The sequence below is a fragment of the Ixodes scapularis genome, unplaced genomic scaffold, assembly GCF_016920785.2.
Source record: "Ixodes scapularis isolate PalLabHiFi unplaced genomic scaffold, ASM1692078v2 PGA_scaffold43__4_contigs__length_2004386, whole genome shotgun sequence".
In the NCBI taxonomy this organism is placed as follows: Eukaryota; Metazoa; Arthropoda; class Arachnida; order Ixodida; family Ixodidae; genus Ixodes; species Ixodes scapularis.
The window spans coordinates 298,500-370,588 of record NW_024609872.1 but is presented as its reverse complement, the minus strand read 5'-3'; the positions used below and the strand labels follow the sequence as shown (position 1 = coordinate 370,588).

At 46.1% G+C, this 72,089-nt stretch overlaps 1 protein-coding gene across 1 annotated transcript; it reads right to left on the bottom strand.

Annotated features, from left to right (window-relative positions):
- Positions 1–15,430: 15,430 nt before the first annotated feature.
- Positions 15,431–67,776, bottom strand: LOC8042020 (retinol dehydrogenase 12-like). Its single transcript, XM_040213123.3, has 6 exons — positions 67,545–67,776; positions 47,710–47,946; positions 46,416–46,508; positions 45,071–45,256; positions 28,989–29,098; positions 15,431–15,616 (listed from the first exon to the last, which is right to left on the bottom strand). Exons 1-6 carry the CDS (start codon positions 67,774–67,776, stop codon positions 15,431–15,433), a joined length of 1,044 nt encoding a protein of 347 aa, XP_040069057.1.
- Positions 67,777–72,089: the final 4,313 nt, after the last annotated feature.

The window sequence follows — 72,089 nt, the reverse complement described above, 5'->3', positions numbered from 1 at the left end:
GCTACGGCAATGTTACCTATGCAGCACACATTTTGCCCAGGCTGACCAGCTAGCATGCATGGGTTGGTACATACTTTTCTTGTGTTCTGCTGAGGGATATCTTGAGTTCAACATTTTCCACCCCATCCCCCCCAGCAAATGATTAGTTGTAATAGGACAGACTGACAAACAGCAGCTGCATTTTTCACTTTAAGTGACATCGTTACGGAACTATGAATGTGCCGAGTTACACTTTGAGGCGGCAGCTGTACTGCAAGTACTTTGTATTCTTCTTTTGTTAGGACTGTACAAGCATCAAAACAGTGCTTAGAGAGGTAAACTAGCGATAATGAAAAATGCTTCCGAGATATAATATCTGGCACAGGTAAAATGTTTTATATTCCTATGAAATTCGCTCACTATGAATAAGTCTCCATCGTCTTTAACTTTACCTTTGCAGGTCACCTACGCACACATAAAAAGTGACTTTCAGAACAGCACACTGAAATCCAACACTTGAATGAGTTGTGTACTTACCACTTCCATTTCAACTTCAACGCCTACATACTCCTCCAACAGTGGCTCAACAGCCTCGACTGGGACAAATCCTATAAAATATGTAAGAATGAGTACATACGATGCAGTGTTGTGGCCGCAGAGACTAACATATGCTGTAGGACATTTCATAATTAGCCGGCCAGAAGAAGTCTACCATCTTTGCTATATTAAGGTGGCGATGCAGGCGAGTTGGTTCATGGCTACAACGAGGAACAGTGCAAAAAACACACAAAAACAAGTGGAAGGAGTAGACGGGACGCCTACTCCTTCCACTTGTTTTTGTGTGTTTTGTGCATTGTTCCTCGTTATCTTTGCTAATTTCAATATTCAAGAGAATAATAAAACTTTGCTTTTTTAGACCTTTCTGTTTATACTTTGTGTTCATCTGCTTTACTGTGCATGCACTCACTTTAAATTATATTGTTCTGTTACCATGATGCGATTACTACATAAGAATTAAAGACATGCAGTGAAGTATCTCGTAAGAAACTTAAAGTTGTATTCTGCTTTTGTATAGCCCATGTTGCGAACTATGCGAGCAAACAAAGTAAACCGATGAGCAACAAGAGCTTCAGCGTAGTAAATGGTCATCCAAGCAGGCTAGCTTCTTTTGTGTCATCTAAGAGCCATTTCGGCTTCAAACGTCATATCAATTAAACCTGTTGCATGCTCGTACTTTCATTGCTGGGTATTTTTTATCCGGAATTTTCTCTCTGCAGTGGAGGGCACGTTCCAAATATGGGAGGGCTGCAGGAAAGGGGGTACAGTCTTACAGGTACTTTGCACAGAAAACAAAAAGATTAGAAGAGCGGTGGGGGAGAGGGGGGGGGGGGGAGGCGATGGATTTCGGGTGTGTGTATATGTAAACCACTTAATTTTCACGGGAACCCCATTTTCACGAATTTCGCGAAAAATAGGTCCCAAGAACAATTCCGGTAAAATGTAAACACATTGGAGATCCCACCGCGTCGCGAAAATTAGAACCTGCGAATTATTCCAAAATTATCAGCTTTGACCTCAATCGCCGCGAAAAGTAAATCATTTACAGTATAGTACAAATCACTTGCCACTTCTGCCGTTTCCCCCGTTATCTCCAGGATCTTGTGTCCCACTTGGTCCACTCTGCGCTTCAGTTTGCTGGAATGAAAAACAAAATTGTCAACTATTTTGATGTGCAATATACTCATGTGCTAAGGATATGCGTATTTTAATTAGTTACCTTTGGTAAGAGCACCGATGGCACGGCACTCTTCTTGAGGCGACCGACCCCTGTGAAGCTCCGCTCGAAGTCCTCGGACTGAAAGTGCGCCGAGCACACCACGCTATTCTTTGACGGGGTCCAACCACTTCCCCTGTTCAGTGCCTCAACCCATCGGTTGCGACGCGCGACGTCGCTCGGGAAGCTGGGAGCATACAAAAGTGATATATATTAACTTTGAAGTTTCATCAACAAAGGGTGTACGCACTCACCGATGAAACGAAACAGTGGGCGACTTCTTGAACCACTCGGACCGATTGCTGCACTTTCCTACACTACACAATCCCATCGCGGTTAGGAAACTCTAGCAGACGATTCGTCCACAAAATCAAGCGCGACCGCCGCGATCACGAACACTTTGCAAGGCGACTTCGATGGAGAATACGCCTTCGATGTCGTTCTCCGTCGTCAGAACTGTTGCTCAAGCGGTGCTCTCCGTTATCACGCGGATTTTACGCATCGGTGGTTCGCAGACTCCGCGTCTCGACGATCTCGGAAATCTCGGACATCGCCGCGCGCTTCGACGGCTCTGTTGCTCGTAAATCCCACCGGACGAGATAGAATTTTATAGTACACCGCCAACCGGCCGACTTCCGGGCCGACTTTTTTTTATGACTAGGCTTCAAAAAAATCACGTGATGCCATCCCCCTGCATTCAGCGCTCTCAGGGCGGCGCCATCTTGTTCGACCGGAGCGCCCTCTCCCCACATCCGGGAAGTTCAACAGGTTCGGCTGGGTAAAACGAGAGAGAGGGCACGCGCCCGACTCTGCTAGCAGAAGACAAACTGGTAGGTGGCCGTTCTCCATCTTTGGGCTGTACCAGACTGTACCAAACATCGAACTTTCGCTCGTGGCTGCCGCTGTGAAGTGATTCGCGTTCTTAGAATATTTATGGCTACTCCAAAATCAGCCTATAGCGCTCTGATGTTTCATTTCAGTGAATGGTCAACTAGCGTATCTTCCCTTACTTCAATATCAGTGGAGTCAGCCGGCTGCACTGCCCTCTACCACTGACTCTATTGCGCCAGCAGAGCAGGTTTTTATTTATTATTCCAGACTTCCACTCATTGTCGCTGAAGGTCTTTACCAGGACGAACGTCGTATAGCAAAAAGACTACAACAACCGGATTTTATTTTCGCCGGAAAGACCGGCTACTCTGACACAGTTTTTTTTTTTTTAAATATTTGCCAGCAGGTGACAGCGCAATTGGACCCGGTTAGTCTTTTTATCGAGCATAGCTCTGTGACAAAAAATATTCCCTGGAGAAGGGGAACAAAAGGGGCAAAGGACAAACAGAAATATCCAAACACAGCGAGGTGACTGGTGAGCAACCGAAAAAATCCACCTGGCCCGGCTATCGAACCCGAGACCTCTCCATTTCCAGTGGAGCGCTCTACCAACTCAGCTAACCAGGGGTTAGACACGTCAATAGAGCAAACGGGTTTTTTCAGCTACCACCAGTCTAACACCAACAAGGGGGGAGCTTACAATTTAAGGTTATGATTATAATGCAATTTAAGGTTATGATTATAAAGCTCGCTTCCACCTTTGCATTTAAATACATTATAATCATAACCTTAAATTGCAAGCTTCACCTTTGTTGGTGTCAGACTGATAACAGCTGAAAAAAAAAACAAAAAAAAAAGCATTTGCTTTATTGACATGTCTAACCCCTGGTTAGCTCAATTGGTAGAGCGCTCCACTGGAAATGGAGAGGTCCCGGGTTCGATACCCGAACCAGGCGGATTTTTTCGGTCGTGCGCCAGTCACCTCGCTGTGTTTGGAGATTTGTGTTCATCGTTTGTCCCTCTTTTTTTTAAATTTCATTTAATTTTATTTAATAGACTCTAAGGGCCCGCAGGCATTAAAGACAGGAGTGGAATTGTACATCGATATAAAGTGAACAAGGAAAAAAAAAAAACAAAAAAAAAAAACACAAGGTACAGAATCGCTATGGAACATTATTCAGAACATCAGTTATGGCGGTTTTAAAATCAGCAGCGTCAGTAAGTGAGACTACGGATGCGGGAAGGCGATTCCAGTCGACGGAGGACAGGGGTAGGAATGAGGCATAAATGGTGGAGGTGACGCAGTTGGGGATTCCTACTTTGATGATGATGTTCGAAGTGCTGGGTTAGAGTGATAAATCTTGTGAAATGAGCAGAGGCGAGCTATTTGTCTGCGAAAGGAGAGGTTGGGCAAATATTGAGACGCTTTCATGGCGGTGACGCTGGCTGCACGGTGATAGTTAGAGAGTATAAAACGTGCTGAGCGATTTTGAATGGATTCAGTGGATGATGCTAGGGATACGCCAAGGTTCCAGATAGAGGCTGCACATTCAAGTTTGGTGCGCACTAAAGTTTTATATAGGAGAAGTTTAAGTGAAACAAGGGCAAGGGAAAAGTTTCTTCTCAGATAGCCTAACAAGCGATTAGCGTTGTTAGTGATATATTCGACATGGATGTTCCATGAGAGATCGTTAGTTATATGAACACCGAGATATTTATAGGTTGACACAAAGCAAGGTGCAGTTATTAATACAGTAGGAGGGACAAGTGTTATTTTGACGGGACACGTACTGTCATGGATCTACATTTAAAGGTGTTAAGTTCCATGAGCCAATTATCTCACCAGCGGGTGACGTTGTTAATATCGGTCTGAAGAGCAGATACGTCAGAGTCGTCAATGATTTCCTTATAAATTACACAGTCATCAGCGAATAGGCCAATACAAGAGGATACATGCGTGGGAAGATCGTTAATATATATACAAGAAATAAAAGTGCACCTTATAAGGACCCTTCTGAAACACCGGACTTGACACGTGAGGTTGAAGAATTAGTTCCGTGTGCGTGAACAAATTGGTAACGGTCCGATAGAAACGATTCTATCCAAGCGATTATATTAAGATCTATGTTAAGTTTACGAATTTTATAATGACGCAGCGCGTGAGAAACCTTGTTGAAAGCTTTTGAGAAATCAAGAAATATGCAGTCAGTCCTGGAACCCCGGTCAAGTGTTACGTGAAAATCATGAGTAAAGGTTAGGCGTTGAGTTTCACATGAATAAAAGCTTCGAAATTCATGTTGCGCTGAGTTAAAAAAAGGAGTGAGTATGGAAGATTGAAAATGTTAGTATAAATGATGTGCTCAAGGGTTTTACAACAAATGCTCGTTAAAGAAATGGGACGAAAGTTTAAAGGGTTATGCTTATCGCCCCCTTTGTGGAGAGGGGTCACCTTCCCCACCTCCAATCTTTTGGTCATATATATACATATATATATATATTAGGCCTGTGTTATCGCCCTCCTTCTACCCAATACCGCTTTTAAAACGAATCTTCACGATGCGATCAACGCCGTCATTGTTCGTTTCCCGGATGCACCGATACTACTGTTGGGTGATTTCAACTATATGTATATATATATATTTTTAACTAGAAACCAACTCATAGTAGCTCGAGTTCTGAAACAATATTGATGTGAAATGATGGTACATTTTCTGCTACCGCGACCAACACCCCGCCACGCTTTCTTCCTTCCCTGTCGGGACGATAGAAGTTGAAACGTTTGTGACAGTGCAAAATTTCACAGTTGCGTACCTTACTGGACAACCATGTCTCGCTTAACATGACAATATCCGCGTTAGAAGAGTCCACAACTGAAGACAGATCATTCCGTTTATTCATAATGCTTCTAATGTTGGTAAAAAGTATTATTATTAGGAAAAGTATTGGAAGTAGTAGCCTCACACCTCCTAGAACGTTATGACCAAGCTGAAGCTTGATTAGGATTTACGACGTCACGTTCAGAGGAGGCAAGATCTGGCTGACGAGCGGAAGCATGGTTAATAATTCCGGCGTCACGTCTAGGTAAATTCTGCTCTGGCCCGCACGAGTTCGATTTCCTGACACAGTCTGTTTGAGGCACATAGATATAGCACTTATTTCCAATGAGCAGTTCATCGAAGCGCAGCTTGAAAGGTAGATCCTTGTGGTTTTGCAAATTCTAAGAGGCAACCTGCAATGCTGTTTAGTTTGGCACCATCTAGCGGCTGAAGCAAGAAATATTGGGTACCCCTGGGAGTGGCGGCTGCATTGTTCAAACGTGAGCTATTACTCTGGTGGCGCCGCTGAGCCTAGTGTCTGAAGCAAGAAATACTAGGTATCCCAGGAAGCCGTGATCGTGTAACGTGCCAGTAGAGCGGAAGCTACGGCCCCGGCGGGCCAATCGGAACATGACTGCGTATCACCGGGGCGCGCCTCAACTCCGAAGAAGTATCAGGCTTTTCGCTGCGTCGTGCTCCGATGTGTGTGCGTTGCGCCGCGCATTTTGAAGCCTTCGGCACGCAATGTGGGGCTTATCGTTCGATGTTTGCCAAGTTACTACGAGGCAGGGTATAACCGTGCACTCTCACCCTGCTGGAGCCGCCCGGCCGTTGCCGGCTGCCTATAGCTCTTGCCGCGCAAGGCGCACTGACGGTATGAAATCCTCATTCACGGGAAACGATGTTCCTTTGAATTTGTAGGCCTTAGAAAGTATGGTCTCTTTATCTTTGTATGAAAACATACTATAATTATTGGGCGACATGTTTGCTCAGTATACACACCGAAACGATGCGCCCTTTCGATACATGATGGTGCAAGTACAACACCTAACTCCTCGAGACGCTCGTCTACAACAATCTTTTCCGACTGCGCCCATGTTTCCTTATCCTTATCGGGGAAGCAAAAAAAAAAAAAAAAAAAACTTGATCTGCGCGCTCTACTTTCTGCGTCATCGCAGCGTGCCCTGAGCTCCGATATCTCGATAGCAGCCGCGGCTACCTGTGGAGAAGGGCCCACGTCGCTGTTAACACTGACTGACTTCACCGTAGAAATATCACTTTCTAAATGGTTGACGCGTGCAGTGAGATTACCAAGCGATTTCTTGATGGTATTCTGTTTAGCCTTTAAGTCTTTTACTTCCTGAGGATGTCGGTTTGCCCGGTTCTAAGCGTCACAACGATTTCGTAAACTTTGTTGAGTAACTCCTCTTGCGCTTTGGTCATGGGTCCAGGGTTGGTTTCAATATCTCTACCAAGTAGTAGAAGCAGCCCATATTACGCTTTCGACATATGCAGCAACAACGCTGAACAGTTATAACAATTCAAGATACAACGTAAAGCAGGCTTTCGGGCCTGGCAGCACAAACAAACACAAATAGTTGCTTTTGAATTCAAAGTACTTAAATTTACTAACCTGCAACGAAACGACAAAAAACTTAGGCATCCTGATCTGGCAGTTGCTGACAGGCCCACTAGCGAAGTTGAAGGATGCTGCCGCTTTTCTACCCTGTGGCGCTGAGGTCGAAGTGGCTCTTGATGGTAACTGGTTGGGTCCGAACGAAAACTGCACCGTAGGGGACACGTGCTGCCCAGTCCACGAGGAGTAGCCAAGCGATAACGGAAACTTGTTTACAGTTGTAACTGCCGATGTCGCCGATGAAACATTGCCTCCGATGACGGTGTTGACGCTTTCCGATAGCGATGGACAGGACGGCACCAGGAACGTTAACAGCATTTGCAACGAAACGACAAAAAACGTAGGCATCCTGATCCGGCAGTTGCTGTCAGGCCCACAGGCGAAGTTGAAGAATGCTGCCGCTCTTGTACCCTGTGGCGCTGAGGTCGAAGTGGCTCTTGATGGTAACTGGTTGGGTCCGAACGAAAACTGCACCGTAAGGTACACGTGCTGCCCAGTTCACGGGGAGTGGCCAAGCGATAACGGAAACTTGTTTACAGTTGTAACTGCCGATGTCGCCGATGAAACATTGCCTCCGATGACGGTGTTGACGCTTTCCGATAGCGATGGACAGGACAGCACCAGGAACGTGAACAGCAGTTGCAACGAAACTACAAAAAACTTAGGCGTCCTGATCCGGCAGTTGCTGCCAGGCCCACAGGCGAAGTTGAAGAATGCTGCCGCTCTTGTACCCTGTGGCGCTGAGGTCGAAGTGGCTCTTGATGGTAACTGGTTGGGTCCGAACGAAAACTGCACCGTAAGGGACACGTGCTGCCCAGTTCACGAGGAGTGGCCAAGCGATAACGGAAACTTGTTTACAGTTGTAACTGCCGATGTCGCCGATGAAACATTGCCTCCGATGACGGTGTTGACGCTTTCCGATAGCGATGGACAGGACAGCACCAGGAACGTGAACAGCAGTTGCAACGAAACTACAAAAAACTTAGGCATCCTGATCCGGCAGTTGCTGTCAGGCCCACAGGCGAAGTTGAAGAATGCTGCCGCTCTTGTACCCTGTGGCGCTGAGGTCGAAGTGGCTCTTGATGGTAACTGGTTGGGTCCGAACGAAAACTGCACCGTAAGGGACACGTGCTGCCCAGTTCACGAGGAGTGGCCAAGCGATAACGGAAACTTGTTTACAGTTGTAACTGCCGATGTCGCCGATGAAACATTGCCTCCGATGACGGTGTTGACGCTTTCCGATAGCGATGGACAGGACAGCACCAGGAACGTGAACAGCAGTTGCAACGAAACTACAAAAAACTTAGGCGTCCTGATCCGGCAGTTGCTGCCAGGCCCACAGGCGAAGTTGAAGAATGCTGCCGCTCTTGTACCCTGTGGCGCTGAGGTCGAAGTGGCTCTTGATGGTAACTGGTTGGGTCCGAACGAAAACTGCACCGTAGGGGACACGTGCTGCCCAGTTCACGAGGAGTGGCCAAGCGATAACGGAAACTTGTTTACAGTTGTAACTGCCGATGTCGCCGATGAAACATTGCCTCCGATGACGGTGTTGACGCTTTCCGATAGCGATGGACAGGACAGCACCAGGAACGTGAACAGCAGTTGCAACGAAACTACAAAAAACTTAGGCATCCTGATCCGGCAGTTGCTGTCAGGCCCACAGGCGAAGTTGAAGAATGCTGCCGCTCTTGTACCCTGTGGCGCTGAGGTCGAAGTGGCTCTTGATGGTAACTGGTTGGGTCCGAACGAAAACTGCACCGTAAGGGACACGTGCTGCCCAGTTCACGAGGAGTGGCCAAGCGATAACGGAAACTTGTTTACAGTTGTAACTGCCGATGTCGCCGATGAAACATTGCCTCCGATGACGGCGTTGACATTTTCCGATAGCGATGGACAGGACGGCACGAGGAACGTTAACAGCATTTGCAACGAAACGACAAAAAACTTATGCATCCTGATCCGGCAGTTGCTGTCAGGCCCACTGGCAAAGTTGAAGGATGCTGCCGCTTTTCTACCCTGTGGCGCTGAGGTCGAAGTGGCTCTTGATGGTAACTGGTTGGGTCCGAACGAAAACTGCACTGTAGGAAACACGTGCTGCCCAGTCCACGAGGAGTTGCCAAGCGATAACGGAAACCTGTTTAGAGTTGTAACTGCCGATCTTGCCGATGAAACATTGCCTCCGATGACGGTGTTGACATTTTCCGATAGCGATGGACAGGACGGCACCAGGAACGTTAACAGCATTTGCAACGAAACGACAAAAAACTTATGCATCCTGATCCGGCAGTTGCTGTCAGGCCCACTGGCAAAGTTGAAGGATGCTGCCGCTTTTCTACCCTGTGGCGCTGAGGTCGAAGTGGCTCTTGATGGTAACTGGTTGGGTCCGAACGAAAACTGCACCGTAGGGGACACGTGCTGCCCAGTCCACGAGGAGTGGCCAAGGGATAACGGAAACTTGTTTAGAGTTGTAACTGCCGATGTCGCCGATGAAACATTGCCTCCGATGACGGTGTTGACGTTTTCCGATAGCGATGGACTGGACGGCACCAGGAACGTTAACAGCAGTTGCAACGAAACGACAAAAAACTTATGCATCCTGATCCGGCAGTTGCTGTCAGGCCCACTGGCAAAGTTGAAGGATGCTGCCGCTTTTCTACCCTGTGGCGCTGAGGTCGAAGTGGCTCTTGATGGTAACTGGTTGTGTCCGAACGAAAACTCACCGTTGTTCTTGTTCTCTTGTTACCCTTCTCCAGGGATTATTTCCGTAATTCTTGTGCAGCTCGCTTGTATCTTTGCGTTTAATTGCATTATAATCATAGCGTTGTACACGATAACTTATGTATCAAAATCCTCGATTCTGCGCTTGAAATTTCCAAAATTACGCGATTTTAAACCGAGTTTGAACGCCAGCCGGATGTCAGGTAGAGCCCACTCTGCGGAGCAGACGACGCACGGGGTGAGAGGGGGAGGGCATTTTTTCTTTCTCCGCTTTTCCTAGTGGAACGGTCTACAAAACACACATTAGATTTTCTATCCCCGCATGACTGTCGCAAAGAAAAAAAAACTAAAAAAAAACTAACACCGTTTACCTTCTAAACTTGCAGACAGAGCAAGTGACCACGTGATCTCAAACTGATTACCTGCCACCAATGTTTATCATATCCACGCGCTGTGGTTGGCAAAGCACAGGGCATACAATGAATTCCACACATTGCTAAGGTTCGGCTACTCCTGTCGTCGCAGCAACCGAGCACCAGCCACAACTTGGTTGCATCTCCAGGTATTGTCTTGAACTCAAATACAATGCTCACGCTGTGCTCATGTCCACTGTAGGAGCCACACTTAAGTATTGTCACCATGGGTATCACAAAGCTTCATGAAAAAATCCTGAGGATTGATATTGCTGACTATGATGACAACACTATCCCAACTTTGTCATCACGTTTTGCAAAGGAGAGAATGAAAAGAGGTATTCGCTTTTATTCTTAAAATTATGATGCGAAAAAGAAGCTTCTTGGTCAGTGGCATTGCGTGCGATTATTTCGGGTCCCACTGGTGCCAGTAAGCTTGTGGAGAGCGAGAAACATTCTACGCAATGTCGTTACATGGCCCCTTTAAGTACAGCGTTCTCCACAAATGTAGCGTCAGCGGTCCGAAACCAGACGCCAACGTTTCAGACCTAACTTATCTCATTTATAGGTTATCATTGATCTTCAAAAAAAAAAAAAAATTAAAAAAAAAAAATATATATATATATATATATATATATATATACATTGTGTTTTTTTATTCTTACACATTTGTTAAAAAAAAAACGTGAAAGCTACACTAATGCGGTTTGTGCAGGTGGGTTATACGGCCAGGCGGACATTATGTGGGTGGCTAATCTTTGCAATAAGTCGGTTAATTGATTAAAATTCGTTAATTAACTTTTTAATGATTGAAAATAAACATATGGTTTCAATTAGAAACTGGCTGAGCATCATCGAAAACCCCTAAATCACCTATTTTTAGCAAGATATAACGCCGGGACAGCATTTTACGGCGTTCTGTAAAACGCTCCATTGGGATGCGTTTCTAGATTTCGGTTTCTTATCGGAGCGCATCTACGCGCCCGCGATCCTGCTCCCCGGTGGTCGCGGCGCAAAGCCACGTCTTCGCCCCCCTCATAGAATGGAGGGAAGTACGGCGCACGTCTGTTGCGCATCTCAGCCACTGGGGAGCAGGACCGCGGGCGCGGTGATGCGCTCCGACAAGAAACCGAAATCTAGAAACGCTTCCAAATGGAACGCTTTTACAGAACGCCGTAAAATGCTTCCCCGGCGTTATACCCTTCCAGAAACAGAAGATTTAGTGGTTTTCGATGATGCTTTACAAGTTTCTAATTGAAACTATATGTCTATTTCCACTAATTAAAAAGTTAATTAACGAATTTTAATTAATTAGCCGACTTATCGCAAAGATTAGCCGCCCACATAATGTCCGCTTGGTCGTATAACCCACCTGCACAAACCGAATTAGTGTAGCTTTCACGGATTTTTTTAAACAAATGTGTAAGAATAAAAAAAAAAACACCATATATATATATATATATATATATTACGAGAATGGGGCTCATTTTTGGTAACTGGCATTATTCAGCTTCAGATTTCTAAAGCTTTTGCCCACCATTTTCCCATTGAAACTGACACCTGTACTCCATTTTCCGACTGAAATCTGACACCTGTATTTCATTAACAATTCACTCAATATTAGTAACTATTACCACAATTACTACCTTGGAGAGCACGAAAGTTAATCTGTTTACTCTGTCTAATAATACCAAACGTAAATTATAACAAATTAATAATCTCAAAAGTATATTATGACAAAGTAATAATCTCAAAAGTATATTATGACGAACTAATAATCTCAAAAGTAAATTATGGCAATTATGGTAAACTGTGGCAAATGAGTGGTTTCAGGGATCCATAATTCATTTTTTTTAATGTCTGAAACACTTTTTGTTTTGCACTGACATTCTATTACACTGGGTGACAAAAGCTTTCGAGTTGACAGCTCAAAAAATTATCTTTTGTAAAGCTTCATTCATTCAAGGTCCTATTCTGCACTGCCCATATAGCTAGGAGTGTGTTGGGATATTTATTAATCAGAAATCGCCTATTTGCAAAGCAGCAAGCACCAGAAAAGAAACAAAGAAGTTTCCTTGCCTTGCACCCGTAAACCGTTTGTTTTCCATCCTTCGTGCTCCAACGGGGTGGGAGGCCAAATGAAGTAATTATAACCGCACTACTCAGCACTTGTAGCAATAAAACAAAACATAACTTGTTGAATCTCTGTGGTAACCATGCCACAGATGGCAAGAGTCCGTTAATTTGTCTGCAGCCACTCGGAACATTTCAGCGTTATATTGAAGTGACCTCGCAGCAGGAGGGTTACTGTTTATATTTGGCTCCCTGGATGCGCGTCGGAACTTTGAGAGTGTTGTGTTGTGCCGTTATAGAAGCTCTGAAGACTGAACCTGCTGTGCATGCAGACTTAGAAGTTAGTTGCTCTATTATTCTGACAGGTGTTCGTGTGTCAATGCTCTTGGAGCCTGTCGCGTTACTATTATTCTTGCGGGTGTCCGCCTGTGCCCCCTCGGCGTCACCAGATGGCTGTTTCCTTTGCCGCATATAAATTGTTGTGCAATCGAGGCGGCGGGGTGCTGTCTCTCCTTGAAAACGAATCCTATCGGGTGTGCTTAGGCGCAGCACACCGTGGCTTTCTCCCCGTTCCCACGGGGATGTCACACTTGGCACGCGACATTTGAAGCAGGGATGACCCGGTTTCTCGCAGTCGTAGCGCAGTCAAACGCACTCAAACGCCCTCAAACGCAACTGTGCGTAGGGTTCTTAAGAGGAGGCGACATACCGACTCGAGCCAGCCAAACGAAAAAATCCCCAGTGAAGCCGATGGCGTCTTTCGGCTTTGGTCATCGTTGGGGGCGTGCCCCTCCAGGCCGGAAGTCTCCAACAACTTCACCTCTGGGCTCGTTTGCTCGAAGCGCTGACCGCGGCCAAAGTTAGCCGCAGTACCTAAAAGAGGGATTTTGAAATCACGTGACTGGGGCTCGGTATGGATGCGGGGAAATATGGCGATGCCCCGGTGAGTGAGCGCCGCTCGGTTTGGAACTTATACGTCGTTGCTGCTGCAATGTAGGGCGCGTTAGTCAGCAACGAATGGTGCAGGAGGCTTTCGCTTTGCCTTATTTCACTTAAATCGCAAATCATGAGAATTGAGCTTGTCGCATTTCTTAGATAGTCTTTCGATTCTGGCCATTCCTAAGCCAAAATGAAGGCGATAATTATTGTCGGCATGGCGACGTCTTTGGAAAGTGAATTGCCTTGACTCAATTAGCCGGGTATTGATAGCACACAAAAGCAAACAGCGTCCCAATAGACCTTTTTCTAAATTTCCCAAGCACCGAGGTGCATGCTACGAGTGTAGTTACACGCGTTGCACGTGCTGGCGTCTGCAGTAGTAACTGTTCTAAAGCAAAGAGTCTAAAAATAATTTTGCCTTACACGCGCGTTCGTCAAAACCTTATTATGATTATTTACTTCGAATCTTTTATAAAAGAAAGGCCAGCTCGCGCGGACTGTAGAATTACACTTCCAACGTTCTCCTCAAGGCTCGGGTAATTTCGAAAAAAATGACTATTGAAACGCTGACTGCTTTTCTTTTCTATCAATACCGGCCGATTGAGTCAAGTCAATCGCTTTCTAAAGACGTTGCCATGCCGACAATTGTCGCGTTCATTTAGGCTTAGGAATGGCCATAATCGAAAGACAATTTAAAAAAATCAGGCGAGAGCATTGCTCATGCTTTGCAAATTAAGTGAGGTAAGGCAAAGCGAAAGCCTCCTGCGACATTCGTTGCTGACTAACGCGCCCGATATTGCCGATACAACGACACATTAGTTCCAAAGCGAGCGGCGCTCACTCACCGGGGCACCGCCCCCATGTTTCCCCGCATCCCTACCAACACCGGTCACGTGATTTAAAAATCCCTCTCCTAGGTACTGCGGCTAACTTTAGCCGCGGTTAGCACTTCGATCAAACGGGCCCTGGTGGCATCATGTCGCCTCCACAAGCTTCCGACCTTCAAGCTCACGTGCCTCTGCGATTGAGGCATCCTACTTTTACCCCTGTTTGTAGTCAGTTGCCCCGTCTGTTCTGTTCACCAGGGGCATAAACATTCAACTACCCACATGTCAGACTCGTCATGCTTGCCTCCAAAACGCCTATATAAGTGCTTCTGAGATAAACCGAAGGATTATTTCACGGCAGCGTTTGCTCTGCGCGTGGCGAAAGAACTGTGGTTGTTAATTGCTCCGCGTGTCAAGCGAACGTGCCACCGGGCGAAGTTCGTCTCCCCTTCGCCGCATAATCGCTCCAGGGGCCAGATTTTTGGCCGTCAGAAGCAAGCAAGGAATCCATCTAATAGTAGTACAGTCATTTTTACGTTCTCAAGTTAAAGCAATACATAAAGAGCTGTCACAAACATCTCGGTCTAAACCGAATCGGCAACTCTTTCGATGATGGGCATACGATGTAAGTGGAAAAAGTCATTTTATTTCAGGCAGTGCGTCTCGTTACCACAAACAAAGAAAAAAAAAAAAAGATTCGACGGTGCATAGGTGTACTATGCTGCACATATTTCCATAGAACTACGTGTGGGTTGAACTAAAGTAGTGGCACAAGAAATGAGAGGGGGGTTAATACTTCGCCGAGTCCAGCGAGAGACTCGCGTGAACTGCCCGTGCCCCAGAGCACGCGAGCTCTGCCGCTCGGCCGCTGTCTACTCCGCAGTCGATGAGCGAAGATTGCGGAATCACGGCTGCAGGAGCGGCGTCTATCGCCGTTTCAATCAGACAGGAGCGCGTCGCGTTGAAGGCGAGCTAACGAGCAGGCCAGCAGATAAGAAGGGACGCGCGTGCGCACTGCGCTGTTCTCGGCAGCAGGTGGCGCGCCGTCAGGTGTTATCCGTGTCACGTCATCTCCGCGGCAACGTTTTTTTTTTTGACAGCGACCTACAAACTTTGCACCCCCTTCACGCGCTGTAAAAAACGTAGTATGCGTAAAAAAAAAATAAAAAGATATTCCACTGAGAAAGCAAACCTATAAAAACCACTAACCCGTTCACACTAGAGTTGTCCACCAGAATTATTAGCTACTGAGCTCGCATAACACGAACAAACTCTTGTCCCACCCACGGGATGATCAACTTCCCGTCAGGCGGAACTTTGGATGCCATGAGATCAAATATGGGGGGTTATACAAGAGCGGTTGACAGTCCAAAGGCACAACGGAAGAGCCGATCGAAGGTAGACGGCGCACGCAGCTGTCTCCATCACACCGCTTCTTTGACCTTGGTCATCTTCAGCGATTCTTCCCAGAGTTGTTTTGCCTTGATCCGGTCGGTGGCCCAAGGGACGGCGAAAGACTTCTTGCAGTCCGAAAAATACTTACCGCTGATGGTCTCTACGTCTTCGGAAACAGCCAGGTAAACGGTCGTTTCGGATCCCTGCTTAACGTTCTGGAGGAAAAGGACAAACATTTCGCAGAATGATCAGTGATCCTCCGGTCTACTTGACGTTCGGTAAAACTGCTGTCTACTTGACGTTCGGTAGAACTCCTGTCTACTTGACCTTCGGCTACACATTCCATGACCATAGACTTCAACAACCTAGCCATCCATCTGCATGCACTAGATCCGACCACCATTACAAGACTCGAAATGACAAGAATATACTCCCCGAAATCAGGACAGACATAAGTAGACAAATACTCTCTTTTCAAATTCCAAACTTCCTTAAAACACACACATACACATCTTCATACACGTATTACATCAAGTGTATATCACTAAACACATACACAATCATAGTGAACGAAACTCTGTTGCCAATAAATGTTCGAAACTGGTCTGAAATATCTGGTTTTATCCTATTTGCCCTCCCTGCTTTTTTTATGCGTCCTTGTTTTATAGTATTATAGTATAGTTTTTAGTATCAAATATGTGTACTATATAAATGTCGTTGATATGCATATTTTGTTATTTATTATATTTTATTTAAGAGCGCTTCTTGTTTTAGCGTGCTCTGCTGTCGACGAGTTTTATTGTCTTTTTAATATTTTATTTATGTAGCGGTACTGAGGTCTCGTCAGACCTTCTAGTCTTTTGCATTGTTACTCCAGACAAAATGTATTGTCTAATTTGACTAAAATAAAAAAAAAAAAACTAAGGCGATCAACTAACTTCTAAAAGCTAGTTTACACACTGGTGTCTGCTTACGACCGAGTGCATGAAACCTCTTGAGAACACACTGGCATGCTGGCGCCATCTATATGAGGTTTCCCCGGAGTTGCATTTCACTATAGCGAAGGTTTGCAACATTTTTTTAAGTCAAATGTACGTACTTTTTTTGATAAATGATTGTTTGTAACATTGTCAAATGTTTTTCAAGAGGATAGTGAAAGAATCCTTCGTAAAAAAAGGATAATGCAAACATCAAGTGTTCCACGACTACCTGATAGATTCCTCCAGTGCGTATTCTTATTATAAGAGATCACAAGAGGTCGTAACGCATTTGGTCGTAAGCAGTAAGAACGAGCCTTAAGACAACTTAATACTTTCGTGCAAAAATGACCCAAATTCTTCGAAGTTAACTATGGTTCAAGGAATCAACCAGTCAACGTACCCTAGTTGCACTAGCGCTCTCATCTGTCATTAAGCCGAAGATCGTTGGCATCTCCCAACTGTCATTGAGCTCAACTAACTTGTCCGGTATTACACTGTACACAAGCCTAACAACCCCAGCTGAGAGGTGCACCAAGTAACGTTGCTAGAACAGCTCAGTTGGGAAACTGCCACAGGAGCCCGCTTTGAAAAAGTGGCTCCGATCCGTACTCAAGAATCGAACTATACTCTGTTTCACCTTATGATGTACCACAGGAAAGGCTACAAGCGCGAGCTCCTTGCTCTAGGGCACATCTCGGCGGCACAAGCTCTCATGCGTTAAGAGCAGCTCCCAACGCTACGAGCTCGCGCTTCTAGTCTTCTCTGTGGTACAACATAAGGTGAAACAGAGTATAGGCGCGATCACAACGCCGCCATTTCTCTCGCAACGGCCACTCCGGGAACTGCAAGGCAAAGCAACTTTCAAGTTTTGACTTGCCGCAAAAGGGCGGCGCTGTAATGGTATTTAGTTCGATCTCGGTGGACGCGAACGGTCCGGGTTTCAAGGACGAGTTTTCCAATGAGTGGTCTAGTAATATCAAATATTGAGGACATTTCCCTCTAAATGTGGATACGCGCCCGACTACACACCTCGCAAGAAAAGAGACCAAGGAGCATCGGCTAAGATGAGAAGAAGAAAAAAGGCTACCATCTCGAGTTGGAACCGTTGGTCGATACGACATCAACCTTCAAGAGCCGCCGCCCCCCCCCCCCCCCCCCCCCTGTCTCAACTGTAAATACATTGTCACGGGTGGTGACCAAAAAAACAAGAAATAAACAGGATGAAAGAAACGTTTAATGTGGCGAACTTGTGCCAAATATAAAAGGGAACAAAAGATAATAACAGAGCGTCGCGGGCGTCGAAGTCGGCGTTGCAGCAGAGTCGAACGCTGGGGCGAAAACTGACTACGGTCTCCTTGCGGAATCACCTATGTACGCTCGTGGGTTTCCGGGTCGTTCGGCGTAGAAGGTTCGGCGCGTAGAACATTCTAACCTTGAATCAGCCAAGACGGTTCTCGAATTCACCAGAACTTCACATTACAGTGTCAACAAAAATGCGTAGCCGCGGCCAGGAATCGAACCCTGGCCTTCTGCGTGGAAGGAAAGCGCGATAACCGTTAGGCCACGCGCGCGCTGCCTACTTGGCTAGCTGCGCGCGCGGCAATATCTTGTTTGCAAACCAGAGTAATTTAAATTATCGAACATTTTGGTGCCAAAACCCGGGAATCCCGCGACCATAAGAAATCAGCGATCAACGAACACAGGGCGGCTCCAGGCGAAAAGGTTGGTGACGCAAGCCGAAATCAAACATCTAAGCGAAAAGATTCAAGATGCGGTGGCAATTGGAACTTTAGGTCCCATCACAGGAACGCGTCGCAGAAATAACGGACGAGCTGGATGCCCTGGCAAGGGAACTCAAGAAGCAAGATGCGCTCATCGAGGTCCACGTAACGAACGAGAACCTCGCCGAAGAATACAGGGTCGTCAGGGAGACACAAAGTGTACTCATACGAATGCGGGCACGTCTTGGATGCCTAGAGACAAGGACATCGTCATCTATCGAGAGCAGGATCGCCGAGACCGCAGAACGATCGACCACTCAAACCCAGAGCCGAGCTGGACAGCTTAAACTACCAAAGCTCGAACTCCAACGGTTTGACGGTGAGAAGTTGACTTGGCTTCCCTCCAGGGAGCTGTCCGGTGTGGAGAAGTTTTTATTCCTGCGGACGTTGCTGACGGGCAAGGCGGCATTCAAGCAACGGAGAACAGCTACGCCTGTGTCGTGGAGCTTCTGAAGGAGAGATTCGGTAAGAAGGACGTCGCTGTTCAAGCACACCTCAGGCAGCTGCTGAACCTGCCAAAAGTGAAGGCGCTAAGTGACGTCGGAGCCCTCCGTCGTCTACACGATCACGTTCATCGCAACATCGCTTCACTGAGGACTTTGGACATCCACTCTGACAGCTACGGGGCGAGGCTGTGTGCTGCGTTTTTCCGCGTCTTGCCTGCTGACTGGGCCGTGGACGTCTACATGAGTCAGAGTACTAGCAATAAAGCACCGGAAAGCTCAAATCTTGATGATGTCCTGCAATCGATGCGCGTAGAGCTGGACAACAGAGAGGAGGTATACGACGGGAGTACACGGGACCAGCCGCAACCTCTGTAAATGCACAGCGACTGAAATAGATCAAGCGACAACCTCCGAGGAAAGGGGTCTGCCTCTTCCCTCGCAGTTGGTGCCAAGCCCTCAAGAGACGGGTGCCCTATTTGTTCATCCGAATTACATGAAGCGCCGCAATGTAAATCTGCGATTCCGATCGTAAAAATAAAAGAGACGGCTAAGGAGCGAACGGAGGTGTAAAAGATGCGCGAAGCGAGGACACATCTCAAAAAAATGTCGAAATCGATTCCTTCATTGTGCCAAATGTGGCCGATGCCACATCACTCCACTTTGTGGCACGTCACCTCCGTCTCATCAAGGAGCGACCGGCGCTACCGAGCTCCACTCCGTGGCGTCTTTGAATGCCATCAACAAGAACGACGTAATGTTACAACCGGCTCTAGTATGGGTAGACGGAAGAGACCGGAAGTGTCTTGCTCGCTGTCTGTTTGATGGAGGCAGCCAACGCTCATTCGTCACCGAGCAGTTCTCGCGAGAGCTGAGGTTGGAAGTGATTGACGAGGAGGAAGTGACCATCTATTTGTTTGACAGAACAGCCGGTGGAACAAAGAGGAAACGTCGGCTAGTGCGACTGTGGTTGCGAAGCCGGCACATTGATACTTTAGACCCATGTTGTTGTAAAAAAAAACTATCTCCAAACTCCGGTCTAAAAACATGCTTTTCGTGCAAGGCTCGTCAAATTATGAGGCGCTGGAGAAATGCAGCCTTCTGCGTTAAGTCCTTATTTCGAACTCTTTTTGTTCGCCTTCCGCCCATTGAAAAGCATGCGGGAAGGGCCTTCGAACGCACCTGGTATCGCTACGCCGCAGCGTTCTTCCGCATCAAAAAGTTCGTCTGCTTTCCTCGCCGTCACCATGGCAACGAACGCCGAATGAATAGAAGCACGCACGGTACCGCCGCGTGAAGCTAGCAACAGCTGACGCCATTTTACGAACGCCGTCTGCTAGCCAAAGCCGAACGCGGTGTGTCAGATCAACCGCCTCCGCCGGTGCGCCGCTAGCAAAGACGACGAAGCTGAGGCACGCCGACGGCGATCGAGCAAGCAACAACATCGCGGGACGACTGCAACGGCGGTATTTATTTGGATCAAAGGCCGCCTTCGCCGGTGCGCCGCTAGCAAAGACGACGAAGCTGAGGCACGCCGACGGCGAATGGGCGAGCAGCAGCACCGCGGGACGACTGCATCGGCGGCATTTATTGGGATCAAAGGCGCGAAATAAGCAAGAACAATTTTTATTTGAATCATCACACGCGATATCCAAGTTGGGGACCATATACCTTTGCTGGGTCTTTACTGTGAACTTTTTACAGAGACACGGGGTGCCGCATTCAAAACACAGCTCCGTTTGCAAAATATGGGGGCCCTGAAAAGGAACGTTTAGACCGCTACCAGAACCTATAACTGACGTAACGAGCACTTGACGAGCGGTTGGCGCATAAGTCGTCTTTATGGATTTTTTTTTTATACGTGGTGCAAAGTAATCCCGCGCCATATTTTTATGGCGTCAGGAACGAAGCAGCATAGAAAGAGTACCCTTCAAGCGACAATAATCATAATAATTAAAAACTGCCGGATCTCCGCTGGAGACTCCGAGGCACAGTGGAGTAGTCGTCACGATAAAAAAATCTAAAGAAACAAAATAAATAGCCTAACGGTCGTCGGCTGCGTCATAAGGCCTCGCCAAGTGCGGAGTATAACGGTCTTGGCATACAGTATGTATTGTGCATTCGTTATTTTCTTTTCTTTTCTACCACGTCAAAGTCTGACGCCAAGACTCTCTACCTCCTCCGTTCCAACGCGTTGTTTGCTATTATTTTAACAAATCAGCTTCAAATAAGGGTCGTGGCACCCAGTAGAGCAAGAAAAAGAATAAAAAAGGAATATTCCGAGCAGCCAGAGCAGCACGGCTGCTCTGGCCGCTCTGGCCAGAGCAGCTCCTCTCATCAAAGAAGACGCCGTCCGAAACTCCAACGGCTCCCTTCTTATTTTTTTATTTTAATTTACTTTCTTACTTCATTTTGTTGTTAGGTTCGACTGCTCCCTTCTCTGTGACGATGCCGTCCGTGGACATACGTTTGGCGTTTTTTTTTTTTTTTTTTTTTTTTTTTTTGTCACGCGATGGTGTGGTCCGACAGATCAACCAATGAGTTTGTTAGAATTGTGTCACGAGGTATAAAATGGCGGATGAAATAAATATAATAAATGCAAAGAAGCACGCAGTTCCCCTTCGGCGCTTTATTCTTCCAGAGGCGAGCATCGCAGTGCCATGGCGTTCAACTTGTGCCGTCTTCTTGGCGCCATGAAAGACCCTCTTGAAGCAATTAATTTGCTTCAGCGCGTTGGCCTGCTCCTGGCTCCTGGGTTTTCGTGCGTGTCCAAAGTGCGAAGCTGCGATGACAAGCTGCAAGTCCGCGCTAGATCTGCGGATGGCTACACGGGGGGGGGGGGGGGGGGGGGGTGCGGTGTGTGGATGACTTGTGAGGTGCCCAAGAGGAAGCCGGTCAAAGTTCAGTGGTGCCGGGGCGAGGTCTCGGTACGAAGCGGTTCCTTTTTCGAAGGATCGCACGCACCTGACGCTTCTCCAACTCATGAAAATCATCCTCCGGATGCCAGAACCTACCGTGCGCCGTCATTCAGCGGGCGGCTGATATCGCAAGTAAGACAATAACTGATTGGGCGAGCCTTTGTCGGGAGGTTGTGGTAAATGCCGTCTTTAAGCATTCAGACATGATTGGTGGCGAAGGCGTGACTGTAGAACTAGACGAGAGTATATATGATCGGTCGGCACAAGTACCATCGCGGGTATTTAAGGCCTGGCCAGTGGGCTTTCGGCGGTGTGGCGCGTTGCAGCGGGTGCTGCTTTTTTGTTCCCGTGGAGACCCGTGACGCTAAAACCCTGCAAGGGCTAATAGCCAAGTGGGTCCGCCCTGGAACAAGAATAATCACAGATTGTTGGGCTGGCTATCGCAAGCTTGCAGATGACGCTCGTTTCACGCACCTCACCGTGAACCACAAGCTGCACTTTGTCGACCCGAACACTGGTGCGCACACCAATACGGTGGAGGGCACCTGGGCCCACGTCAAAAACTCTCTTTCACCTGGACGGCGCGAGAGCCACCATTTCACTGGTCACCTTGCAAAGTTCATGTTTTGGAGGAGAGAGAAGGCGCGCGGAAACACTGATAGATTCCAGTCGTTCGTCGCCGCGGCCGCCAAAATCTAGAGCCCCGACGCAGACAGGGCGAGGATTCTGACGGCCCCGGTGACTTCGAGGGATCCGCTGCGCTGAGCCCGTCACCTGCCTGCATGCATAAAGACGACTTATGCGCCAACCGCTCGTCAAGTGCTCGTTACGTCAGTTATAGGTTCTGGTAGCGGTCTCAACGGTCCTTTTCAGGGCCCCCATATTTTGCAAACGGAGCTGTGTTTTGAATGCGGCACCCCGTGTCTCTGTAAAAAGTTCACAGTAAAGACCCAGCAAAGGTATGTGGTCCCCAAGTTGGATATCGGGCGTTATGATTCAAATAAAAATTGTTCTTGCTTATTTGGCGCCTTCGATCCCAATAAATGCCGCCGTTGCAGTCGTCCGGCGGTGCTGTTGCTCGCCCACCGTCGGCGTGCCTCAGCTTCGTTGTCTTTGCTAGCGGCGCACCGGCGAAGGCGGCCTTTGATCCAAATAAATGCCGCCGTTGCAGTCGTCCCGTGGTGTTGTTGCTTGCTCGATCGCCGTCGGCGTGTCTCAGCTTCGTCGTCTTTGCTAGCACCGCACCGGCGAAGGCGGCCTTTGATCAGAATAAATGCCGCCGTTGCAGTCGCCCCGCTGTGTTGTTGCTTGCTCGATCGCCGTCGGCGTGTCTTAGCAAACTTCGTCGTCTTTGCTGGCGGCGCACCGGCGGAGGCGGTTGATCTGACACACCGCGTTCGGCTGTGGCTAGCAGACGGCGTTCGTAAAATGGCGTCAGCTGTTGCTGGCTTCACGCGGCGGTACCGTGCGTGCTTCTATTCATTCGGCGTCCGTTGCCATGGTGACGGCGAGGAAAGCAGACGAACTTTTTGATGCGGAAGAACGCTGCGGCGCAGCGATACCAGGTGCGTTCTAAGGCCCTTCCCGCATGCTTTTCAATGGGCGGAAGGCGAACAAAAAGAGTTCGAAATAAGGACTTAACGCAGAAGGCTGCATTTCTCTAGCGCCTCATAATTTGACGAGCCTTGCACGAAAAGCATGTTTTTTTGGCCATCCCGCGTCCTGTTTTTTTTATCCGGAACATGGGTCTAAAGTATCAAACTGCCGCGAAGCCAATACAGCCGTACGGAACACTGCTTGGAAGCCCTTGAAATAGAAAACACCTGTTCTGACCACTTGGTCCTTCCCGACAGCGTGGTTGACCTTGCTGACGTGGGAGAACTCGAATTAGCCGATGTGACCCTTTCACTCATTCTTAATTGCACGAGGAGCATTGACATCCTAGTGGGGGCAGATCATTATTGGAATATGGTGAACGGGGAAGTTCGCAAGATACAAGCATCATTGGTCGCACTAAAGACGGACTTTGGCTGGACACTGCAGGGCCCAGTTCCTCAGGCTGCTTCTGTGCTGTCCTGCACTACTGTGGCCGTCCTGAACACCTGCGTCGCAAAACCGATATTGAGCCTCTCCAACAAACTTCGAGCCTTCTGGGAGTTAGAAAGACTTGGAATCTCCGTGAACAACTCTCCATGCGGAAAAGAGGAAGAACAAATGGGAAAAGATTTCATTTCCTCCCTGGCTTTGGTCATGGGCCGTTACGAGGCAAACCTCCCGTTGAAGCCCCTAAATCGACCCTTAGAAAACAACGAAGCCGTTGCACTACAGCGTCTGGACAAGTTGGTTCGGCGTTCAAGAGGCATCACCGAAAGATTGACGCGGTACGACTCAGCGATCCGTAGCTATCTGAAAGAAGATTTTGCTGAAAGAGGTCCAGAAGGCGAGGTCGACACCACTTGGAAACGAGTTTACTACATACTTCATCGTGCTGTCTTTAGACCTGACAGTTCTACTACTAAGACACGCATCGTGTTTGATGCGTCTGCAAAGGCACCGCGCTGTCCGTTCCTCAACGATGCATTGTCTACGGGCCAAAGCCTCAATTCGGACATGTTACAGCTGATCATCAACTTCCGACGTCATGAGGTTGCCTTCACCACAGATGTTGAGAAGGCCTTCTTACAAATTCTTATCAAGCAGGAGGATCGCGATGGCCTTCGCTTTTTGTGGTGCGCACGTTCCCCTACAGAAAACCCCACAAGTTCGGAGACTGAAGCATGGCGCATGAAGCGCGTCCTATTTGGTGCAACGAGCAGCCCTTTCATGCTGGCAGCGCCTATCAAGCACCACCTGGCCATCGCCTCAGAAGACTTGTCTGAGACTGCAAAAGTACTGGACGCCCACCTTTACGTGGACGACTTGATTGCTGGCACTGAAACGCTGAAAGCAGCAACAGACTTCTACAGGGAAATACAGCAAATATTGAGCACAGCAAGAATGAAGCTAAAAAAGTAGGAGTTCCAACAGCGAGTAATTGCAACAACGATTTGACGAAGATGGGGTTGGAGACCTCTTCTGTGATACGCCCACACCGAGGTCAAGTGTGACGCAGATTTTGGAACTTGAGTGGAATAGAGAGAGTGACGAGCTCAAGTACTCTTCAGAAAACACGTTGGAGCCGCTGACAATCAACCGTGACACAAAACGCTTTGTACTGCAAGCATCAGCGAGAATTTTCGAACCATTCGGACTCCTCACCCCAGTGACTATAACAGCCAAGATGTTATTTCAAGAACTTTGGGTACTTGGGCTGGACTGGGATACTCCGCTACCTCCAAGCTTAAGTCTGAGATGGATTAACTGGATAAAGACTCTACATCATCTCAAAGACATTTCGATTCATCGTCGCTATGCTGCATACAGCGGTCGAACTGAGGTGAGCTGCATGTCTTCACGGACGCTAGCCCCCAGGCCTATTGGACAGTCGCGTATTTACGTAGTGACAGCGATAACCAGACGACAGTCACCCTCATTATGGCCAAGACGCGCGTTGCAGCAGTAAAAACCTTGACTCCACCAAGACTGGAACTGATGGTAGCGTTACTGGCGCTCGACTGTGTGCCTACTTTAAGAGAGTTTTTAAGTGAGATCTATCAGAAGTGACGCTGTGGGCAGACTCCATGATTGCTCTACACTGGGTAAAGGGACTGGCTACTCAGTGGAAACCATTCGTGGCGAACCGAGTTGTGGAGGTTCCATAGAGGACAGAACCCAGCAACTGGAGACACTGCCCTGGAGCTGAGGACCCGGCGGATTTACTAACCCGGGGCGTCCCTCTGGACTGTCTACAGAAGTGTGACCTATGGTGGAAAGGACCAGAGTGGCTGGCAGAGTCACTCAGATGTTGGCCTACTGTGCCCACTGGTACCCAAGATACTGCAGCCAAGGAAGAAAGAAGAACTTCAGAACTAACGGTGAGCCATACTGCTACGAGCTCCTATATGCCTGTGGTGAACATCGGAAAGTTTGGGGAGCTGAATCGCCTACAACGGGTCACTGCTTGGGTACTACGTCTTGTCAATAATTGTAGACACACCAAAGAGAGTCTCCAGGGTCCACTCAAAACTGAAGAGATAGGGGTGGCACGTTTTAGGTTGCTTCGTCAAGTTCAAAGGGAACCCTTTGAGGAGGAACTAAACCAACTAGAACGAGGCGAACAGTGCAGTGGCTCGTCAGATCTGCGCCCTTTGAATGCATTTATAGATGAATGAGGGTTGCTACGACTGAGAGGACGCCTATAGCATTCAGGCCTCGGTTATGAGACGGCACATCCTGTCGTTTTGTCTTCGACACACCACCTTGTGGAGCTGCCGATCTTTAGCACACATCGACGGCTGTTACATGCAGGGTGCATGGACACTCTAACACAGGTGCGCGAGACGTTCTGGATTATACGATCCCGACAAGTAGTTAAGAAGGCCTTGAGCCGTTGTTTTCTCTGCAGAAGGATGAGCAGCAAGAGTGCTACCAAACCAGTCGCGCCGCTGCCACGAGACCGAGTGTTGGAGGCGAACCCTTTTGCGGTCACGGGACTCGACTTCGCCGGACCTGTCCTCACCAAGAACATATTCAAGATAAAAAAAATAATAATTCTGCAACTGACCTGCGAAGTCACTAGAGCAAAACATCTAGAGTTGGTGAGCGACTTGTAGACAGGTATACTTTCCTTTTGGCATTTCGTCGCTTTCTGGCCCGGCGTGGACTCTGCCACACGATCTACTCTGATAATGCACAGACTTTCCACCGAGCGTCTGCTGAATTCAGAAAGATATGGCAAACAATAAGAGAACAATAGTCACTCAACTACCTGTCCAGTTAAGGCATCAACTAAAAATTCACTCCTCCAGAAGCGGCTTGGTGAGGCGGGTTTTTCGGAGCAAATGGTTCGATCAGTTAAGACCCCCTCTGAAAAAGATTCTGGGGTGCTGTGACGTAAGCTATGAAGAGCTGAGCAGCATATTAGCGGAGATAGAGGCGGTGATCAATTCTCGACCTTTGACCTCCATCTCTTCTGACCAGGACGAACTCGAATCATTGACACTCGCACAATTCTTTGTCGGTAAACGTCTGACTTCCTTGCCGACTCAAGGAGGAGAGCCTGTGTTATCATCAGCCAACGATCTAACTCGCCGTTGGAAGTACAGTGAGACGCTATCGACCACACTATGGACGCGCAGGCACCAAGAATATTTCTGAACATTAAAGTCATTTCATCACAGCAGACCAGCAGAATCAAGTAATTTACGGGTGAATGACTTGGTGCTACTGCACGACGACTTCCACCCGCGACAAACCTGGAAAACTGGCCGCGTTGTGCAAGTGTTCCCGGGACGAGACAGCCACGTCTGATCCTGCGTGGTCCGTTCGTCAGGAGGAAGAACCATTAGACGTTCCGTTCAACTGTCACATCAAGCTCATGATGAATGACCACTGCTCATTTGGCGGGGAGTATATTAAATATTGAGGCCATTTCCCGCTAATTCTGGATGCGCGCCCGACTACAGACCTCACAAGAAAAGAGACCAAGGAGCATCTGCTACGAAGAGAAGAAGAAAGCTACAACCTCGAGCGAAGCCTAGTTGGAACCGTTGGTCGGTACGACATCAAAGAGCCCACCCCCTGTTTAAGCTGTAAATACGTTCTATAAATCTTGTTCGTAAACCGGAGTAATCTAAATTATCTAAATATAAATCAAGTGACACAGTTGAAACCGAATTGAGACAAAATATAATGGGACATTACCCTTCAAAAACGAAAAAAAGAGAAGCAAAACAATTTGTTGCACACTTTACATTCACTATAAATGCTTCAAACAAAATAAAACGAACTTCTTTTCTTTTGTTTTTAGAGTAAAGTAATGGTAACCAGAACGTTTCACACGAATTCAAGCAAGAGAGGCACAGCGGAAGTCTTATCGGCAAAGACAGAACAATACCCGCCCTCGCCGAGCTATGGCTTCTGCGACGTGCCGTGATCGTTCTAGCGGCAGCTCTGAGCCCGTATCATACCTCTTTCGACAATATTCACTGCTACTATACTTTCTAGATACCTCCCCCAATTTTCCCCAATAGTAAGTGCTTCGCTTCCACTGGCCATGGGCGGCGATGCGGCGGACTCCGCCATCTTTAGCTCTATTGGGGCGAACCCCCATCAGTTAACTGAGGTAGAATGTAGGCCAGGGGGGCTATGTTGCACGTTTTGGACTCCCAGGAGACTAGGAAGAAGGAAGTGACGTAGCTGTGAATGAACGTATCTTAGCAGCACCACGCAACGCGTCACCGGCGACTCCACCAATCAACATCCAAAGAGCGTTGTTGACGTCACTTCCTTCTCCCTAGTCTCCTGGGAGTCCAAAACATGCAACATAGCCCCCCAGCTCAATGACAGATGTGGCTGCCATGTAACACCGGTCGATTGCGATTGAGTCAACTGTCGGTGGCTTAATGACAGTTAAGAGCGCTGGTGTAACTAGGAGGGACCCCAGGCTAGTTGTACTGCACTGGCTAAATTTCTCATCTACAGCGAGTGACGCGTCGCTACTTTAAAATGGCTGACCAACTGCGCTGTCTAAATACCCGCACAACCCCAATTATGTAACTAAGAGATTAGATAATGCTGAATTCATTTAGCATATTCCGAACCGCACTTTCACCCGGCGCTATAAAATTGACACAGATATTTAGGTTACAGTAGTAGTCTACTGTTACGGATACTGAGCGGGAGAGGGAGAGTACAAAGGTGTAAATAGTATAAAACGTACGCATAAATGACCTGCTGCATACATAAAATGGCGGAACGAACGAAAAAAAATTTCCTAACGATTTTGGTGAATTTTTACTTATAAACTTGCGCGAAGCAGCCTCTGCTCGGGTATTATTCCAGTTTCTTTTCTAGATACCATGTTTGGAAGTGGTCTGCTAACCATAGCCCTGGCACACAGTCCACGTCTGGAGTTTCGCATGATATTGCCGGCAAGTACCGCTATAATTTATACTGACAAGATTTAAATCGACGCTTTGCCTCTAAATTATGAGTTACCTTGTACTTCAAGTACCTGCGTCCATGTACCCTGCTCTTGAACGCTATAAGTGATACGTTGGCGAATTTGTTGTAATACAAGCTATAGCATTTATTTCATGCAAGGTACGAGTGAGAAGACAGTGGAAACAATCTGAACATCCCCGAGCCTTAATATGCCGTTGTAGAAAGAGCAGCGAATAAAATTTGTCAATCAGTGGCGTTCTCATCAAAAATTACGGTATGATTCTGGGACATCAATTAATTTCAGCGAGATTTACCTAACTCTTATTCTACGTCCATTTTGTGAGGTGTGATCAAAGTACTGCCCCTACTTTTGCTTAACACAAGAGAAGCCTTATTAAGGCAAATTCGTAGTGACGCGAACCTTGCCATAGGCGTCGAGAAGTCGGTTGAAGAGCCAGGTTTGGATATCTTCGCTGCGGTTGGCGATGTCCGACCGTACGTAGCCTGGATGGCAGCAGTTCACGGTCACTCCTGCACGAATGAACCAGCGTTAGTAGAACACTACTTTACGTAATCAGTGACCAAAGCAACGGTGAAGGATAACACAAATCTTCATGTTAGCATTTTGGGCGGAAAACACGCGATTGACGCACTCAGCACAGATAAATAAAAATAAAAAAAACACATAACATAATTTGCTACATTTGCAAAGGTTTTCAACCGATACAACGTTCACTTCCAACAGACTATAGGCCGTTCCTCTAGGAAGAGCGGAGAGAGAAAATATGCCATCCCCCTCTCACCCTGGCGTCGTCTGCTTCGCCGAGTGGGCTATACACCAACTCATGCTTGGATGGATGGATGGATGGATGAATATGGCTGAGCCCTTTGTGTCGGGCGGTAGCTTACGCCACCTAGCCGTGCCACCGGCGCTGCGCATGCGCGATGGGGGTGTGGGCAAGAAGCTCGCCGTCGCCCATAAACAAACCAATGAAATGCAATGTTATCGGCGTCGGTGTGAGTCGCCCTGCCCTTTTTTGCGTTCGAATTGTTGATTCTACGCCTTCCTGGCGATGTCTGACTATTTGAGCGGTGTCAGCGAAATTACCTAGGCTCGTTACACCACAAAACTTCGCGTGAATAATGTGACATGTGGCGATTCATTCCGCGTGGACGCCGCAGTATGTACGCTAAAGCCTGATTAGCATGATGCGATTTCGCTCGCAATTTCCAGTTGCGACGCCGCTCGGGCTGCAAAAGCGTGAATCTTAGCTGAGATGGTTGATGTCGTCGATAGTGATAATTGCAAGCAGAATTTAGACCAAGTGAATTAGGGATAACAAGTCGGTGATGGTCACTGGTAACAATGATCAACATCTCCTTGTATCTACTGTTTACATCGAGCCTGCTTACCAACCTTCAAATTTAAGTGTTTTCAGTCCTGCACTTACTTCTTATCGCAAACACCGGGCCAACATTTGGTCTACGGGCCGGCGTCGTCTAAGAGAGCAGATGACAAGGAGAAACGTTTGAAAGAGCAGACGACAGCTCGAACGATCAGGTGGCCGTTTGAACTTGAAGACGCACTGAACGTAGTCCGCAGGTGGTCCGCACAACTTAACGGTTTTCTGGCGTTCATGTTGGAACAAAATAAATAAATCTGATGACCACAAGTATTCGTGAATACAACCGAAAGTGCTTCCCGCCCAAGCAATCGTTGTCCGACGGCGTCTGCTTTTCCCTTTTCACGGCACATATCCATATTCTCGGACGAACGGAGCACGTGAAAACTGACCGTCAAGCCTTTATCGACACTTTTGGAACGGCCCCAGTCGCGGCGTTTTGACGAGAAGGCAGGTTTTTGACTGGTTCCTTTCAAAACAACGTAGGAATACACGTCTGGCATGGGGACTTCTGCCCACAGCTCCAGACCGGAAGTGCGACTGACGCGCCACCACCACGCCGTGACGTAACAGAGATGAGTTCGTGTATATTTAACGTCCGGCTGGCGTTCCACACTCGGTATAAAATCTAGTAATTTTGGAAATTTCAAGCGCAGGTGCGCGGATTTAAATAGGCAAGTTATCTTGTAATGCTATGCTCGATAAAAAGACTAACGGAGCCTAATTGCGATGTTACCTTCGTGCTAATAAAATAAAATAGAAAAACTGTGTCAGAGTGGCCAGCCGCTCCGCCGAAAAGTAAATCCGGTTGCTGTAGGCATTTTACTATACTAAGTTCGTACTGGTGGAGGCCTTTAGCGACAATGAGTGAGAGTCTGGAATAATATGTAAAAACGTGCCCTCATGGCGAAATAGACGCAGTGGTTGAGTTGCTGGCTGACTCCACTGCTATTGAATTAGCAGGGCAAGGATACGCTAGTTGATCATTTACTGAAATAAAACAACGGAGCGCTAAAGGCTGATTTTGGAGTAGCCATAAATATTCTAGGGACGCGTGCCACTCATGCACAACGACAGCTACGAGCGAGATTTCGATGTTCGGTGCAGCCCGCCGGTACAGTCCACAGATGGAGAACGGCAACCTCCCGATTTGTCGTCTGCTAGCAGAGTCGGGCGCGTGCCTCTCGTTTTACCCCGCCGAACTTGCTGAACTTCCCGGATCTTGTGAACTTCCCGGATCTAAAAAAATGGCGCCGCCCTGAGAGTGTTAAATGGAATGGTCTATGGCGGCTGTAGCTAGCTAGCCGTGTGTGACCCCTCATCACCCGATCGGTGGTGTGCGATCGTCGTCGTGACGAAAGGGATTGCCTAGGCAACAGCGATGGGGTGAGAAGCGCGTTTGGGGGGGGGGGGGGGGGGAAGGAGAGAAGAGAACTACACTAAGAAAAGATGGAGGAAAAAGGTAGCAACGTAGCAAGGGCGCATTTTCCTCCCTTCTACTGACGCGCCCCAAGCGGACACGAGCAGAAGGGAGGAACGAGACGTTTTTCTCCTTCTCCAGTCAGACGGGAGAAAACTTCCGCCTTCCCGACTCATTATCTTTCGGTTTCGTTTCTCGAGCACGTCGCACACGTTAATACATGTTGTTGATTGAGCTTCAGTGGCAGTGAGGGCCGCTGGTAATTCCGCCTCCCAGTCCAAACGTGCAGAACATTTCGGTTGCATTGACGTTGTTACCACTATTTTTATCAAACGAGCAAACGAAGCCGTCAGAAATAGTGAAGTTCCGGAGCAGTGCCAGCAGCGCTACGTTCACTGGGCTAAGATGACTATCTCCGGAATGCGGAAACCACGCGGGACCACGCGCACCACGCGGAACGACGTGTCCACAGTGGATGTGTCGACGTTGACGACTTCATGGAAATCGCGGAATTGCGTCCAAGACAGTCAGGTTTTGCTGCCCGGTGCCTGGGTGCCTTTTGTGCTGAATTGGGGGTCTGTTTTCTAGTGCCGATTGCCAACCGGTAGTCAACGTGGTTTTGTATTTTTGCGTGTCAGCAATGTAGCAGCAACATCGTGATGGCAGTGTTGTGAACAGAAGACTGGAATTATCGCCGATGTGACCATGTGTTCGCGTATCAGTGGTGTAACAACAATATGAGATGACCTAAACTGTCGGGCATTGATGCCGCTAGTAGGGCCGTCATCGGAGGAGGCAGGGTGTCGAAGGTTCACATTCCGCTTAACATTACAAAAAGAATCCTCCCATTCGTAAAATTGTCCCGCAGTAGCCGACGAAGCGCTGGTGCTGCGGAATTCCTATAGGAATTTAGAATCGGTCCCTTGCGCGTCGTCTGCAGCCTAGCTCATGCTCTGAAAAGCGTTGGCACACGGCCAACCAAGCCGCCGCAGAACTTGTCAAGCAAATAATTACCGCTGCACCAAGTCTATTTAAAGAAAACGTTCGCACCAAAGCAAACATTAAAATGCTGTAGTCTATTATACAATGTTTTCTCGCCACGAAATGCACCTACCATGGTTTTTCCTCTTTTCTTTAGAGCACGCCCGTAAGCAACGGCCATATAACGAAATTTTCTGCTCGCGCATCCGGTTAGTAAAGTAGGTCGCTGATAAGGACCATTAGACTTTTAGGAAGCCGTTAAGCACTATGCAAACCAACGCGTTCTTGTGCGCGCGTAGGCCGTGCACTTCCCGGAAATTGCGTATTTCGTGACGTCGCGATGATTCCTTGCGCCTTCCGGGTCACTGTCATTTAGGCCGATAGTCACATTACGGCCGAGCGTGCATTACGGCCGAGAGGGGCGGAAGGGCCGAGAGTGGCTTTGAGGCCGAATAGGGCGTAACGGCAGAGGACTGCAATAAGGCCGATAGTCTCTGAATGGGCTGGTGTGGCCGCCTCTTCGGGAGTTGCGTTGTGGTTGACGACCGTAGTTCTCACCATATTGGATAGATGGCGCCACATATTTCTTTTATTTTTCAGTTCACATTGTATCTCTCATTCACGGCAAATACTGCGTTTTTGGTTTTATTGCTTCATTCTTTACAATTAATTAAACATGTAGTACTTCGACCGTATCGACTAGCCTTTCTTTTTTCCTACACTACGCGTCAACATTATTTGCCAAAGGGCGAAGGCTATGCCCCCGTGAGTCAGTTAGAGAGACGGAACGAAGCACGTGACACTTCTTCAAGGCAAGAATGCACTCCGACGGTGAGTTGTCATGTTCTGTCATTCTGATTGATTGGCACGGCAGTACGTTTTGCTGTTTGCCAAGGTATGCTGGCTTTGCTCCCCCGGCGGACATCTTGTCTGGCATTTTTTTACGTTTTATTTTTAGCAACTCATAAGTAAGTACACAATTAACAGTTATTTTGCAAGTTCTTTCGTAGCACCAAGGGATAAATTATATCACAAAACCCAGTTCACATCCAAGATACCGCTTAAAATACCTTCAGAACAAAAGAAAAAAGTTTATGCCGAAACTAGTATTTGGCTGCGCTGATTCTTTACCAGATATTTTAGCATTCGGAGTGGGACCGGACATTTCATCGAACGCGGTTTTTCCGAACGCGATTTCATAGAATGCGATTTCATCGAACGCCGTTTAATCGAAGCCGCCTCATCGAACGCCGTTTCATCGGATGCCTTTGAAGCAGAGTTCGATAGTTCCATGTTGCCAGCGATTTCTTTTAATGGCTGGAAATAATACAGCTGATTCCGCCGAAATTTCCTGGCCGTGCTTTGATTACTCGACCAAACGGTTGCCACGTGTTAGGCAGCACCGCAACTTCAGATATGCAATAATGACCACGCGTGATATTTTCTATGCTTCCCTGGTTGCAAAGCTTAATTAACTTTTTTCTCGGTCCCAGTCGATAGAGGTTGCAATATCGCATTCGAATATTAAGTTTCTTAGTATCATTTTCAGTTACCGATATGACAACTTACGGCCACTGCTGACCTAGGCCCGCGGTCTTCCCGTGACAAAGTGCCCTCCTGTCAATTGATCTCATAATATTCTTTCCGCGAATCTCCCGGTCAAACCGCAACTTCGCGGTTGACATAACCTATCCGATCTGCGAAGAGACCTCGGCAAATGGCGAGACTGAAAAGATGTTAAGCTTAAAAATGAAGTCAGAGTTGTGACACTGAGAATGACGTTTGATCCGTCATGATCAGTGGGGCGCGATCTATCTTATTTGGTGGCAACTAAAGTCGTCAACCACAACGCGACCCTCGAGAAGGCGGCCGCACCAGTCCATTCCTATGCTATCGGCCTTAATGCAGTTCACGGCCCTTACGTCCTACTCGCCTCAGATCCTCTCCCGGCCCTTCCGCCCCTTTCGGCCCTAATGCACTTTCGGCCGGGATGCGACTATCGGCCTTAGCGGGATGCTCCCGCGCCTTCCAGGCGCACAAAAGTTGGATAATTTAAACTTTTTTCTAAACGCGCACAAAAACGTAGGACGCTCCTCCTCCGGACATTCGGTGGAGGGCACTAATTCCGGATCCGCGTTTCTTCGCCGTCTGGCGCAGATACTCCCGCTCGCCCGATGGCGGATGTCCTAACCAACGCGCATGGTTGTGGCTCAGAAAGCGCCCCGGAAACAGCAAAGACGTCACGAAATACGTAACTTCCGGTAAGAGCACGGCCTACGCGCGCAGAAAAACGCGTTGGTTTGAATCGCGCTTAAATCGCTACAGGACGCCAGTGCCGCCTCTGGGAAGCGCTGCAAAATGGAGCCACCGCATGCCGGGAGTTACCCAACTGTCCATTATCAAAAAAACGTTGACCTAAACCCAGAAACGCGTCAAAACTAAAGTGGCCATGAAACGAGTTTTCTACTCTCGGTAAATACTTGTCAGAATCACTCCTCCTACCACTAATAACCGAAAAAACTTGCCTTAGTTTTTCTTTCCAAGCAATGGCAGTCGGCAAAATAATTCCGCAAATATCTGCGCCGTTCGTCCCCTCAGCTCGCAGCCAGAACAAGAGGCCACGTGGCCCGGTGCCTATCCTATGCCGCCAACGTTAACCATAACTACGCGCTGGGGTCGGCAAAAGCAGAAAACGCGTGCTGAGCTCCAGGTATTGTTAGAGTCCGGCTATTCTCATCACCGCAGTGGTTGGACATGAGCCACCACCGGAGTGTCGATCCTCCGAGGCATTGATTGCTACGAGCCAAAGTCGACTGCCCACGCAGTTCTCGTGTCCGATTCATGAGCCGCGCTCGACTGTCGTCAGGGTTGTGATTTCGATTCCACAATTACGTCATCGAGCTTTGCAAAGGCAAGATTGAAAGAAATAGTCCCCTTTTACCCTCGCAATTTCACTGCGACCAAGAAGCTTCTGCTGAATCAGTGGTGGTCGGTAGCCTTACAAGCGGTAGCGGATTCATTCTTTCGGAAACTTTGTACCGTATTTGCTACATTTTTTCAGAGCAATAACTTTTAATATACTCACGTTACTTATTTCGAGTAACGTATAACGTAGTTTCATTACTCGTTACTTTTTGTTCCCAAAACTTGAACAAAAATACACTTTAAATTTTTTCGTGTTTTTAGGCGCCAAACCACGTGAATTTTAGAGTTTTTGCATTTTCTTTTGCGTTTTTTATCTTGAGTATTTAGGTGAAACCGTAAAAAGGTAAAAGTAACTGTTCAGTTTGTGCATGAACATAATCTTGATTGAAATATGGCGCTTATGCACAGCTCCGGATTAAGGCATTTGGGGGCCTTGGGCTTAGGCTCTTATGACTCCTCTACCTATGATAATGGTGGTGGTGGAGGTAACGATGACGACGGGAATATGTATATTTTTGAACTTGTTAAATCTAGATATGTTTCATCGTATGATTATTGTCGAGCCTTGTTTAGATCCGTAGATTCAGTGGACTTCAAGTTTTCCTTGCTGGCATTGAGGCGGGTGCGATTGTTTTGAAGCTACTTCGCAAATAATCAACCCCTCTAGCAATTTACAATATAGTAATTTTGAGGTACGAAAATGAAATCAAATATACATTGCGGTAAATATTAGGATCTGTCGTTCACATCCAGCAACTTAACCACAAAAACAACAACAACAACAAACACTAAATTGCTTCCGTTTCAAATGTTCACTCCGTTCATGAATTTGTTTGACTAGAGTTACAGCTAGATTCACAGAGTACATGCCCGGGTCAGTTTATACAAATTGGTCACGATGTCGACTTGTAGCACAGATGACCTTCTTGCTAACATGTCGAGCGACATCATTAATCACACATGAATTGAGTTATGCAGCAACCAAAAAGGTACCTGCAAAATTACCATTCTAATTTCGCTTCCCCTAAATGGCATGCCTCGCAAATCGTCAACTGCCACGAAAATCTAGAGCCCTTATTCTTGTAGTTGTTCCAAATTATTGGAAGTGTTTTAACTTCTAACTAGCCATCTGTTAATTAAATACTGGTGTGAACAGTGAAGGAAGTGACATAGGCAAGAAAGAAATTTCGTTGGTCGAAGCAGTCTTTATGGGGATCAAACTACTTCGTAAACGCTCTTCTAATAACTGAACCCTCGTTTCGCAAACAAACACAAACTTTCACATTTAAAGCATAAGAGAAACTGCGTGCGATTCTAAGACATCGACCGCTGTCTTCGGGCACATGTGCATTTAAAGAATTTATCATGAGAATCGAAAATATGTTTTCTTTTTGTGTCTACACTCTGTCATTTTGAATGGGGAAAATGTTTCGCTTCAGATTTAGTACTAATCTTGTTCTTTTTAAATACAGTAACTTAGACCTCGGCAGCCATTTTTTTCTGTGAGTCAACGTTAAAAAATAAGAGGTTATACCTTAGAGGTTGGTGTAACAATTGTAGTATTCGTATCAGTCGTTGGAAGGAAGAGTGTTCAGTTGCACTGGCAGACCAGATATTGACTCTAGAGCACTTCCTTGCAGTCTGTACCCATCAAAAACTGTTGAGGGGCGTCTTAAGAGTCGGCTCCTTGAAACGCCTTTTTGTTGGTGGCTATAGAAACGGTGTCCGGAAAATTTACGGGCAACTTTTCGCTTGTTCCAAACTTATCGTTATAGAATAAACTCCATATGGAGTTTTGCAAAAAAGTTTAAAACAACATGTGTGAACCATCTGCGTTGCTTGCTTAACGCTTGTTTAACTTCCTGCCCACAATTGTCCACAAAACACGCTAAGGGGCCCCAGTACAAAAGAAAGCTCCATAATAACCGTCCTTCAATCAAGCTCCAATTAAAAAAAAAATCTAACAAGGGGCATAGGAGGCCGTGTTAAATTTTGTTGTTCTGGCACGCTCTTGTACAACAAGCTCACAAACGCCAGCTGATCTAGAGACGGAAACTTTATGGCATCCTTGTTTCCTTGTTGAGGAAAAGAGAACGAGAAGGCCATTGCGCCAGAGGCCCTTCGGAGTGTTTTTTCAGCTTTATGCCTAAACTCCCTTAAATAAAAAAAAAAAAGAAAACGACTAACATTTTCAAATTTTTAGGGGCCAGCATGGGGCCCCCTGACAGCCTGCCCTTACAAAAACGGGTCTCAACATTCTTTTTAATTTTTTTAGACTTCTTATTGACTTTCCGCGATCCTACTGAATTCCTTTATAAACGCACTTTGTTTTGACTATTGTCAAAAAACTTTCAAAAGAAAAAATATTGAATTTTTTTGTAGACTTTTTTATAAAAAAATTAAAAAGAACTTGTAAAGACGTTTTTCTATAGGATATTTTCTAAAAAAATTAAAAAGGAAAAACAATAGATTTTGTTTTGTAGACTTATTTATAAAAAAAAATTAAAAAGAACTTGTAAAGACGTTTTTCTGTAGATTATTTTCTAAAAAAATTCAAAAGGAAAAACAATAGATTTCGTTTTGTAGACTTATTTATAAAAAAATAAGAAGTTGTAACAAGGTTTTTTGTAGGTTAATTTCTAAGAAATAAAAATAAAACGTATTGACATTATTTCTTTATATTTTATAAAAATAGACATTTTTTATTATTTTATTTGGTCTGCCGTCGTGTGCGGGGTCCGATATGACGGATGTTTTTTTTTTTTACTTTTTATTGAAAATGTGTTGACCTCTTGTTCATTTTGATTACTTTATTTCGACTGACTTCCTGTTGACATGGTCAACAAAAAGTTTGTTGATTTTGTGTTGAAACTTTTTTTTATGATTTTCTATTGACTTTCTACTAACTCTACGTTGGATCTTTTTTTCTGTTCACTTCCTGCTGAAAGTGTTATCAGAAATACTGCAGACGTTCTATTTACTTCGTGTTCAAATTATTCAATTGACTTTCTGTAGCCAGTGTCAAAAGAGAAGCTACAGACTTTCTGTTGACTTTTTATTGAACATAATACATCTTGACTAAATGTCAAAAGTCACTAAGTTTCTCAATAGTCACTGACAAGTTGAGAACCATAGGGAGGAGCTTCCGTTCTGCTGCCTCCAGTGCGAGACTTCTATCCTTGACAACTCTTCGACGTCTCGCGCCCCTCGAGCTCGACTGCGCAGTAAAAGCACGACGGAAGGCATGAGGCGCGTGCTTTAGGGCAGGCGTTCGAAAAACACGCCTTGCCGTTCTCACTTTGTAAATGACAATCGTTGCATTATTGACCCTATTCAACTAGTAAAGAAGAGCAAAATAACTATTTTAAAGTGGAGCAACCGCCTTGACTGGCTTCGTCTCGAGTGGTGCTATGCAGAGAAGCGATAAACATTTGTTCTATGAGCCGTTTTGTGGATGTTGTTTTAGCGACTACACTAAATTATTATTAGTTGTACCAATGCTTTTTAGTAAGAGATAGAGTCCACGAACTTCGAAACACTGTCTTTCCTTTGACAGACTTTCGAGAAGGAGTCCGGAGACTTGAAAACTTAGTAAGTGCTGAGGTGGTCACCGGCCAAATGATTACCTTCAATATGTAGGCTATATAAGGCTCTGGTGCTGTCAACAGGACTGTGTTTCTGGTGTTGAGTGCTTGATGGTGTTTGTGTTTGTTTACATTGCTTATTTGTGGGATAATATGTATCAAAAAGACACTATATCCTCACGAAATTGAAAAATATATTAAAACATTTAGTGTTTTTTTTAAACGTTAATCTGCGGTTTTGTCAAAAGGAATTCAACAAAATTTATGTTAGAAGGAATTCAAAAGAATGTATGTAAGAAGGAATTCAAAAGAATGTATGTAAGAAGGAATTCTAAAAAATTTAAGTGGCCAATTTTAACTAAGAGTTAAATAAGTTGTCAAAACAAAGTCTAAAAAACATCAAAAAAGTTTAAAAAGAAATTCAATAGGACTCCAGAAAATTTTCAACAAAAATTCAAAAGAATTTAACTACAGATTTTTGTAAGGGTGGGGACCAGGGCTGCAGCCCCCTTCGCCCGTACCTTAATCCGGCCCTGCTTATGCATACCAGCAGACCGAACTGGAGCCGGCAGCAAAAATGTTTATCACAATTAACACGCAAAAGGGCCATTTCAGTACAACAGACTGCCTTAGGAGAGAGATGAAAAATATCCTGCGAGAATGTAAAGGGGTCCTTGTATATTTTGACGACATCCTGGTCACAAGGGCCACAGAAGAGCACTGCCAGAATCTCGAGGCAGACCTATAGGAATAAGTGATGCCGGATTGAAGCTCCAACAGGAAAAATGTTCAGTGTTCCAGAAAATTGTGGAGTACTTGCGCCACATACTTGACCCTGAAGGAATTCACCCCGTATCCAAGAAAGTCAAAGCGGTCCTCAAAGCGCCAGAGCTGTCAGACGTCAAAGATTTGCAGAGCCACTTGGGATCACTTAATGTTTATCGCAAGTAATGTTAAACGTCCAAACACAGTTAGGTGACTGGTGCGCGACCGAAAAAATCCGCCTGGTTCGGGTATCGAACCCGGGACCTCTCCATTTCCAGGGGGGCGTTCTACCAAATGACCTAACCAGAGGTTAGTCGTCAGTAGAGCAAACTGGTTTTATCAGCTGCCCCCAGTATAGCACCATCAATGGTGAAACTAGCAATTTAAGGTTACGATTATGATCCAGTTAAATGCAAAGGTGCAAGCGAGCTGGACAAGAATGGCGAAAATATTCCCTGGAGAAGGGGAACAAGAGGGACAAAGGACGAACACAAATCTCCAAACACAGCTAGGTGACTGGTGCGCGACCGAAAAAATCCAGGGGTTGAGCAATTTACCTTTTGCGAAATCTCCCAAGCGCCCCGGCTCGCGCGCAAGGAATTGTGGGAGAGACTGTTCCTCGCCTGGCCGCTCCGCCTTGAGATCGCGTTGCCTTGTCGCTTGTCTCCTCTTAATCCTCTGTTCTCCGATTCTATTACCTATTTCTATCGATTCCAGTGTATCTTTTATTTTCCATTCTCTTCGGCGCGCAATATTTCTTGTATATATATATATATAGTATTTGTGTCTTTATTTTGCCTTTTTCGACGGGAGCCGACGGACAACACGCCGCTTTGCGCGTCGTTCCCCGGGTGAGTACTACCGTTGCTGCTGATTCCTATCGCGCTGTTAGCTGTTCATTTTTGGTTCATTTGACCGGCGTGCAGTCGAGAGGGGCCGTTTATGAACACCCGCGCACATGTCATACGGGTAGGCAGAGCTCTGAATCAACAATCGCGACGTGAGAGCCGAGTGCGCTGTGATTTGGCCGCCCGCGCTCGCTCCGCTGATTCGCACTGCAGCGTATGCCTTCGAGTACCACTTACTTGACCAATATACAGCACGCCGCTTTGTCGCCACGAACCATCTGTTCGAATGTTTGCGAAGCTGAGGCATATGCAACGCTGTGGCGCCTGACTACTGCGCGCTGCGGCGCGATCCCTTCCCAAACGCCGACGCTCAATGTCGCGGCTTGAAAGCATCTATGGCATGACTTCGTAATCTATCTGCTAAGTTGTTGTCAATTGCCAACGCCCTTTTACAAGTGCAGAGATATGTTGCCGCGAATCATTTTTCTGAATGCCTGCGAAGCCGTAACACCGTTCGTCATATCCAACGTGCGGTGCCTGACGGACTGCGCGCGCAGCCCTTCGCCAGCGCCTGTGACCCTTCGTCGCGGCTTGTATGCGCTTATGGTATGCCTTCTTAATCTATCTGCTAATTGGTTGTCAGTTGAAAACACCATTTTTAAGTGCAGAGATGTCCTGTCACCGAGGCAGTCACCTTCAAACTCGTAGTTCCTTCGATAATTTAATTTCTCGAGTCAAGATGTCAGCAACTGACAACCGCCGAAAAGGCTGATCATGAATGCATGCCAAAGGCGCATACAAGCCGCGACGTTGAACAGCCGGTGCTTGCTATGGGCTCGCGCCGCTGCGTGCAATTGTCAGGCGCCGCAGCGTTGGATATGCCGAACGGTGTTACGATTTCACAGGCATTCGGACAAATTATTCGCAACGGCAAAGCGGCGTGCTGTATGTTGGTCACGTTGAGCGGCACTCGAAGGCATACGCTACAGTGCGAGTCAACGGAGCGAGCGCGCGCGGCCAAGTTAGAGTGCACTCGGCTCTCGCGTCGTGGTTGTTGATTCAGAACTCCGCTGACCCCTATGACATGTGCGCGGGTGTTCATAAACAATGTTCATATGTAAATATATACAAGAAATATCGCGCACAGAAGAGAAGAGAAACACTTAGAAGCAGTAAAAAATACACTGGATAATAGATAAAAATAGGTAATAGAATGAAAAACAAAGGATTAAGAGGAGACAAGCGACAAGACAATGCGATCTCAAGGCAGAGCGGCCAGGCAAGGGACAGTTTCTCCCACAATTCCTTGCGCGCGAGTCGTGGCGCTTGGGAAAATTTCAAATCGTCTATTAAGCCCCTTTATGCGGAAAATTAGCGACATCCTTTGAAGAATGCGGCCTGCTATCTTGGGCCGATCAAGGCGGCGGTACAGTCGACGCGCTGGTGTAAAAAAGACAGAGGAGAAGGGAGAAGATGTCGCTACCTTTCTTATTTAGAAGCATTAGTTGAGCTAGGTAATGCCGACGGGCTGAGTCAGCTGCAACTGCGTGGATATTTGTTTAAGAACTGCATGGTCGGGGAGGTCTTCATGTTGGAAAAGGCGTTCCCATTGTTGTCGGCCGCAGATGTTGCACAGGCTACATATAAGGATCCCGTAGTGTCGACAGTAAAAGAGGCCTTGTGGTCTAGGAAGCGACTGCTGGGGTCTGCCGAATGGAGACCATTATCAGGTCGGCTAAAGGAGTGTTTCGTTCGGGAGAGTTGTGTACTGTGGGGTTGCCGAATAGCAGTGCCGATATCACTAAGGCCAGCGATGTTTAGCGTGCTATATACACGAAACACATCCGGGCATCGAGAAGATTAAGATGGTCGCGCGGAGCCATGTCTGGTGTCCAGGCATAGACGAGGCTATTGAGAACAGAGTTAATGGTTGTGCCACATATCAAGTCCACCGGCGGTCATCGAGTCCAGTGAAACACCATGGCCATTCCAAGAAAACGCATGGTAACGTCTTCATGTTGATTTCCGGGACCGTTAACCTGCGCATATTTCTTGGGGCTTGTTTATGCGTTTTCCAAGTGGGTGGAAGTACTCAAAGTGACCTCCCCATCAGCGAAGCCCACAGTGCAGTGCTTGCGATCCACTTTTTACACACATGGGATGGGATACCTGATGTGGCCGTCAGTGGTGATGGTCCGGCGTTCGTCAGTGCCGAATTCAAAGAATTCCTGGCAAGAAATGGAGTTGGTGCCATCATTATTCCACAGCATCATCCAGCATCAAACTGCGCTGCCAAGGGGGAGGTACAAACGACCAAGGCGGAGCTTAAGAAAGCTGAACCTCAGGATGTTTAGCTCAAAATTCAGAAAATTATATTTAATTACAAAACGACGCCACGCTACCTAACCAGACGGACGCCAGCGGAGCTATCGATGGGGCGTCGCCTAAAAGCTGCCTTGGACTTGTTACATCCAGATCTCTGAGTCCCAGCAGAGTTCAGGCAGCTGTAGCAGAAGGAGCGAACTGACCGATCGGCAAGGCGAAACAGATTACCGGAGCAGGGTGATCATGTTTGGGCACGAAATTTCAGATCCGGAGATCGTTGGGTCCCTGTGATAGCTGGGCAATCCACCAGTGCATCGTCGGCACGACTGATGTTGGAAGAAGGCGGTACCTGGAGTCGCCACGGGGACCAATTGAGGCGAGGAACCCTCGTCCCGCCACAAGACAACGTGGAGGTGCAGCCGTCATTAGAGAGTGTGGTGAACAGATGGGGCAACGAATCCTGGTGCAGCCACAAGACAACGTAGGTAGGCAGACGTCATTGGAAATTGTGGTGAACCTACCTGATGAGGACGTGCGTGACACTACTGGTATTTGTATGCCTAGAGACGATGCACAGATACCAAGCGCCATTGTTGAACGTTCAGGACGGGATGTGCGAACGGACCCTGTGAGACGATCAATTAGAAAGTACAGACCTCCAGTACAGTATTCTCCTGATGAACACTGTGAATTGAGGGGGAGGGGCGTGACAGTGGGGCTGGGGGCGTTTGGTGGACAAGGCGGTAGCTGCACGGGGAGTGTGACTGAGCTAGAAAAAACAACAAGAAATGGTGGCTCTCGAAACTATGGGGCTTGGCAAGTACTTACGCTCGTGTAATCTGTAAAATCTCTGAAGTAGGGCACATCGCACACTCTGGGGACAATATATCAATCGAGATGTGCAAGCTTCTCTAGTTACAGTTTTTCTTCTTTTTGTGAATGGAAAGATAGTCAATAAACCTAGATTATGCAAAAAAAAAAAAAAGACACGATCGTTTTAAAGGTTTGACACTGGAAGTGAACTTCAAAGTTTGTTTTCGTTTCAGCACCTCTAGAATCACTTTTATATAAAAGCAGAAAAAACGTCCCGAAACAATTGCATCAGTTTCGAAATGCTCATAATTCCAATAACCTATGCAGAAAACCAAAGAGAAATCTAGGCGAATACCCCATCATGCGATTATCAGGTCCATCAGTGTTAGTTTAGCACCAACAAAAACTAACTACGCTAAAAGAACGTAATGCGTACTATGCGGCCCAATTCCTGGAATAACTTATTTGAAGTAGATAACCAAAATGAGGAGCTCACGAATGCGCGTGCCAGATGGAATTAGTTTTAGGCCTTTGCTCTGGAAGAGTTACTACTGCAGCCGCCAGCACGTGCAGCGAGTGTAGCTACACTCGCAGTAGGGTCCTAATGCTGGGATAATTTAGCAGAAAGTCTATCCTCGTTTATTAAATTCGCACGAAATTGGACTGAAGGTTTTAACATCCACGTTTATAACCGGGTTGAGGACGAAAATCGACCGAAAATGTGATTGCAGCTTAATTGTGTGTCCCCGCGTGTCCTCCTCAAAGTGGCCACTCTACCACAAAGTACCCAGATCCGATTTCATCTCAGTAATTCAAGGTGACTCACTAAGGCACACACACAAATTGAAGGTAAAAAAAACAAACAAGAACTCAAAAAGAACCGTAAAAGTTGGCCACGTCCACTGTCTCCCAAGTCGTACCATGCAAGCAACGCAGTATTTAAAATAAACAATCGTTTAATTCTGCGTAGAAAACATTAAACAGTCGTTTCGGGAGTGATTTAGATCAATTTCCCGGATAAATTTTTCGGGAAAACTGACTTGGTGCGTAGGTCACGTAAAGTCGATTTCCCGGCTAAACTTAACAGGGAAACTAAATTGTTTTATAGGTCACCTGACGTCAAAACACATGATATCCCTTTTCCTGCCAAATTTAGGGGGGAAACTAGATTGCTTCGTAGGTTTCGTGGCGTCAGTTCACCTGACGTTAGTTCTCCCGCTCAATTTTACGGGGAAATTGAATTGCTGCGTTGGTTTCACGGTGTCCCATCACGTGACATTGATTTTTCCGCTAAATTTAGCGATAATTGTGGTTTTGGTCACGTTAGGTGAATGTCCCCGCTAACGTTTAGCGGGAAATGCACGGAGGAACGGACAACACTTTAGGATTGAGGGTTCCGTTCAAAATTGCTTCGTAGTCTACTAAGGAAAAAAACTCACCGGTGCCTTGGAGTCTCCGACTGAGCTCGACGGTGAAGAGCATGTTGCACTGCTTGGTGGTGCAGTAGTTGAGAAGCGGGAACCAGTACTCCCCGAAACTGAGGTCATTAATGTCCAACCGGCCCAGCGTCTGCCCCACGGAGCCCACTACCACGATGCGGCTGGGCTGGCTTCTCTTCAACAGGTCTGCGGGGAGTGCCGTCACGCCCTTCGTTATCTTCGGTCGACACTAAAGAGCATAAAGCCATGGTCACGCTGTTCATATAGCCTACCAGGCACGTAGCCAGGATTTTGTGCCAGTATTTTGTGTCCTCCTCAAGAGCTGCGCTCAAGTTTCGGATTACGGGGATTCGTAAACGTCCTTCATTTTTTTAATGGTTATAAAGCGCATCAGGACAACGGACAAAAAGGAAGACACAGGCACAGCTGTATTTGTGTCTCTTTTTCTCTCCGTTGTTCTGTTACGCTTCTTAACCATTATGAATCACCAACTCGCCAAACACTCCACCCTCATCAGGCTCATTAGTTTTTGTTCACTTTCTCAGTGTCGCGTGGTTCTTTTTTCATGTTACTTTATTTTTTGGTCCTTTGGGTAAGCTGTCACAATAGTGTTCACAAGAAACTTTCGGCCGTCGTTCTTGCAGAAATTGTTAAAAAGTGTTCGCCCGAGATCAACCTCGCAGACCTTGTTTGAGCTTACCCAAGTAGACCCCCTTACAAGGCCTATTGGGAGACCCAAATATAACAAAACACCATATTACCTTGGCGATTATGTTCGACGAGTTTTACAGCGGCGAATTAATTCCTATGACGAATGTTCTGCTGTGACGAACGGGCCCATTACCTGTTGCCCTAAGACGAATTGAATGTGACGAAAGCTGCGGTTTGACGTATGAGACGAAGTACAGTCGATCGCAATTTTACGAAGAATAAAAGCTTGAGGTTACTTAATTGCACTTGTAGAATCTTACGGTTACCTTCGTTAACCGAGCGGTATTTCCTCATTTTAAGGAAAATCAGTGATTTCGTAGAAAAATGCATATAATTACGTAATTATAGTAAATATTTGTATTGCAGCTGAACACAGGAAGATGCGTTTAATCCTGTTCATTCTGAAACGAGCATGATAAGATGGTAACACTCCGCCGTTTTATCTTGGCACCGTTCTTAAAGACTTCGTTGTCTTGCGGTCACAGGAAAGAGGGGAGGGGGGGGGGGGGAGCAGCTAGAGACGCTGCTTTCATCACTGTCAGAAGTTAAGCGAAGGGAACCGTAGTTATTATCAAATTGACTCCGTGGGGTCACGTGATCACGACGTATTGGTAGGTTTGTGCAAGGTACTTGCCCAGTAGAAGGTGCGTCAGTAAAAAATGCCCGAGGTGATTAGCCTGGAAGGTGACCTCAAATCCATCCTTCGTCTCCTCGCGGTTTGGAGGAGCTGAAACGTCATCGCATGGGAAAGGAAATGGAAATATTGTTATCTCTGGGTACAAACACGCTTTATTCACGCATTACCCAACCTTTTAAAAAAGTAAGAAAAAAAAAACACGTCACAAACGGTATTAGGCATTGCATTGGTCGTAACAGAGTACTGGTAAACTAGCGAAATGATGGTAAAAAAATAGTTAGGCTTCACGTAGAAGGAAAATTCGGAAGCTTTATTATTATGTGAAAGGTTGCATGTTTGCTAAACGACGTATTAAAATGTGCATGCAATAGTTTGTAATCGTACGAGGGGCTCGGTACGAAACGTGTGAACAAGAGGCATTGAACGCGGGGTGACGTTAACTTGTTCCATTTGTTTTCTCGAAACGAATCAGTATTACCGACGATGTCGTCGCTTCAACTTTGAGTCTCTCCTGCTTTCGATGTCAGACGGACTTTTATGGTAGCAAATCACTAAAAAAAGGCTGGGAGTAAAAATACTGAATTTACATCCCTTTCTTTACACAGGTGGCGTCTATCAACAGAAATAACGAGATAGACTAGAAAGCACTTCCTGTAAAAATAACGAGTTACGTTTTCTGGCCGTACCTTTATAAATTTGACGTGCACACCTGCATACCTCGTTCACGATGTTTTTATTTAACATAAATGACACGACTAATTAGATGGTGTGGTTGATGCTGTTCTAATAATTTTACTGTGTCTAATCCCAACCCCTGCTAATTTCAATCTACGAGTACATGAATGAGCATGTACCGGCATGCGGTCGTGTATCGATCACCACCTTATGATGCACGTTCATTTATTATTTTTATTTCATAATACTACAAGTCCCCAGCAAGGACTACGATAGGAGTGAAGACAAAAAATCAATAGACAATGTAATAAACAAGCAGAACACAGTGAAAAAAAGAACTATACGACACCTAATACTCATATCAAATAGCACGAAAGTACAACCAAAATAAGAATATGAGGTATATTGGTTACATGGTAGGACACTTGACATAATCCAAAACCGTCTTGGACTTCAGGCGAGCAATGGTACTGCACTTGCTACATGTCTAATCCACACAGCGGAGACACGTACGCCCATGGGGGCTTACTACCATTAGCTGTCTAAACACGCGTACATTACAAAAATATTTTGTACCCCATATATTTGTTAAGGGAGAACAAGCGTCCCCACTCACACATCATGCCGGCGTTATTGATGAGAACATCCAGGCGCTCTTCGGAGGCGATCACCTTGCTCGCGAAGTCCCGCACTGAATCAAAGGAGCACAGGTCTAGCTGCATGCAGACCACGTGCCTGCCCGTGGTCTTGAAGATGTCGTCGGCAGCGTCCCGAGCCTTGTCCTGGTTTCGGCATGCCAGGATCACTCTGGCATTCCTCCTGGCCAACTCCCTCGCCGTCTCCTTGCCGATTCCTGGGTCAAACGCAAAAAGTAGAAGTTTAGAAAAACGAAATCGCAGCTTTTCGCCACGTGGGTGAAGAAATGACAGCGACAGCTGGTATTGCGCCTACTAACACCCACTTTTATGAATATCGACTTATTATTTACTCGATTACGCACAACACAGCCTTTTGTACACTGAAGTCAATTAAAGAAAACACATTGCATACATGAGTCAGTGTCTCTGCCTACTACCCCATTCACACGACTGTAAAGGTATATTTAGCTAAGGAACCTTTATTCTCTGCGACCGATCAATTTCTGATCTTCCGCGCGTGGCGTGTGCTCGCGACCCAGGAGCGCGGGCTTATTCGCCGATAACAAATGGACCTATGTTAAAGGTACCTTTATGTCGACCGTGTGAATGGGGTATAAGATTAGTACCAATTCACACGGCACCGCGAAGGTACCTTAAGCTTAGGTCCCTTAGCTGAAAGTACCTGTAGTAAACGGCGTTCTTGATCACATGATAAATAAATGGAGCACTTTGAGTTGGTGTCGATTGCATTCCTGCTAAACCAGGAGAGGAGCACGTGATAAATAATTATTTCTTGAAATTTGTTTGATGCACAGTTTTTGTTTATTCTGTCTAAAATATTACATTTAAGACCAAAATATTCGTGTTTGCTTTTGCGGCACTTCATTTTTTCCCCCAAAAGTTTAAGGGCGCACCTAAAGTAGTCTTGCTTTAAAACGTCCGACCCGTCTGGCCACACTGGCCCTAAATCATCTGCGCTTACGAGTTTCCATTGCGAGGTAGGTGAGCGACCTTTTTCTGTTTAGCAGCTCAATTTTTCCGCAAAGTTCTCACTGAAGTAGCTAAACAGTGCCATGCAGAAACGAACCACGTTGGAGTCAGTTACGCCAGTCACGCCATCGGAAGGGATGGACGACGACGAGGCTAAAAGGTCCTAGGCGGGCGAGTCAGAAGACTCGTCTACAACCTCTAAAAGCGGGGAGGCGGAGCGGGAGCCTTCTGGCACTGTGCCAAAAGGCTCCCACTCTACCTCCCTACCTCTGTCCCTCTACACGATTGTACCCTGACCAGCACCAGTTGGCGTTCACAGGGGGTTCCTCAAAATCCCGCAGGTGTGCTTCTGCCACTCCGAACGTCGACATGCTCGTGCTTCCATTTCGTAGAACAATTGTTGCCACGTTTGCTTCTGGCGCGCACACCCCATTTGTTTATAGAATACAGCGATTACATAAATTAAAAGTGCTTATTTAAACTGTAATTTAAACTTACAGTAATTAGTTATGTTGTATTGTTATCGGTGTTTGGAAAAATTTATCAATCATTGTTAAGAAATACATCTAGTGGTAAAGAATTACTATTTTCTAGGCTCAGCGATTTCAATCAAATTAATCGGATTTAAGTCAACAAAATCCCATTTGATTTTATTTCATTTTAATTTATCAAACTCTTAAATCGCCAGTGCGGCTCTACATAAGGGAAGGCAAGTGCAACATAATTCATTTAGAACACAAACACAAAACAATCAATAGCAAAAAAAAAAATCAGGTTTAAGTAAGTGGTAAGAGAAGCTCTGAAACAAGAGGATTTTTGAACGATTACAATATTATCAATGAGACAGTTCCATTCTAATGCTGCAGTGGTGAGAATTTAAAAGGTTTGTTCGTGGGGTGACCAAATGAAGTTCTTTCGACTTGTCAGTACGTGCGGCAATGTGTGGTAATACAAATTGAGTAATAATGTAAGTCTGGAAAATTTTCTTCGGTCTGCGAGAGATGGTAGTCCAAGTTTCTCTTTTATTGCGATGATGCTTGTGCGCGTGTAAAATTTGTGAATGAAGCGTGTGGCTGTTTTGCACCGATCTACCAAATAAGACTGATATGGATTTCATATTATTGAAGCGTGTTCGAGTTGAGACCGAATGAGTGCGGCATATGCTACAAGCTTTGTTTCCCAGTTGGCCATGTAAAAATTTCGTCTTAGAAAACCAAGACTATGGTTTGCTTCTGCTCAAATGTGATTAATGTGGGCTTCCCCAGAGATGTTTGACGTGAAATGAACCCCAAGATATTTATATGTATGCACATGTTCAAAAACCACATCGAAGAGAGTGAATTTCAAATCTGTTTGAATTCGCTTAGTGATAAAATTTAGAAATTTTGTTCTGCAATATTTCATTTATTTTGCCACTTTTAACACCATGTCTGAAGGGTGATTAAGTTGTGCTGAAGTTCATTACAATCATATAAGTAGGATATGTTTCTATACACCACACAATCATCGACATAGAATCATCGGATGGTGAACTAAAAGTAGTAAAGAAATCATTCACGAAAAAAATAAAAATGGACTATAGCACGGTGATTTGCGGTACTCCTGATTTCACTTTATGATAAGATGAGGATTCACGTTCATAGCACACAATTTGCGAGCGGTCGAACAGGAAGTTCAATATACTCAGACTCACAAATGTTCCTATTTGGAAAGCGCGTAATTTAAGAAGTCGTTTAAAAAGAAGTCGATAAAAATTGTATGGGTTTCCGTTTTAAAGTGACCGTTCTGATGTAGGTCTGTGACAAATTCTAGGAGTTCAGTTTTACAAGAATGATACCGCCGGAAACCGTGCTGGTTTATAGAAAGTGAGTTTTTCACCAACTAGAGATCTACAATTTTTGAAAAAAAAAAAGCTCCTTGAGGTTGCTTGTACAATTGTAAAAGAAATTGGTCTATAATTCGTCAACTCATACCCTTGACCGTTCTTCGAAATTGGGGGGACTTTTCCTTTTTCCAATTGACAGGTGTTCAGTACATGATAATTGTTGGAAAAGTAAACACAGAAGAGGCGGAAGCTTGGTATTTGCAGCTTCGTTGAAATACGATTAAGGCCAGGAGCTGAATTTGTCGGGAGATTTTTTATTAGCTTCTGAATCCCAGTGATTGGACTCCTTTGCGTTAGTATACTGTCATCAGGTAAAAGAACAGGTAAGAGAAAGCTCTCATAAGAAAACGTTTCACTGAAAACGTTACCGAATGGTTCACACACGTCAACAGCCTCCCAGTTGTCTCTCGAAGAACCAGTAAAACAAAAAGGAATAGAAGTGTGCTTGGGGTCAACCGCATTCCGAAACGTTTTCGGATTGTTTTTTTATAAGGCAGCTATAGGTCTTCGTTAAAGAACTTGTTTTTCGCTTTCTTTGTACATTTTGCAAACATTCGCGGAATTTCGCCGTACTTTACAAATGCAGTTAAAGAACGCAATATTTTTGCCTGGCGACATAGTGTCTGCTTTTTATTCGTCTGCTTTTTATTCAGGAGTTTTTTTAACATAGTTTGACAATTAGGGGTTTTCAACAGAGGATATAGATGATTTATAATAAAAAAATATCAATTTTTAAAAACAATCGTTCTATTTTGGCTTGAAAGGATGGGGCTTGCTCGTGTTGGTCGAAGTGTAGGAGGCAACAATAGCGGGTGACGGTGAAGGGAACGGAGATAAAGAGTGTAAGCTGTCTGATAGCACTCCTCTCTTCCCCTTCCCCCCCCCCCCCCCCCCCCCGGCCCCAATTCGCCCCCCCCCCCCTCGCTCTCATTCTTACTGTGCCGCCAGCAGGAGCAAACAAGGTCCTTAGTAGGACCCCATACAAAGCTACAACTCTTTAGACGAGCAACGAACTCATTATCGAACGACACCCGCTAATTTCTAATCTCATTTGCGTAACTAAAGAGGTGAAGGTCAAGTTCGAGCCTCCTCCTTCTTACGTAAAAGCAGGTTGCGAGGTAGTAAAGTTCGTAAACGTCTGGTAAATAAAATAGCGCTCAACGTGCACGCAGAGCTAGATATTCCGGTCTGATCCGTTTCCCTATGCATATCTGCTTTCCGCATCATACGTTAAGGCCAAGTGATAGTCGAGATCTGTTCGGACAGCCGTAAGCTCGTAATTCCGGGCTGAACTGAATGGGAGGCTGCCTATGCGGGTAGAAATTGAGGGAGAGGGTGGGACGAGAGAGCCGAGCTCTGACTGGAATGATTATTGGAGAAGCAAAGCTAGCTTTCTTTGCATCTACTCACTGTTCGAACGCGTTCGAACGCTAACGGCGAGAGCCGGTCGCCAGCGTTCGGCGTTCGAACGCCTTCGAAAAGTAAGTCGAGACAAAGGCGGCTATAGCTTTGCGACCACCCATGTTGGAGCGCGGTTCTCTGGCATTCGCGCGCGCCCTCGTCTCTTCCAGTACCTCTCGCTCTCTCTCTCTCACTCTCTCTTGATGTTTCTACCCTTATAACTCGAGCACCACCGCGAGCCCCTTCCGCATGCCAAAAATTCAGTTTTTCTCTATTTAACAAGTGCAACACGTATCTTACGGAATACCTGGTGGACTAAATGAACTGATATTGTATATTGTCCACCGAGAAACTCATAAACGCAGGGAAGAGTTAGAACAGCATCAGTGGCTTCGTGAGCAACACGTTTCTGAAAGAACCTCAGCTTAAAGGGATGCTACAACGAAATTTCTTCGGAAGGAAAAAAACTTCCGGAAGCATGTGTCTGCTAAAATCTCCCGCAGCGGCTCGAAGCCTTCGTTAGTTTTAGGTACCTATAATGCTGTATTGCCATGGAATAATAAAAGTCTGGTCGCTGATTCGCCGTGAAGGTGAACTTCACTCCAGTCCTGTTTGTGTGAGTCCACCGCTTCATATTACGCGGACACCGACCGTTATAATACTCGTCCTCTTGAGTGTATCTTGAGTATATCTGCTCACAAATATCTAATAGATTTTAGTCAAAGAACAAAGGAACTTGAAGTGCGTGCATATTTTCATACTTCCGGACGATGGTGTTTTCCGTTTTTACACGACGTTTTCGCTGTTTCCATGAGAACACATGTAAAATGCATAAAGCAAGTCTACCATAAGAGGGGTTCCGTGTTTTCGGAGTTTATTTTTCGTCAATGTCGGATTGTGTTTTTTTTAGTTTATTTGTTTGCCGAAAAATTAGGAGTTTATTGTAGTTTATTTTTGTTTGATTCCCAATTCTTCGAAATTCGGAGTTTAATTTCGCAGACTTCCTTTCTAAAAATAAGTAAATAATATCCACGCGTAAACGTATGCTAGACAAAAAAAAAAAAAAAAAAAAAGAAAAAGAAAAAAGAACGCGATTGTAATAATTAATATTTTTTTTCGGATGTTTTTGGTGATAGTGCCATTACTACGGGCAATACTAATTTGCCCTACGACAAAGGTTGCACACAAGTGTTGTTTCGATAAATATCGATACCTTAAGATCAATAAACTCCTGGAGGGACGCGCTGGGAAGTTTGTATTCATTCCATATTATTCCACCAACCTACCGCGCAGCCGCGCGACGTAGACTGGTAAAGGATGAAATACAGAAGTTTCAACTGTCCCTCGTCCCCACTTTATGCAATCTCCATGGTCCATAACTTTCACTGTTACAAAAACACGACCTCTCCTTTCACTAAACCACAAATAGTATGACCCAAACTGGAAATATAAACGGCGAATTTTGTCGTGACCCGAAAGTACAATGACCTGTTGTCCTGAGCGAAATTTGAAAGAAAAGTGTGGTGGCATTTTCCCGGGACGGTTAACTCTACGTGCTGGTCAAACCGTTAATTGGAAAACACTTTTTTTTTGTATTTTTCATCGGATACATCCGAATTGACCAAAATTTTAACGTCGGGTGTTTTTCGGAGTTTTTCGGATTTATCCGAAAACACGGAACCCTAACCATAAGTTATGTCTTCATGAGAAGAAGAAAATTAGGGCCGAAAAAGAGAGAAAAGGAGGTTGGGGGAATGTAAGAGAGAAACAAAAAGAAAGAGAGAGGGAGAAAAGAGGTGTTGATAACACCTGTCAGCAATCCCGTGTGAGTTACCCAAATAGAACACAAAACATTGGGGGTGCGTGTAATGTGTTGGACGCTTTGGTTGTACTATTTTGTCGTTTAAAAAAAAGATCACCAACTGACATTGCCAAAATTAGTTCCTATCTAAATATTTTTCTTTTTAAATAGTTGACTATCGGACTGGTCGCGCACGTGACCACGAACGTAGTGAAAACATTAATTTCCATTTTATGTTGCGCGTCTATACTCAACGTCACATATTTATGCTACAATAGTGAGTTTTAGTATTGCGTGTACGAGCAAACGCAAGCCTCGTGCGTTTGCGTTAGTGTTGCGTTCTCTACGCTGCGGATGCGCGAAGTCGCCGTGCGCCAATCCAAGGCCTGACTTTGGGCTCCGCGCACGCGCAGTGGGGAACACGCAACACCAACGCGAACGCACAGGGCTTGCTTTCGCTGGTTTACGCAATGCAAAAACTCACTATTGTCAAAGCTAGCGTAGCTTCCACCGTGCAGCCTTCCCGCACTGCTGCGAGAGCGTGTGACTTTGCTTTTTGCTCTTTATTTGCATGCGCTCGTGCAAATAGCTTTGACAGAGTTGGAACACTCTGAAAGCTTAGCTAGCTTTGGCAACGTAGAACAAAATAGTTGACGCCGAATATTTACGGAGAGAAGTTTGGGTATCGCCGCCAGGTGGAGTTTTTTTCAACAACCCAGAGTGAGGGTACTTCAACTTTCTCTGCCGGAGCAAGCACGTGCAATGCCAAGTTTCTGTGCACTATGAAAAGGAAAACATAACCGCGTGGCAAGCACGTGCACTACCCAGAGTGAGGTGGAGTGAGGAAAACATAAGCGCCCCTATACTTGGTCTCACCTTAGCATGGACTATTGTTATAGCATGCTAAACGCGCGAGCTAGTTCCTTTGGATGAAGCTTCGACGGCTGGACGAGCGCCCGTGCAGCAAGTGCTGCAGTGAAGGCCAGCCGCTCGCGCTTGCAGAGCCTTCGCAGTTAGTCCATGCTAAGGTGAGACGAAGTATAGGGCCAGCTTCTCACCACAAAAGACAATAGACCGATCTCACTAAGCGTTCCACGCATGCGTGACGCCGCCATAACTTTAGCTCACAAAAAGCAGGCGGCAGTGCGTGAGATGCCTCGAGTCGTCTCGTCACGCGCAAAGCTCCAGCGGAGTTCTCCCGCGTGCAGAAATACTAAAGTTCCCTCCATGCATTGCGGCAGCGGCGGCTTAACGAAACTGGCTCGTGAGATCGGTCTATTGCAAGCATAGCGTCGCGACTGCTGTCCATGTATAAGCACTTGAAGCGTGCGCGCAGCTTTGGCGAGCTTGCATTTGCACGGACTCGTGCGCACGAGCAGAGACGGATGCGGCACCTGCCTGTGGTTCTTACTTTTTTTTTTTTCTGATTTTGATGTCGCGTTTTGTTATTACGAATGCCACGAAGAGACTGTGTTATACATCCCTAATCTAACTGCATGAGAAAAAAAAAATCAAGTTGCCCTCGAAGTTTGGTAAATGGACCATAAAGTGAATTTGAGCAGGGAAAAAAGATTTTATATTTGCATTTTACGAACCGCATATCGATTAGTGGGCCAAAATAAAACTAGTACCCTGGAGTAGAAAGTCAAACGCTTGCTTTTCGGTACGAAATTTTAAAACTATAGCGTATTATTTACTAACTCCTTTCCTTCGAAAGCTCTCCACCATTTCACTGTGACGCATTCGCTGCGGCCAGGCGCGTTAGCCGAACCCAGCTCACGCATTGGACACGAGAACTGCGTCATTCGGACGTATGCTCTCGTTAACAATCAATCCGTCGACGAATATTTGAATTCGCGATCGAGGCCAATGAATGCTTATCATGGCTTATCATCACTTGGAAATGACAAGTTCCACGGTACGCTTGAAAAGCACGGTGGAAACTTAGAGTCATCGGTTCCGGTGAAATACCACGGCACGACCATGTGACTTCTCGTTTCGCTTTTGAGCTGAGGAGGAAAGCTAAAGAAAGAGAAGTTGAAAAATCAGTTCATAGTTACTTTAATATTTAGAGCTTAATTACGCGAACAGAAACCATTCATACTTTCGTAATGCCGACCTCAAAACATTAATGAAAATATCGGGGGGTATTCATAGTGCCACGGATAACGGCGAGTGATTCAGAATATGCAGCGTGCTTCGGGCTCCTCCCATCATCGGGGCAACAAGGTTTTTTCCCGCTATAACTACGCTAACCAAAACCGTTCCACTAGAAAAGGGGTGAGGTATCTGCAGATTACAAAACTATTCCGGTTTCTGCCAGGTTGCACAGTTGTTTGTAAAGAAAACGGGTCCTTATCACATTTTTGTTCCAAGCGACGCTCTACACGGAAGCTTGGAACACAGTCCTAAAACACAATCTGCGTCGCTATTCCCAAACTAGGTTACAACATCCTTCTTTTTTATTTTTCTCGTAAATGCAGTATGTGGCGGCCGTGAGGACCCACCAGTGTCTTAACTACTCTAATATACCGAGAGATATCTCAACTAAAGTCGATAGCAAATAGTATGAAAATAAGCAGCGGGTTAACTTTCGGTCTGCCCTAAAAGAAAGTTGAAACAACTATAGTTTTAGATTTTGTGACACTTGAAACTTGTGTCCAAGGAATTGGGGCGATGAGCCAAACACGCCTGTCCTTCTCAATCCTTTGGTGAAAGAGCCAGTTGTATCAGAACTTTCTTCTGTCCAATAAACGCAGGTGAATCATACAATTTATATATGAACATATAAGAACCATATAATAACTATATGAAAACTATATAACATGTATAAGAACGTATAAGCAACTTCTAAGAAACTTCTTACAAGTTTCTCATATGGATCTCATACGTTCTTATACATCTTGTATCATTTATATGTGTTTATTGTACTCAGAAATTTCTCACACAAAAGAGATTTTTCATTAGGATCAGCAATGTCGGCTTATCTCCCGCCCTGGTAAAATACCACCGATTTTGCCGAGGTCACCCTTGGCCCGGGCCCTGCGATTACTGGAAGTGGGCGCTTCCAGTAATGCCGAAACCAGCTTTCAGAAATTTCGGCGCTTCTGAAACATAAAAAAAAAAAAAAAATTCCAATTATGCCAAAAATAGGGATGGGCTATCTTTCGGGTGTGTTGCATCTCAAGAAGAATTTGCGGCAGAATTTTCATTTTTTTTTTGAAAAGAGAGGGGGGGGGGGGGAGGTCAGCTTAAGTTCCATGCGCCCCTTTGTCGTGCTCACCCTGCCCGTGACTACGGAACAAGTAAAGATGCAAACGTTTTCAGAACCACTCACGGAATAAGAACGTCATGGAGGAGTCAACCCGCCTCCGTCGCCGGCTTCGCATACATTCGAGAACGCCTCGGCGTTTTGTGAACCTTGAGCCTGTACGCGCAGCCAAATCACGGAGAAAGGCTACAGGCGCCTACTGGAGGCCGGCTGTTCGAAAGAGACGCCTTGCCGCCCTCACCTTTTCAATGGCTAGAAGAAATTGAGCGAACATCTCCGTGTCTAGCAGTGTTGCGGAGTTGCCACTCCGGAGTTGAAATGATTCCGGAATCATTCCGCATTTTCGCGACCCCGGAATGGAATGGGAATGGAATGGCGGCAACGTTGAGGGGAATGGAACGGGAATGGAATTAGATGCCTTTTGCCCGGAATGGAATTGGAATGGAATGGGCCGGTCATTTATTTTATTTCATTTCTCTTTTTTTTTTTTTTGGGGGGGGGGGGGGGGGGGTTACGGTTAGCTATGCCGAACCAGTCAGTGAGTCTGTTGCTCCGAAATAAAATGAGTGGGAAACTGCTAGCCTGCGTGGAGTCATATAACAGACTTATACGCAAAAAAAAAAGAAAAAAAAAAGAAAATGCAATGCAAAAACCAAGCGTCAGAGCAAAGACCAGAGGGGGGAAGGGGGGGGGGGGGGGTGGCGGTGGCGCCTATCACGGACGCGCAGGTGACGGGCTTCACTCGTGTTACACGAGATCGAAACAAGAAACAAAGCACCAAGCAAAAGAAACGAAGGGAGCAGCGGCAATGAAAGAAACCGCCATGCACGGCTCCTCATCGTCCTTCCTGTCTTTTTTTTTTCTTTTTTTTTTTTGCGCGGCGGCATGGAGGATGCACAGACTGAGGTCTGGAAAGGGGGGGGGGGGGGAGGGCGACTCATAACTTGCAGAGTTCTGATAACTCGTTGACTCGCACGCCGCCGAAAGATGATCAGTTATTGTTTTTTATAGTTCGAGGAGCCTTGCTTAGCAGGCGGCCAACCCTGCTGCCTTCCACGTTCATTCGCGCGCACTCCTTTGAAGCGCGAAGTCTGGGTTTGCTTTGGCATTAAAACGAGGCGAGATTCACTTCTCTCTTCTCCTCTTGCGCTTTGCTCAGACGCTTGTTTTTTTTATACTGCATTCAGTGCATCGTGATATGTAAGTCCGCCTTTTACTTGGTCTTTATTCCGATGCTTGTTTTCTGTGTTATATGTTTTACATTCAAGTGGGTTGGGGTTACAAGCAAGCTTGCGGATGCCCGCTCATTTCTATTTAGAAGACACCAAACAGTTCAAGTATACAAATGTAAGGAGGACGAGAGACACGCATTCAACCGCTGGGCTACCAACTACATTTAATGAAACGCTTCATCTTCATCGACAGGCCAGGATCATTCATACCTATAGCTTGCTTCACTTCTTTCTTTTTTTCCTCACTTTTAAACTAAGACATCTTCGTCGTCTGTCTACTTGTGGGCGGTACTTACACCTTGCAAGAACGTCCTCTCTTCTCTGGTTAGGGTCACAGATGGTGAACTAACATACATGTCCCATTTCTCTTGTATGTTTAAAGCTTCTAAAACCTCCCGTGCATACCGGTTTCGATGATGCCCCATGATGGTAACTTTGTCTAGGTTCGCCTTGCACTTGCAGTCACGGCAATGTAGGACTAAGTGACCTGCTGCCGTCAAGTTCTTCAAACAATTGGCATGTTCCCGAGTCATATCATTTATACACCGCCCGGTCTGGCCGATGTAACAGCGGCCGCATGTCAGGGGTATGTGGCATATAACCTCCTTGTCCCACTGGGCATAGACGGTCCTGTGATTGGTGCCACACCCCTTGCTGTTCCTGGTTTGTCCCTGATTGACCTTGCGGCACAACGAATAGGCCTTATTGAGCGCCGAACACAGCACTTGCACCTCGTACCGATTTGCCATCTTTTTTAACCTATGTGTAATACCATGATTATATGGGAAACCACACACAGTCTTCTTTTCTTTTGCTGTGTGGAAGGGTCGTTGCGACCGCAAGTCGTCTTGATGGCGCGGCCAATTCTTTCGCACACGGAGGCAATTACATGTCGTGGGTAGCCCGCGTCTTCGAGTCTGGATATTTGCAACTCAAAGCTTTTGGAGATCTGATGCTCACAAGATTTCTTCAGGCTAGAAAACAGGACAGCTACTGCCTGCTTAACAGTTTTTGAATGCTGCGACGAGAAGGGGAGAAACCCTTTGCCTGAACGGGCTTGGTATCTCCAGCAAACATGATCTGCTCTGAACTCCAAAACCAAATCAAGAAACTTGATGGTCTTCCTGACTGGAAGCTCATGCGTGAAAGTGAGCCCCATGCATGCCTGCTGAAAACTCCTCAGGATGTTTTTCAGGTACCCGTTGATATGATCGTCAACTTCTGTAGTGCTAAAAATGAGGAAATCATCTACATACCTAAATATCGCCGTGATTCTTGAATCTTTAATGCTTTCTTGGATGGCACGCCCGCACGCTCCGAGAAAAACTTCACACAGATGTGGGGCCACTTGGGATCCTACGCACACGCCGCTTCTCTGCACGTAGTGGCGATCTTGGTAGGCCACCACCGTGGCTGATAGGTAATAGCCCAAAAGTTCTAAGAAGGTACCCACTTGCATCCCTCCGCATTCTGGAATAACGTGAGGCCTTGGTCTTCTATGTTTGACCGAATAACTTGTAGTAGACGTGCATGCGGGATGGAGTAGTACATGTCTTGAAAGTCCATGGAAAACCCAGAAACGATTATGTTCCCCTTTTCTTTAAGAATAGAAATCACATTTTCAGAATTAGAAATCCGGAAAGGGTCTTGCATCGAAACAAGGTTGATCGTTTCGGAAAGAAATTTGGACACGCAAGCTTGCCACGTGTTCCTCTCCGAAATAATTGCCCGGAACGGACTTCCCTCTTTCTGCGTTTTGGCTGAGAAGAACACCGTTAACTTGTCATTCTTGGCTGCCTTGATCTTGGAGCACAAACCACCCTGATGGTTTTTGTCTAGTATCGTGAGAATGACTCTTTTTGTTACTTTTGCTCTATTGACATCAACCGGAACGAAATTCTTGTCCATGGCTTGAAGAACTTCTTCTCCAAAAGCCCCTGAGTCAAGAACTACAAAACCTCCTTCCTTATCGGAAAGGCAAAGTTTAAGGTCTTTGCCTTTCAGTTCTTGTATGGTTGGTCCGAAGCTCAGACGTGGGAGGGTTTGATGTTTAAGGTTTGCGAGAACCTGAATACCTTCATCAATGACCTGCGGGCGTCTTTTTGTGCTGCTTTGGCAGCTATATTCCTTACAAGTGCTACTTGGTCAACGGCTTCAAGCTTAGGCGCAATGGCATATTTTGGTCCGTGCTCCAAAGCGAGTTTAGCCCGCGCAGTTAGATCAAAATCCCCAATCAAATGCGGTGGAGACATTTTTGGATTCGCTTGGTTTTGGCGATGTAAGGACAGATGACGACGCCATATCGGAAGAAAACGAGAAACCCATAGGTAGTTTGTGGTGTCGTTGGTCGTCCTCTGGTAATAGGAAAAGGCAGAGTGATTTGGGCATTTGACACGTAAAAAGTCAGTAAGAAGACGCACCTGCCGCCATTTTTCAGAGCTGAGTATCTTCGAAACCCGCTGGGCGTGTCCCTGCGATGGCTTAATCGCTACGAAGTTAGTTCACCATCTGTGACCTTAGCTTTAGAAGAGAGGACGTTCTTGCGAGGTGGAAGTACCGCCCACAAGTAGACAGACGAGGAGGATGCCTTAGTTTAAAAATGAGGAAAAAAAGAAAGAAGTGAAGCAAGCTAGGTATGAATGATCCTGGCCTGTCGATGAAGATAAAGCGTTTCCTTAAGGCAGTGTCTATTCTGCCGGCAGCCGGCAGAATAACAGGGGGGAAAAAGTGCCGGCAGTAGACGCCTATACACGCCTATTCTAAGCTGTGGATTAGCTCAGTGGGTAAGATGTGCGCCTCAGACACAGCAGGATCTTAAAAAAAAAAAAAAAAAAATTCCCCCGAGGGACTTTTTTTTTTTCTTCGGAATTTTGTTGTTTGTTGAGGTATTAGGCGATATCTACGACATCTCTCTTTTAGAATTAACACTGAAAAAAGAACACAAAAAAAAAACAAAAAAAAACATGAATGTTGTTGACGAAACACTTCCTTTTTGGGGGTGAATGGAGGACAGCGGGGCTTGGGCCGGCCGGTGGTACTGGTGGGCTAAATAGGTCAATATATTTCTAATGAGCAGCCGCAGACTGTCGCCGCTAAAGGAGGGGGGGGGCTATGTTAACGAGCTCCCCACTGATACACGCGACGTCCGAAACTGCCGGCATTTTTTCCCCCGGGCTATTGTGCCGGCTGCCGACACAATAGTCTCACCCAAAATACAAATTTAATTATTTTACCGGCAGGTGTCACGTGACTTCAGGCAGCCAATGGGAGGTGACTGCCAGTAGAATTTCGGAAAAATTATACTGCCTTTCATTAAATGTAGTTGGTAGTGCAGCGGTTGAATGCGTGTCTCTCGTCCTCCTTACATTTGTATGTTTGAATTGTTCAGCGGGTGTCTTCTAAATATGTGCAACCAACGTGCTCAACTCTTTCCCGCTCATTTCCTTTGACTTTAGTCTCTGCTTACCTTGTTTAACCTTGCGATGGACCGCTGTGGACGCTTCGAGTCACCCAGGCAATCCAGCACCGTGAGCGTAGTAAGATCAGTGCTTTTTTGAGGGATTTTTTTTTAGCAATTATTTATGCGTTTGATAATGTCAGCTTTATGCTGCTTATGCCGGAAACACAATGTAGCTCTCAAGTGCAAATTGGGTAATGGAATGGAACGATTAAAGGGTACTCCACCGTTTTTTTCATTGTCTCCGATTTGCTTGAAATTTTGCTAAACTAACCAACAAACATTGCTAAAATGGTATCCCAAATATTAGGTCAAAATGTTGTTTCTTCGCGAAGTTATTGAATTTACAGTTTTGGTCTTCACCATGTTTTTCAAACTAAAAGTCTCTACTGGCAACAACAACAAAATGACGTCAGTGGAAGTGCGGGGGTTCATTCTTTGGGCTGTAGATTTTGTTTTAAACTGATTCGAAGCAGTTTCTTGGTGTCAAACGAGTGCTTTGGAAGCTCGCTCTCGTATCCGCGTACCAGCACGGAACAAATGATTGGCATATTCTATTTTTAGACTACTTGCTCGACTGGCAAGCCTGTCTGCCACTGACGTCACGGCACTGAAAAGTGCGCGAATATTTGAATATTGGTTTTTGTACCATTTTCATTTGCCGATTTCACAATACCTATTATGAATTTCGCGATGCTAAATAGCATACCGGAAAGGCTAAAGGCCGGGAGTCAGAAAATATAGTTAGTTGAGGTAGCTCAAAAAATCGGTGGAGTACCCCTTTAAGCCATTCCAGGAGTGGGAATGGGCCCAGTGTCCCCATTCCTAGGAGTTGAAAGGAATTGAATTATCGAAAACTCCAATTCCCGGAATGGAATCGGAATGGAATGGGGGTGCCCATTCCGCAACACTGGTGTCTAGGTCCTAATGAAATACGACCGAAGATAGAGGGGGGATAAATTTACAACGAGGCCTGGCAGTGTAGGTCGAGTGACCCCAACCGTCGTGAAGGTAATTACATTCGGGTCAGGCTTCACTGAGCGAGTTAGTTGGGCGCACGAACAAAAAGAATAGGAAGGTCAAGCCGATGACGACGTTCTGAGGTTCTGACGATTTGCATCCGATCGATGCAAATCGGAGCCATACGCTAAAACGCACGCAACCCTCAACACGAGAATGACGCAGCAAACGAGAGAAACGCACAAAACATTTATCGGGTTGCACTCGCTTTCCGAGTTCTTTTTGGTAATTTCCCGGATATGAGAGCGATTACCAAAAGTTGCCCAATACCCGAATCGATAGCCCATAACGAATTTTAATCATAAATACTACATTGTCCGGTCTACGCCCAACACCCCGCTTGCAAAGCTTACAAACAAGCTCGCGTTCGCTCACACCGGGTGTAGGCACTTGCGTGAGTCCATGCTTTTCGCATGCGCAGTGCCGACCGCAGCGCCACCGCAGTGGTCCGACGTCAGAGAGTTGAGTTGACCTATAAGTCGCACCGCTGTAAAAGTCCCACAAACGGCCATTAAACAAAAGTTTTTACGTTGAATTCGCACTTTTGTATGTTTCGAATTTATCTATTTGTACTGTCGGTGCGGCGAAATTGCGTTGGCTAAAGGGGTGTCCAAACAGGACACTACAAAACGCACGACTCCGGCAAATCGTCAAAATTGAAGCGGACGCGCCCGCTTTAATTTTCACGATTTGTCGGAGTCGTGCGTTTTGTAGTGTCCTGTTTGGACACCCCTTAACACGCATATGAGGGTTGTGATACAATATGTGCCTAAGCGGAAGCAAGTTTCAGTAACCTCGCCAACGAATCGAATGAGACATATAATCCCCGCGACAAATTTGCGCAGCAAAAATGCATACTTATAAAGACAAAAAAAAAAAAAAAACGCATGTAAGTAACACTATTGTATAAACTGCACCAAAGAAAATTTTGTAAACGCGGCATTGCACTCAAAATATATAGTTTTAAGTTTTTGTAGCTGTCTATTGGACTTCATCATATCGTAACAAATTAAAAAAAGAAAATATAACAGACAATTGAGGAGACCGCAATCTTCGTCGGTGATGCAATCAGCGAGATCGTCATTCTCTTTCGAAACACGACAGGCAGAAGGTCAGTTCTATTGTCCTTTAACGCATGGAAGCACACGGTATGCATTGAATTTCATGCCGACCAGCAATCTCTACTCGATCTAATGAGATTTCCCCAGGAGCATGTTCTCAGAAACAAGACGACATTTTCCGCGAATGCATTAATAAACTTTCACTCCTCGCCTCGACCAATAAATTCATCGGCGGGCCACAAACATACGTTTCCGCAGTCTCTTCTTCACCAACCAATGCGGAAACGGAGAGTGGACTTCTTCCCTGACGGCTTCGTAAAACGCTTCCATCGTTGGAACTAGTGTGCTTTCAGTTACCTTGTTACTATGTTGAAAAATTAGCAAAGGCTATTAAAGTGCGAATTATAAAAAAGATAATTCTGCTTTTTATTACTTATTAAAGTATTTACTATAATTCAATCACAAGTGATGCTTATGAAAACGTTATTGTATTATTAAGCCATCGTATAAATAGGGGCCTAATACCTCAAGTTGAAGCAAACATTAATTTTGGAATACTCGTGATCGACACGTTTTTCGGCATTAGTGGACATTAAGAGGGCACAACTTTTTGATAATATTTTCGAGAGTACAATTTCGTTTTCTAACAAACAAAACAAAAAATTAACACCCACTGAAACCTTGAACTACATTCTTGGATTCCCCTGTGCACTGTCGCATACAATTTAAAATTTTCTTATCGTCTCTTATGCTTTCTAAAGCAAACCGTCAATCTAGTAATTTCCTTCATGTTTGATCAATGTTATATGTATTTTTTAATATATTTGTTTATTCTTCAGTCTCTGCCTTCCGTAACTCGAAGCGGAAACAACAACTTAAAGTGAGTAAGATAGTCAAAACAGAAATAACAAAACACTCGAGATTTTTGGCGCGAGGTTCTCAGTTATATTTTTTTCTGCAATTTAATTATGAGAAAGCGATTCGCCGCTATCACATAAAGCTTCTAAAATATTTTTTTTTTTGAACAGTAGGTAGGATTGGTGACCGTCGAACACTCACTTGCAGCGTGCTTGATTATGGACATGCCTGTTCCTAGCTCGTATTAATATGTCTTTAAGCGTTCGCACACTACGTGGTAGAAGTTCTACTGCAGATTCAAATCTGCATTTTGTTCATTTATTTGTTTATTTATTTCTTAGAGCACTCTCAGAAACTTTGGACATTGAAGAGGAGAATAGGAAAGGACATTGCTACAGGTCTTGTAGGGACAAGATCTGGACACCAACGAGTTAGAGGCATGGGCGTCCGAAGAGGTGTGCGAAGGCGGGATGGAGGGGGGAACACCTGCACCCCCCCCCCCCCCCCCACACACACACACACACACACTCCCCGTCTTTGGGAATCTGGGTATATTGGTGACGAGATGTTTCGGTGGCGTACTCGTACGACGAAGCCAGCACAGCTAACACATCATTTAAAAGTCATTCTGCAGGCAGCGTCTGAGACATGTTTCTTTCTTGTCCTGTCACACAAAAACTGTCTGGTGACATGCACGAGACAATGTTTATAGAACAAAGATGTGCTTAGCAGATGCTCGATGCGCAGATGCTTCCGTCGCCATGCCTGCAGCGAGTACCGTTTCTTTTGTATCACGTGTGGGCAGCGGTACTGGAGCTTTATCGGTTGTGACGGATTGTCAGATATGAACGACAAGCCCGAGGGTATGTGCAACAAGCACTGCGGAAGCCTGAAGCAGGCGTGTTCATAAAACCAGCACCCTAAAAGTTGACAGACTCTTATTTCTGCCGATAAAACAATGTAATACGATCGAAGGTAAAATAGTCTAGTGCCCGTCTGGTCAACCGTGGTTGCTCTCGTCTAAAGAAAACATTGCATGCATACCCCCTTCCCCCCTCCCCCCTCTCCGCCCCCCGCCGTAAAATATTCTGCGAACGCCCATGGCTAGAGGTGCTTAGAGTGATAAATCTTAAATTCAAAAGTACCCCCCCCCCCCCCCTTCTTGCGGACCTGGTGGCCGCCATGCTCTACAGAAATGTGGCCAACGTTAAAAGGTTAGCTCAGTTGCGGAACTGCTCATAGACGCTGCTTGCACGAGCAGCGTCATGGGGCATCCCCCCTTCCTGACCACGGCTCGCCTCCCGCTGTTCGACGTGCCCGGCATCTGCTATAGTAACTGCGTACGTTTCGAAGCACAGCGTCTAGACGGCGCTCCACCGTACTCTATGGAAAGCACAGTTTGTAAATAAAGATCTAGATGGCGCTTGAAATGACGGGAGGCGGACTGAAGTGAATGGGGGGTACCCCCTTCGCCAGAGTTCCACACGGAGGTAATCTATTAACGTTGAATGTGATTACTCGTCACATGACCTCACAAAATCCGTGACCTCACGAGCAATATGGCAGCGCCCGAATTTTGCTAGCGCAAGTTGGTTCGGCACGCGGTAGTCGTAATGTGCAGCTGCTCTCCAACGATCTCGGAGTTCTTCCTGGTATCTGATGCAGGTGTGACGTGAAAATCTGAAGGAATTAGACTTTACACGCTTTATGCGTAAGATCGCTCTGGATATTATCAAGTGAGCCAGCATCAGTCGTATCGCCGTAGCGGTGCTCAGATTCGACAGATGTATTCGAGGATCACTAGAACTTTTAGCATGAGATTATCGCGTTCTCCTAGCTCTAATGTGAATCTCTCTTTCCTAACGTTACACTACGCTATCGCTCTCTCCTAACGGTATACTGTCTCATAGAAACCAGCCCTACACCATGTTCTGTGTATAAGAATGCACCATTGCGTCCAAAGGTGTCCGAAGCCTGTCGCGTTTTGGACAAGCTTGAAGAGAAGATAAGAGCAGGATCAGAAAACAGCTAGAGAGGTTAACCATAAGGCGGCTTGCTTCGGTTGGCGGGGTTGGTTATAAGGGGATGGGGACTAAACTCTTACAGTCAGGGCATGTCTTTCGAGCGCCCAGCCTCCAGCATGCGCTCGTTGGCTTCCGTCGTGCTATGGCCGCCCGTGCACACTCCAGGCTCACGATACCCCGAAGCGTTATCGAAGGCAGGAAGCTCACGCTGGAGGCGGAACAAATGAAGCTTCTTTCTGTCGTTACTGTCCTATCAGCGACTACAAGGTGGCTTCGCAAAATACCTTTTCACTTCCGGTAAGCCGCTTCCCGCCATGTTGATGGACAGCGTCCGCCACCTTCCCCACTAGTTTGCACGCAGGCGCTTAGTTATCGGCGTCGGTTTTGTCGCTGGTGAAAGGCACAAACATGCCCAGTAGCTCTGTCGACGATATAACTCGGTAGGTACGACCGGTGACGTATTTGGGCACCTTAAGACCATGCTTACTTCGCTCTCTCTTCTTTCGGAATAGCCCTGGCGACATGCGTGGGCCATTTTGGTTACGGACGGGTCGACGTCTTAATCACCGGCTCGTTTTCAGTGCTTGTAAAGACCGGTATGTAAGAAAACCGATTGGCAGCCAATGCTCCCTTATGTTCTTGACTACTCTGGCGGGCGCGAAAGATCTCGAGTGAACTTGGAAACACTGTCTCCGAGCATGGAAAGGCAGATAGAATGTTTATCAAGATGGCGTCTGACACGATTTAGAACCGAAAGTAGGTCATCTGAAACCGCCCTATAATCAAGTTGTTCCCAAGGACGCCGTGACTGACCCGTGTTGGAACCGGTGATGATGACCGTCTTTCCGGACATGTCCACCGATGACTTGCACTTTCCCACCGTGAGCTCGGCGTACAACCTGACCAGAAGCATGACGAGCACGACGAGCGACACCAGGCCGAGGATCACCCACAGCGGCACCAGGCGTCCGGCAAGGGACGATTCTCGGGTCGTCGGAGCCGTGCTCAAAGCCAGTCCCCTCACGAGTTGCTCCACGTCGGCCATTTTTCCTGTTTTCCGTCAGAACGAAATCACATTGTCAAAGATGAATGCCTCCGAACGCGCAGACGAACTCTGGTCGGGACAAAACAAAAGGGGGTAATGGATGCGTGTCGCAACGCTAAGCATAGCTCTCTCTCGCGTGGCATACTATATCACTCTACGAAGAGCCGGTGAGTCGGCTTTCCCGCACAACACTCAGAGAGCCAATCACCGCAACTTGCGGAGGCAGCGCAGCGAATGACAAGGCCGAAACATATGTTTAGACCAAAAAACGCAGTCTGAGTTGCGACATTAAGCAATGCAAGCGTGACGTTTTGCATTGCTCAATGTCACAACTCAGACTGCGTTTTTCGGTCTAAACATATGTTTCGGCATTGTCATCCGCTGAGCTGCCTCCGTAAGTTGCGGTGAGTGGCTCTCCGAGTTATGTGCGTGAAAGTAGACGCATAAACATTTTTTAGAGTGATATGTCGTGTTTCTTAAATATCTGCTGTCATCTAATCTAAACTCGTGTTCCGCGGCCTTTGGCAAGGTTGCGTGCTGACTGACGTACAATATATTGAGTTTTACAACGAATATATGAAAGAATTTCTTCCTACCAATATCTTAAAAAAAAAAAAAAAAAAAAAACTCAGTTCGGAGAAAAGAAGCTGCCAGCTACAGCAAGCGTCACGGCTTCAAAACAAGCATACAGATAGTTCATTAATTAACCAAAAAGTTTATTTTTGAATGAGTAAAAAATAAACGTATGATTTCATATGAAATCTTGCTGAGCGCGGGAGTGCGCTAAACTTGCCGCTTGCGCAGCAGGCACGAGGCTGGCAGTGCGAAAAGGCGAATTATATTCTCATTATCAGCGTTTGCGCATCGTCAGCCTTGCGTCTGTTCCACGAGCGGTAACTTTAGCGCACTCCCGAGCATCCCATGTGCTTTAAGCATTCCTAAATTTGACATATTTCGGGGCTTTCGGGGGGGCTGAGTAAGTTTCAAGTTGGAGCCATACGTTTATTTTCACGTCCTAAAATTTGCACGAGTTAATTTTAGTTAATTATTTGGCTAATCGATACGTTTTTCAGCAATTGACGACATCCGCCGAGACTGGCAGGATTTTTTAAAGAGATGTTTCTTTTCTCAATTACTCTACTGTTGGGAATTTTTTAAACTCTTCGCTGAAACACCCAATAGAGTCACCGCATAAGCTATACACCTAAGAGTAACTACACTTGAGCCTTCTTGTTGCCTAAAATCAGTGTTACTATTTACCTAAAGCTCATTCTGAAATCGTGATCCCGAAATATGTTTTCGTCCCCCATACAAAGAATGTAAAAACTGTATACGACAGAGCATAATCATGTCGCTTGAGTTAGCTGAGAAGGAACCTAATGCTCTTAAAGTCGCATTTTCGAATCGTAAGTTCGGCAACTACGCCCGCTCTGCTCTGAGCAACAAGGGGCATCGGTGGCCTATGTGTGCTGACCGACCGCAGTTCGGAGCAAGTGGAGCAAACAAAATCTAGCGCTGCAGAACCCAGGAATCTTGGGTTCAAACCCCACCACCCGCCCCTTTTTGTTCTGGATCCAAATCGTACCGATGTGCGGGCGTTCACACCTGCTGCGTGATGCACGTTAAAGATCCCAGACTAGCCGTCGTACTGCACTGACTAAATTTCTCACTTAAAGCGTAAGTCGGTATCGCCACACCTCGAAGGCCAACCGACTTTACATTGTCTAAACACGAATGTCTACTTTGATCTTTTCTTTAGACAAGAAAGTAGGAAAATGGAGTGTGGACCTGCGCAGTGCACGGGCCTACTTTGTGAGGCCCGGCCCGGCCGGGACCAGTGATTCTTATTCTTACCCAGCCCAGACCCGGCCCGATGGCATGCCTGCCTGATCAGGCCCGGCTCGGACCCGACCCGATGAGATGCCTACCTGATTAGGCCCGGCCCGGCCAGGCCCAATCAGAGGCTAAAGCGTGCCTCGTCTCCGAAATTCAAAGCTGCCCTGGGAAGGTGTTGCGGCATTTGATTCTTTTGCTATTTTGCAAAAAAGATGCTCTCATATCAGTCACGTGGTGAACGTTCAAACATTTACACAAATATAAAGGGCATAGATCATCTTTGGTAGCCAGATGTTGTTGTTTTTTTCCCCTCGAGAGTTCGATTAAGAAAGAAACCGTACCCTACCTTGTGGCAGGATTGCCCTAGTTTTATTGCCTGCTGGCAGCTTTCCCACTTTGCTGATAAAATCCCCAGGCTTCTCCGTATTTTTTTGCTAGCTTGCTTAGTCGAGAACAACTTTATTTATTTTAAGATTAACTTAGTGGCATCGTAGCGAGTCCGCACTTCGGCTTTTTCGTTTCTTTCAAATTTAAACCATCAGCACGTTAGCCATTTATTTTCAACGTTTTCGAAAGTCTGCTACACCAGTGCCCGAGGCCCGCCCGGGTTCGGAAACAATCCGTGTTACCCAGCCCGGACCCGGACCGCGGGCCGGGCCAGGTACGGGCTTTCGGGACGGCCCGGCCGCGTTCAGAGCTCTAATGTGGACATCCTGAAGTGTACCTTCTTTAGTTTAACTAGTTCAGCAGTACTAAAATACTTGCCGGGTCGGAAGAGGACGTCGTAAGCGCGCGTGCTTCCTGGTATCTCGGGCCCGTGTACTGAGCACATAGCGAATGTCTAATGGACATTCGAGTGCTTCGCAAACGTTCAGATGCGGATTTCCTCGTCCCTTCAGCCGGAACACAAACGCATCGTATGTCAAGAACAAGAATGGCAGCGCCTGCAAATACGAGGCTCGAGAGAGCCACAGAGCCGTGAAAGACATCCGTTTGAGCTTCACGAATCTGCGTAATCACCAAAAGGCTTTTACGCAAATAAAAAAAAGAGCAAGAAAAAAAACTTTTGCAGGTGTAATCGAACACACATTGAGTACGTGGTGCTTAGATGAATAACGATTCATTTTTATTCAGCAATAGGTGATTCCCGAACTCTGCTACCCTGCAATCCATCAGAATGATCAAATATCGCGTCGCGACTCACCCCTCCCCCCCCTTCCCCTTCCCTCCCCACACTCTTGACTTTCCGCGATGCCACAAGCTACTATGTTTCAGCGCAAGAACAGCCAACATGAATGTAGGCTAATACTTTATAATAACGTGAACTTGTTTGATAGAGCAGTTTTTTAAAATAAGGGCGAAATTTGGACACCACACCTCTCAGTTCCGGTTCGATATTGAGGCGCGACCACTATTTTGTTTTCGTCGACGCCACCGCAGAGAAGCCAGGATTGCTTTCTTTTAAATTATTGAGTCGCTTCGCGTCCCCCCGCTGAACCTTCGCGGCGTGGCGGAGTGGCGACTTACAGTTGGGGAAACAATGAGTTAAAGCGATGGAACTCAGTGTGCATTGCACGACACAAATATTGCGAACACGACTTCGGCGCTTTCGGGGGTGTTTATAAATAGCACTGAAGAAAACCGAATTCTACCGGTTATATTAGTACCCACGAGAAGCACACTCAATCCTACTGTGAATTTCGACGACAGCAAATCAGACTTGAAAGTAAGAAACGAGAGAATACGATAATGGCTTGTAGTGCCCTTACAGTGCCGAGCTGTGTACATTCACAGAACACAAATTAAAGACCCTTAAGAATTGGAGTTTATTCGAAGGTACAAAAAGGCTCAAAAAGTTAATTACCAAATATGTTGAAAAATTTATCTAGAAATTATTATAAAAATGTACTGTAGTTTTATTAAAAGGAGAAATGGAGTGTTTCTACGCGAATATAAAAAAAGGTTTAAAATAAGCCAAATTCTGGCATTTGCAAGGCTCTGAGGAAGTCATGTGGGGACAAATTCCGTTTAATTTATAATGATACTCTCAAAACCTAGAGCTCGCTAAAGAGTTTCACCTCGCAGCTCGTGGGCAAACTTTCGAATAAACTGATAGTTTTTGGTGTTTACCATCCTAACAATCTCCTGCCTAAAAAAAAAAAAAAAAAAAAAGTAAACCTAAAATTGCGGTGCCTCTTTCATTTTATATTCTTGTGGTAGCAGTTCTTAGCTGTTAATATTGCCAAAGCAAAATTCAGTGGTGTTCCTTTGTAACGGAGCCGAAGTTAGCGGCGCTTTTGTGTGAATTCACCATTAACACAGCAGCTGAATCAGATAATAGAACATCTGCATTTCTCAAAGCAGTTTCACACCTAATTTATTTATTTAAATGCCCTCAAGTCCAATCGGTATTAAAGAGGGTAGTGGGAGTAACAAAATAACGCACAAAAGGAAACAAAAGGGCAGAGTACGTAATG

Bases quoted from the DNA above. Each gene is read 5' to 3' on its own strand.
- LOC8042020 (XM_040213123.3), bottom strand. From the start codon at position 67,776: ATGGCCGACGTGGAGCAACTCGTGAGGGGACTGGCTTTGAGCACGGCT. The intron at 47,947-67,544 runs GTCAGTCACGGC...CGTTTGACCCAG, and splicing joins CATCACCGGTTCCAACACGG to GAATCGGCAAGGAGACGGCG. The intron at 45,257-46,415 runs GCAAGTACCTTG...CACTCCCCGCAG, and splicing joins ACTGACGCACCTTCTACTGG to ACCTGTTGAAGAGAAGCCAG.